Source organism: Ixodes scapularis, unplaced genomic scaffold, assembly GCF_016920785.2.
Source record: "Ixodes scapularis isolate PalLabHiFi unplaced genomic scaffold, ASM1692078v2 PGA_scaffold13__105_contigs__length_92229423, whole genome shotgun sequence".
Lineage (NCBI taxonomy): Eukaryota > Metazoa > Arthropoda > Arachnida > Ixodida > Ixodidae > Ixodes > Ixodes scapularis.
In genome coordinates this window covers 86,895,964-86,960,913 of record NW_024609839.1, presented here as the reverse complement: position 1 = coordinate 86,960,913, position 64,950 = coordinate 86,895,964, and the positions used below count along the sequence as shown (strand labels likewise).

General features: G+C 47.3%; 1 protein-coding gene across 1 annotated transcript; it reads right to left on the bottom strand.

Moving 5' to 3' along the window:
• Nucleotides 1-12,498: 12,498 nt before the first annotated feature.
• LOC8034637 (homeobox protein CDX-2) lies at nucleotides 12,499-52,304 on the bottom strand. The gene is made up of 4 exons (XM_029991084.4): nucleotides 52,071-52,304; nucleotides 50,982-51,177; nucleotides 15,636-15,855; nucleotides 12,499-13,155 (listed from the first exon to the last, which is right to left on the bottom strand). The coding sequence occupies exons 1-4, from the start codon at nucleotides 52,281-52,283 to the stop codon at nucleotides 13,101-13,103; spliced, it is 684 nt and encodes a 227-aa protein (XP_029846944.2). The 5' UTR covers nucleotides 52,284-52,304; the 3' UTR covers nucleotides 12,499-13,100.
• Between the last annotated feature and the right edge of the window lie 12,646 nt (nucleotides 52,305-64,950).

The window sequence follows — 64,950 nt, the reverse complement described above, 5'->3', positions numbered from 1 at the left end:
TTTTTCCCTTATCCTCACACTGCCCATATACATCATACAAAAGACATGGTGTTCGCCGGCAGACACGACGACAAAATTACCTGCACGGCTCAGGCATGTTTGAAACATGTTTGCTTTATACATGCTTCGAACATGCCTGCAGACTGTTCTTGCGTGGCCAATGCGACCGTCATACAAGGAAGAACGTAAGAATAAATAGACTACTGCTATATTACCCAAGCATCAAGGGTAATGCAGGGATTGATGTTCCAGCAGTAGTAACTTTTCTAAAGCAAATGCCTGAAACAAATGGCATCTTACACGCGCGTTCAACGCTTTATTTTGGTTATTTATTACGAATCGTTTATACGGGGAAGGCGTGTGGCGCGTGGAACACCAGTCCCTGCATTCTCCTTGACGCTTGGGTAATATAGCAATATGTCTATTGGCTTCCGCCTGGAATAAATAAAGCCCCTTCATGTTTGAAAAAAATATTGGGTTATGTGTGTGTTTATACAGCTTGGTCTGCCTCAACGGGCGACGAGTCTCCCAGCTGTAGATGAGAAATGTAGCCAGTGCAGTACAACCCCTAGCCCGGAGTCTCTAACGTGCATCGCGCAGTAGCGATACACGACCGCACGCCGGTTCGATGCTCATCCAGATCGAAACGGGCAGGGGTGGGGATTGAACCCAGGATCCCCGGATTCTGCAGCGCGAGCTTTCGCTCCACGTGCTCGGAGCTGGTGTGCGCACCTACTCGGCCACCGATCCACCGCTATGCTTGTAGCGCTCCGCTGCATGTGTGAACAGGCCTCAACTTCTGTAAGCGCTCCGCATGCACCAAGAAGCTGAGGGAAAGGAGGAGACGTCGGGGTTCGTCAGAAGGCCGAGCTCTGGACTTGGAACAATTGACTGATATTTCTTTTGGCTCGGGAGAGCCGCGGCGCCGCACAAGTTGCACATACCGCGAAGCCCCGTGGCGCCGCATCTAATGATAGTGAGATGATACATTGCGGGTCGACGTAAAACTATCTGCCTTTGTCCCCACTGCACTCGTCGAACGCTTGAGAACGCGGAACGCCGGCGTCCGGTGTTTGACTTTCCCATTCGAACGCGTTCGACGAGTGCAGTGGAGGCAAAGGCAGCTAGCGTTTGGTCCACCGTCTAATCGTTCGAATCAGAGATCGGGGTTCTGACGTCCCCTCTCGACTCCTCCTTTCTCTCGGTGCCTCGGCGGATAATCCTGAAGAGATCCCGGGATCGAATCCCGGACCAGGCGGATTTATTTCAACGGCCGTGAGTCGTCCAGAGGTCGCGATGTAGCCAATTTATGATTATCTTCTCCGCCTTGGGGACTACGCCTCAGACTGTGGCAGCCCACTGTCTTTTTACAATGTATTAGCAGTGGGACAAGCGGCTTAATGCGACCTCATATAAGTTTTCCCAGCAGACGAAACCGTGATCCACGGCGATCCGTGCCACGTCAGTGTCGTCTTGCCGTTCTCCGTTGCGGTGCGCTTACCTTTTTGACGACCTTCGGCAGCATCCTTCCCCATGCTCAAGACTCGGTTCCTACATCATTCCAAAAATGTCGTGTTCTGGTCGCGCTCTTGCGCGTGCCTTGCAAAGCGTACACGAGACTAATTCGTGACTCGAGTACCTGCCGCATGGGGGAGGAGATCAAACAGTCAGGCCTCTAGCGGCACGCTTCAGCTGTGGTTCAGTTCAGAAAGCGTTCAGTCAGAAAGAAAGAGAAGGCGGAGTGCGTCGGCGGTTGTGGGGACATCAAACCGTATTTTCTCGTTTGTTTTTGACCCGAGAAATAGAAGATGACGATTCGAAGCCCGCTCCTCGTGCGACTAAGGCGCTGGTCAGAGCCAAGCGCTCGTGCCCAGCAGTTAGTAAACACGGGGCTGTGGGGCCAACACGCTTGATAAAGCGCCCCCATATATAGTTCGATGTGCTGATACCAGCTTATACTCTATTTCACCTTATGGTGTACCGAAGGGAAGGATACAAGCGCGAGCTCCTTCCTCGATACTTCGTGCATAAGCTGTGACTGCAGCCAAAGGTATACATACAAGCGCTAGCTAGCCCGCGCTCCTGACTTTGAGACGTGCATTTCTAGCGCGAGTGCTCGTTCTATGGAAGAACGCTTCAAAGCAGGGACTTCCAGCTCTCGTGCTTGTGGCACTGGCTGCAGTCTCAGCTTGAAGGGGCGGTGCAACGATGTTCGCTTGGAATGTTTTTCACTTTACACGAGCTTGCTTCACGTACGAATAAAACTGTAGAAGGGTGGTGAGCTGGGCTATACTTCGTTTCAGCTTCGGTCCAGACGCAGCCGATGCTACAAGCGCGAGCATGTGGCCCAGAACAGTGCTTGCACTGCACGAGCGCGCGTGCTTGGCAGGGATGCTGAAAGCCCGGAGCTCGCGCTTGTAGCTTTGGCTGCGTCTGGACCGAAGCTGAAACGAAGTACAGTTGGTAAGCATTATAATACATGGTTGAGTCGTGAGTTGAGCGTCTTTCCTGTAGCCTGTATTCCTGTACAATTTCCTCACTTTGTTCGCTGACTTTAACCATGTATACGAATAAAAAGGACGCGCGCTGGTCCAACCTGCAGCAGCCATGGCCACAACGATCTGCTTGTCTGTCATTGTTATTTGCACGTGAAGCAAGCTCCCCCGTGCTCCTCGATCGTGTTAGGCCGATGGCCGATACAGTCGTAAAAAAAATCGCTGAAGTCATGAAATCGCTGAAGATGAGAAAGACATGCATGCTTCCCTTTCTTCATGACAAAGGAGAAGAGTCGATCTCTTCGTCCGTGGATCTGAAGTGGTGATCCTCCGTAAGAACGTAAAGTGGTGGAACTCTGCACCGATGTTGTTGAAAGACGTAGTCCCTTGAACATTGAGACTGGTAGCAAATTTGCTTGGGCACCGGTGTCAACTTTTAAGCGGGCGTCGTGGCCGCCTAACTTCGCGATGATGAGTCACGTTCTATTGTCTTTTTTACGTTCACAGTTAGAATGTCGAAATCATCGTTGTTCCCGTCCGAGCTCGTTGCCACCGCGTTGTCAACAGACTTCTTTGAGCTGTTGCATACCCTAAGTGATTCTATCCACACTGTTTGCAAAGCTTGCCATATGCTGGGCATGCGCATGGCTCATGAACAAGGCTGCAGTAGTACCTGCACTCTCTCCTCGCTTGGCACTTTTCGGTACGAGCGACGGGCTCGACAGTTTGTTCTAGCTGTTCGAAGGTGTTCTGGCGCTCAGATACTTTGATGGACTTGCAGAAATAAACTGCCTTGACAAGAGTTAGATCCTTTTCTCGCAAAAGCCTTTCCCGACGGGTTTTTTTTTTTTTTTTTTTTGGAAGTGTTATATACAATTTGGTTACGCAGCATGGAATCAGACAAATCCCCGAAGTTCCAGGTGCTTGCCTTCGTCTCCAAGTCAAGGAAGAAAGTTTCGAAACCTTCTCCAGGCTCCTGGACTCTGTTCGGAAGATGTATCGCTTGTAGGTTTCGTTGACCCTCGGCTGTACTATCTACTGTACCATTCTTCTAGAGAGACACATTCGTAGCACTTATATAGTGATGGCTTTCGTCTGCTTCGCCCTTACTTTGCTGCTGCCGGCGGGGGAAAAAAAAGAGAAAAAAAAGGAAAAGGTTTTTGGACGTGAAAGAACTTAGGGTAAAGAGCTTATAAACGCTTGCCACCTTTTTTAATCATATAAACACGTAAAGATATTATGGCCGGCGCTGTACTTCGTTTATAATCACCCATAATTATCTTTGGTTATAATTATTGGTTATAATAAGCGATTGGTGTCCTCTTTTTGTTGCTTGTGTAGCCTAAACCGGACCGTGACTAAAACCGGCGTGGATTTGAGGTGCGTTGTTTGTGAGCAGTCCGTGTACTGTCTATGTCATGTAACGTCTGCCTCCGACCAACAAAGCTGCTTTGGAACGCTTGTTATAAAAGCCCATTTTACTGCCATCTTCCACTCGCTTTTCGTTCAAGATGGCAACGGCCACCGAAACTCCGTTACCATGCCCCGTGCTAAGTGCTATGTTTAACTGAGGTAAACGAAGTGAGACAATTTGCTGTTTAAATATCTACTCTGTATGCCAAAACTGAAACTGCTGAGCCCACCCGGGACGTCGAACTCTAATATGAAAAAGCCTTCAGGTAGGTTATTTTTCAATGTCATTTACTTTTCTTTTTCGTTAAAATGTCGTGGTTAAGTTTTCTTAGTCAAAAGAACGCACCTTTCTTTCGGGATCGTTTTGTTAGTCGCATAGTTTTTCAGCTACATCTCACAATGCTCGATTAATGTAATCTAGCGAAAACTCTTCGAAAACGGCTTAATTTAGTTTCTTGTATATTTCAGAAGGAGGTTAAATCAATCATGGAAGTTATATATAAACTCGCCTATTTGACATTTGTTTAAGTTTGCAATCTGTCTAATCAGTTTTTTCGATACTAATTCGTGATTTAGTTATTTAGTTATTTCGTTGTACTACGCCACTGATAACTAGAAATTAACAGCGGTGCTTCGCATCAGTCCTTTTTTTTTTCTCCCGTTAGTTTTTTTATTTGCAGAAGCTATGAGAGTTCGAGGTGCGTTCAAGGAAACGAAAGTCCGCAACCCACTTTCCCGACGCGCCCTTGCTGAAGCAGATGAGAATCAACCGTATGCATCAAGTTCCCGTTCCTCAAGAGCGGTTCGGCAATCTTGTGGAGACGTTTGTGGTTGAGACGCTGCAGTCATATGCTAACAGCTGTCATATACTAACAGTGAAACACAAAGTATACGACAAAATAAAGTAAAAGTAACGTCCGTTGGTCATGGCAAGTAACGACATCAGTATTTCGTTACATTTGCAAAATGGTAACGGAGCTCTGTAAGGCGTTAGCTTTTTTCCAAGCTAACGAGTAAAGCTATTTCGTTACTTATTTTCGGTAAGGGTCACAACACTGCTCGGACGTATGTGCTCGTCAACGATCAATCAGTCGACAAATATTTGGATTCGCTTTCGCAGCCAATGAGTGCCGTGACGGTGCTTATCATCACTTGCGATTGACAACCTTTCTAGTGAGCACGGTGGAAGTTTGGAGTCATCATATCCGGTACCCAAGCATGTTGTGACCATGCGATTTCTCATTTCGTTTTTGAGTCGCGGATTAAAGCCAAGGAGGAAGTTGAGCGATCATTTCATGCTTCCTTAACTTGCATCATACTTTGGTAGTGCTTGATTCGTAAGTACCTGTACACTCTAAAAAAAGCCCGTGCGTCTACTCTCCCGCACAACACCTCGGAGAGCCCATCACCGCAACTTACGGAGGCAACTCAGCGCATGACGATGCCCAAACGTATGTTTATAGACCAAAAAAACGCAGTCTGAGTAATGCAAGAGTGACGTTTTGCATTGCTTAATGTCACAAATCAGACTGCGTTTTTTGATCTAAACATATGTTTCGGCATCGTCATGCGCTGAGCTGCCTCCGTAAGTTGCGGTGATCGGCTCTCCGAGTGTTGTGCGAGAAAGCAGACGTACGGGATTTTTTTTTTTTTTTTTTAGATCGTAAGTGGTAGAGTGGTTCTCTAGGACGAAAGATCGGCCTGACGTTGGTCCGTCCGTCGAAACAGCCCAAACTGCGAGCGCGGGGGCCGATCTGGAGCGGAGCGCGGCCTTTTCCATCGGCAGGGGCTACCGCGCAGGTGTCCGACAAGGCGCCGATGGGGCCCACGGGACGCGTCGGGCCCTGATTTGTGGGGCGGCTACAATGGGCTCGCTTTGGCGGCCGTGACGGAGGGGCCTCGGGAGGCCCATCGGACATCGCGCCCGTCGCGCAATCAGCGCGGCCAACGAGCAACGGCCCGCGCAGCGGAGCCACGGAAAAGAAAAAAAACAGAAAGAAAATAGGCCGCCGTGGAAAGGCGCCCTCAAAACACAAAAATGGCCTGTGGTTGTGCGTTGCTTCGCTGTAGAAGACTACGTTGAAATGCGATAACGTTGCCTTCTTCTATGAAAAGCTATATTCCGCTTAATAAATTGCGATGTATGTGGCAACCCCCGAGATGTTTCCGTAGTTCCCTTAAAGGGGTACTCCGCCGTTTTCTTCATAGTCCCCGATTTGCCTAAAAGCTTGCTAGACACACCAACAAACATCGCTGAACTAGTAACCCAAATATTTGGACAAAATAACGTTTTTTCGTGCAGTTACAGAATTTAAAATTCTGGACCTCATTGTGTTTTTCAAAGTGAAAAGCTCTACGGGCAACATTGAAAAAGTGACGTCATGGTTGGGTAGGAGTTCACTCTTTGGGCTGTAGACTTTATTCACATCTGATTACAAACAGTTTCATGGTGTCAAATGAATGCTTTGGAAGGTCGCTCGAGCCCCCGCGCAGCAGCACGATACAAATGCTCGGCATAGTTCATATTTAGACTGCCTGCTCGAACTGCAATCCAGCCCAACCGTGACGTCAGGGCAATGAAAAGCGCGGGTATATTCAAATCTTCGTTTTGGCGTCGTTTTCATTTGCCGATTTCACAAAAACTATTCTGAATTTCGCGATACTAAATAGCATACCGAAAAGAGTAACGGACGGCGATTTCGAATATATGGTTAGTTGGGGTTGCTCAAAATATCGCCGGAGTTCCCCTTTAACGGTTCCTATATATCTGTGACGTCACGGTCGGGATTGTCAATTACCAGCGGCAATTTCGACGGTGTGTGTAAAAACCACGGGGGAAGCTTGGGGTCATCGCGTACTTAACCCAACACCGTCAAAATTGACAGTCTTGACATTCCTCTAATTAGCGTTAATTAAAATAGAATTCATCGTACTCAAGACCTTATCGTGAGCGCTTGGCCAATCGTGAAAAGCCGACCAGAGCGGCGCTTTTGGACACGCACGTCACCATATCACTGGGCATGGTTTTTATATCAACTTTACTAGATTTGCTCACTGTAGCAGTACTCCTCCTCTCACCCCGCGGATCGCCTCCCGTCGTTAAACGCGCCACCGTGTTTGCGCGACGGCTACTGGAATACGCGTGATGGCGTTTCACAGTTTTTGAAACGAAGATCTCGATGGCGCTTCAAACGACGAGAGGCCTGCTCTGGTTGTAAGAGATATTAAGAGGTTCCAAGGCACCCGGTTCTAAGAGGGGCCTTCACAAGATGAGAACGGTATGGAGGCCGCTCGGTTGTGTCGTTTCCTGCGCGAGCTTTCCACCTTCACTAACACTTCGACGTCTCGTGAGCGCAGCCAAGGCAAGGCGGAAGGCGCGTGCTCAGTGGCGTCGCTTGGCCATCCGGCGCCGGGGCCCTTAGGTCGTTCGTCGCGACGCGACGAAGGACCTAAGGGTCCCGGACGCCGCGCCTCTATCGCGACGCGCCTCTATCCTGCTACCTGCAACTTCTGCTCCCAGCCTGGCACCCTGTACCACATGGTCTGGGAGTGTCAGCAAACACCATCCCTTGCCCTCAACCCTCACGCAACCTACGAGCAGTGGGTGGGCCAGCTGACCAGGTCCGACCTCTCAGCCCAGCGGAGCCTGGTGGAGAGGGCCCGGAAAGCCAGCGCGGACCAGGGCTTCCCGGACTAGAGGAGGCCCCCACCGGGCGGGCCCCCAACCATCAGCGCCTGAAGCTCCATTTATTAAAAGTTTATTCCTCCTCCTCAATCGGCAACAGGAGTCGCGCGCTTGATGGAATTGTACGACGCGCTGGAAACATGTCCGAATCCAACAATAACCTCTAAGATTCATCTCGGTGCGCAATTCTGTTCGGGACAATTTATATATATATTTTTTGCCTCCCCTCGGTCGTGTGGTGACAGGGCTACTCGATTGGGCTGTCAGTAGCCAAATTGGGCAATTTGTTTGTGATTTGAATCAGAATTTGGTAATAGGCGAAAAAGTAACTGGATCGTGGAAAAGTAACGCCAAGCTAGCTCCCCGTATGGTCGCCATTTTGGCTCTTGAAATGACCATTTTCTCCTTGACCTCTCTATTCTTGGTGAGCCGATCTAAATTCGCTGGTGACGGGCAGCTTTATAGAGACGTTTCATACACATCGAAATTTTGCTATCCACACACAGGCGAACCAAGCGTACATCTTCGTACCGCCACCACATGCTGTGTCAGTGCTTGGAGGCACTGAAAAGTAATCTTCCTGTTTTTAAATACCGAAGAAAACCGATATAATTGTAAGAGATCCGTGGAGATGGACATGATTGATGAGTTGATTGCATGCACAGTGCCAAAGACGCTTGTATTGGCAAGGAACGCCTTCAGTGCGATGATGCTCCATGGTGATCGTGGTGCGACTGGATTAGAACGACCCTCTCGAAGTATCGAAGATATGAAGGGGCCGAAATGGCGATTCTCATAGCAACGAAGACCGATTAGTCAATCGCCTTGCGAGGTTTTGGTCCTCTGTATGTTACTAGTTGTTTGCGTTCGGCTAGCAGGCAGGGAAGTCAATGGCGCTACTTTCCCAAGGTCCGGCGACTTTAATAGTCATAGCGTGGGTTACTTTTTGAGCGCTTTCAAATCGTTGCTTGGAATAGGCAGCAAATACTCTCAAATAAATTTTGGCTGGCAAAAACATAAGACGAGATTATATCTTAAATATACAAGATATAATCAGGCTCAGGAAGCAGTTTAAGAAAAAAACACGCACAAAATTGTCCCACCGATTGCATTGAGCTGGCAGAGCACCTCTTGAATGCTGCCTTTCTTCTTTATGCGGAGCGTAAGTTTGTCTGCTTCTTGCACAGAGGTCGCGATGATGCCAGAACGCCGAGTTCTTATTGGCTGATTGAAAAAATAGTGGGTAGAAGTCAAGGCATCTGGCATTGAGGTCTACCCACTATCCTTTCAATCAAAGCCGTTCAGAACTCTGTGTCGTTCTGGTGATCCCCGCAACTCCTGCGCAAGAAGCAGACCACTGAATCTCCGCATTGAATAGGGACCCCTTAGGTAGCCGTATACATAGCTCGAAAGTGTCGCCATTGCTGGCTACTGAATGTTATTTTTATTTACTGGTCTCTTCGAACTACAGCTTCTACGGTGTGAAAACACGGCGAACCGAACACTCGCGGCGCATAGAATACTGGCGTGGCCGCCAATGACGTCCCATGCAAGTTTCACGGGGCGCAGGTGCTCTCGAATGACGCGCGCTCAGCTGTGATCAACGTTGGCTGTGGTTGCGCGCCCTCGTGTCGGGCGCCCTCCCGCCGGCGGTCTCGTGTCGTGCGCTCTTGAGCATAACCCCCTCTATACTGACAAAGGCCTGGCAGATCGCCATAAGACGCGGCCGCCGAAAGTGAAACACACTTGTCCCGAGCGATGGAATGTCCGCTCGTGCTTCACGCGTTCCCCGGGCTAGCGCTTCTTTTCTCGTCGGGTTTGGAAAGCATGTTTCGGGTCCTCGCCGCTGCAAAATCTGTGCGCTGACTACAGGCTCCCCGAGAAATGCTCTGTGTTATACCAGATCCTCGCGCTCCGAATCTGCGACCGGGCACTTTATGGCTCCGCCATTGAATTGCCAGGGTTTGCGATGTCTTGAGTTCTGCAGCCCTCAAGAAATGGCGACTGCCAGTGTTCCTGGATGGGTCTTTTGAAGAGCGCACATTGTGTCATTTCTTCTCGAGTTATCCAGTTAAGGCTGTACCGCGCACGCGCATGCGTTCCGTCTTATAGTTATGAACTTTTTTCAGGGGAGATGTCTAAAAATAGGCTACTGCATTTAAGAAGAAACCTGGAAATTAGTATATACTGTGCAGCCAACGTGTCTTTTCGGGCCGAGATGCGCCCGAGCAGAAAGCGCGTCTCGTGGCGTCGCTCTCTTTCCTCGCCCCGCCGGCTTGGTCTCACGGCGTGGCGGTTTACGCGGAGCTTATTCCATTCGGCCGGCCAATATTCCCCGGACCGCGCGTCCCACGCACATAATAATCCGGCCGCATTTTTACGATCGCGGCGGCCAGATTGGGAAGGGCGTTCCCGGCGGCCCCACACGGCAAACAGCCGCCACCCGCCGACCCCGCGAGACACGGCGGGCGCCACCACCGCCACCGCGCCGACCCTATACGAGAACGCTGTCATTAGCGGGGAGTCATCTCAACCCCCCCTCCCCCCAACGCACACACAACCCTTCTGCCGCACCAAGATGCCGGGCCCCGCACGCGTAACGTCGCGGCCTGTTTTTCGAGCGAGCAGTGGCCTGTAGTCCCGTGGCAAACAGCGGCGCAGTCATAAAGCGCGGGAGCAGGCTGTCCTCATGAGGTACACATCCCTTCACCTTACCATGGACCAGGGCGTAGCCGGGGGGGGGGGGGGGGGGGGGGGGGGGCTTACGGGGCTTCAGACTCCCCCTTACGAAATCCAGCCGACCCTATAATATACACATGCATTTTGTCCCCTCCCCCCCCCCCCCCCCCCCCTTCCTATCCGCACCCCAAGACATGGACATCCCAGCCACCTCAGGAGCCCGCGAAAAAACTCCTGGCTCCGCCACTGCTATGGACCATAGTGTACAGTGCGAGTCATCGAAGGCTATCGGTGTGAGTGTCACGTGCCCCTTTGGGACGCGTATGCCGCGTAGTCACGTGATAGGGTTCGGAGCAGGGGATTGGCTCGTAGCGTCCGTTGTGGTTCATCTTGACGTGAAACGGAGCACTGCACACAGCGTCGCCTACGCCCGGGGCTGAGCGGACGACGCCCAACTGGCATCCCTCCGGTGCGTGCGTCGAAAACCCCACAGCGCGGTACGTGCTGCAAGGGGGGTCGGGGGACGTCTCGCGGCCCGGCCGGCTCGACCCTGGCGACGCTTCCAGCGCAGTCCACCTCAAAAGACGGATGAATGAACTTTTTTGAACGGCTTGCGCCATCCAGCCAAAGCTTCTAGCCTCGGCTACTAACTAATCTTTGATTCAATTTTGGATTAATGTAAAAATGATAAAGAATCACATATCGCTGTTAAACCCGAACATTATTTTCGTAAAAAGAAAAAGACCTATTGTTTTTTTTTTGTAGGAGATTTGCTTTTAAACTTTCTTGGTAAGATACTCGGAAAATGCACCTGTAGGACTGGGACGAGGGAAGCCTCATACTTATAAAACCCCGAGACAAAAGGAAAAAAAAACGAAGAAAAAGGAAAATGGATAATACATTGATGTCTATTTGAGGCGTCGTCGTGTTGTCCCCCCCCCCCCCCCCTTTTTTTTAATGCGAAATCATTAATTGTTTTATGGAGCAAACTGACGTCATCAGCTTTGAAGCCGCGCCATACGGCCCCTTCCCCTGTCCCAGTGTCGTCTGTAGCAGAAATCTGATCGATAGGCTCCATTGGCTGGCGCGCGTCATCAAGGAACGGGGCTCCCATTGGATCTCGTGCGGCTTAGTTTTAAAAAAGGCCACAAGAGAAGTCCTCTCCATAGCGGCGCAGCGCACGCAGCGGCCCGGCCGCCGGTAAGAGGTGCGACGGTGCGGGCCTTGCCGCACAGTCCGCCCGGGCAACCTCCGGAGAGGCTGGACGGCCGAGCTCAGCGCGGCGCGGCCACTTGACAAGAGCGCGCGCTCGTCCGTCGGCAGCAACCTCCGCAGTAGGGAAACGTGGCCGTCCACGCCACTATACGCCGCATACGAACTATTTTGTATTCCCAATTCATAACAAGTGCTTAGGTGCCCTCGGAATTTTTGTTTTCTTACCGCTCATCAGCATAGTCTGGGCGATTACCCTTATTTCGGGAGAAGCTTCTTCGTGCTAAGTCGAGGGGCGAAATATAAGCCGCAGTGAGCGCAAGGGCGATGATTCGGGAGTACAATCTAGGTCACCATAGTTCAAAGGAGCCATCAGTATCTAACGTGTTCATTCGAAGGAACGTTCAAGCTTACTCGTGCGACGCCGACGCAGCATCGTACCGAAAAACTCCCAAACCGGGAATTGGGAAAAAGGGTACAGGGATCGCATTTTCGACGTCTTCCACGTTTTTATTAGACTCTAAGTGCACTTGCAGCGAAAGAAACACCCGCGCAAGATAGATTTACTCTGAGACGAAAAAAAAAATTATATAAACGAAAACAAGAAAAAATGATAATGTGGAATGAAATACGCGGGTCAAAACAAAAACAGAAGCCCCGTTGATTTTTTTTTTTCTTCTTTTTTTCATCTCTCCGGTCTAGACACTCTGCCCGGCTACGGTTCCTGTAACGCGTCTTCGATGGGTCCGTTTAGCATTCCCTTCCCGTCCGTGCATCGAAAGCGGTCCCGCGAAGCAGCAACAAATCGCGTCGCACTAGCCGCCCTGTCATCGCTGTCGGACGTCGCGATCCTGGCGGTTAGTCGTAAAAATGCTTGCGAAAAAGAACGAAGGAGCGCAGTGTTCCAAGTCGTGTCTGCTTTTGTATACCCACCGACTCCTGGCCACAGAGCGACCTTCCTTGCAGCAAAACAGGCGTCTGCCTTCATCTTCCTCCCCTGCTCTACCACCGCTAGGATCGCGACGGGCAACAGCGTGACACTTCTGCGACGTCATCGGGCGGGAACCGAGGGACCACATTGTGAGGACGCGGTCAACCGATTACCACCTAGAAGACAAGGCCTGCGCGTGACGTCATCGTTAGTGGATGCCCGACCCGCCCCAAGCGGCAAAAACGTTGAGACTCGTCCAAAGTTGCCGCCTGGTAGCGTTGCGTCCGCTGCGAGACGCAATGGCGGCGATGCTGACCCAAGCTGGGCGACTCTGCGTGGTTCCACTAGTGATGACGTTTAATGTGAGGGGGGAAGGCGCGAGCCTCGTCTTCTAAGTAGTATTGGGTATTACGTAAGCACACCAGTCGAAGACGCGCCCCAGTCACCACCGTAGCCCGACTTCCCAAGAAACTATACGCGAGAGGCCGCGAGAAGGGCGGGGCGCGAACCACCGCGAGTTGTGTCCGTCCCCTGCGCGCCCCATCGCAGCTCCCGGGCCGATGTTGGGCGCGTGCCCGGCGCGTGCCCGGCGTGAGAGGTTCACCGCGCGGGCCCCGCGGGGGGCCGTCCGCTGCACTCGGGTCCCATTGCACGTCCTCCGTCCGGCCTGTCGGAGCTCCCGGCTCTAGGAGTACGCGTCCGCCGGGAACGGTTGCAGCTGGGGCTCGCTCTTCATTTCCCTGCAAAGCAGACGAAAGCCACGGACCGTCGAGCGTCTCCCGAAAACATAACCGACGAGACACGCGTGACAATGGAGGGTTTTAAGCAACGGTCACTCCGCTAATACATGGCACAAAAACTTGTCTGTGCAGACACTGTCTGCGGCATGTTTCCTCCTTGAATAATGGTCACACTGGCCGTACAAGAACGGTCTGGAGACATGCCATCATGTAAGTTCATCCGTGGTTCGAACGCCGCGTGCCCAAGTTTTCTCCTTGAACTCATTGCCACGCGGCATTCGAAGCACGGATCTCGTGGTGACCCGCGGTCGAATCTGTGTGCAGACTATCTTTTGTGTGATGTATCATCCGATAACGATGCCCGATACTCCAGAGACGCCTTTGTGTACGCATCGTATCATTCTCAAGTTTCGCTATCGGAGGTACTGGACGAATCGATACCAAAACTTCCTAATATGGAGTATTCGTAGACCGCTAGCCCCCCTCGGTTACGCTCTCCGCAACGAAGACGCCGCAACTGCGCATGCGCGCCGCTAGCCTTGCCTGCCTGAATAGTTGAGGATCTCGTATAGTGGGTTCCGGAGTTTGTGGCGGAACGGGTGAAACGGTCTAGGAAAACTCCGTAATAGGGCGTTTTGGTGGATCTCCGAAAAACTTCAACGGCCATACCCGACAAAGATACAATGCATGTGCAAAGGCGCCGGGGAAAACTCTCTAATGTCGTTTATTTTCCGCCGAAAAGTTCCCGACCGGAACTGAGGACCAAGAAAACAAAAGTTGCACCATGCAGCATGACAAGCAGTTCTTCACCTCCACCCTAAACAACTACAAAAAAAAAAAATACAATCAAGCACGGCAATGGTTATTTTAACAACAGCCCGTGGCAGGCTAAGAAACCGAGTTGAACCTCCAGCACGGGCTCGTCGACGTCCGCCGGGCCTGGACCGTGCGTACGAGGAAATGTTCTCAACAGCAGAATGCTCGATTGCTCGTTATCGAGGTGGAGCGTCTAGTAGAGCCTGTCACCGACTATAGTTCGGAGGTCGATATACAACGCATCTGGACTATCGTATTTAGTGTCAAACCTGCGCACATGGTTCAAGCATTCTTGGCCAAAATCATGACGCATTGACAAATAATTAGGCTGTGTCTGGGCTTAATCCGAAACGAAGTATATACGAGTTGGTTAGGCCCCGTTGAGCGCGCTTCTTACCGAGCACCGGTGCGCTGCGGAGAAGCAACACCCGCGAAAACGAGCTCTGTGGGAGTTGCTTCTCCGCATTGCACCGGTGCTCGGTAAGAAGCGCGCTTCACGAGGCCCATCCGCCGCGGTCGACACTTTGAAAAATACGAATATCAGAGTTCATCTCCGAGCGAATATTGAATAGCGTATTACACGAAGTTATTATTTGAAAATTGAAATATCCGCACGAGACTAGACAAATTATAACAATAGTTAAAATAGCAGGAAGATATTTCCCCTCTACTTATTAAAATACACTCCAGCAACAAGAGACGGATGTAAAGTACGTTTAGACAACGGGAAGCTATTCAGCCCCAGTGTGTGTCTGGTGCCTCCGCTGTACACTTTTAATCTGGTTTCGTGTAGGTTCCAGTTAAAGTAACGTTCCGCATTTTCTCTCTGTAACGAGTTTTTTTTTATTTGAATCGAGGATTATACGCGAAACGCCAAGGTAGTCTACATTTTTTGTTTGTTTTTCTTTACCTGCATTACGCAGGTGCTACGTGAATTGCTGTTCTAATTACATGCTGTTCTACTTACCCTGTTCCACTTAAGCGCCAATCTGCTCCAGTAAAACTTATAGAAGGTGTCTTTTTTTTAGATTTATCGTCTGGAATTGTTAATTATCCGAAGCACTTATGTATAATATCTATGAAATATTTACAATTGTCGAAAACACTGAACTGCACAAACTAGTGCATCTGGTACTGGATAACAGAGGCTGATAAACCTGGCGATCTTCCAGAGCCTTCCACACTCTCGAGCTCTTCTCCCCCGTGCGCCCCAGTGGTCGAGCTCCTCCTCACCTAGCCGTCTGTTCGTATGACCTCCCCGTCAACCAATCAGCGTCGAGCCTCGCGGCCACGCTTTGATCCAGGCTTCACAAAATGCCGAACTCCTAAGCAAAAAACGTTTCACGTTAAGCAAAAATATATATTGTGATTTGTAATTTGGGTTTACATAGTCCAGGTGTTTTTATCAATGTGTGAAACCAATTTTGAGGCAAATCAATGACTATCGAAATTTCGCCGGAGCTCTCCTAAAGCCGCGGGAGGTCACACTGTCTGAGGCGTTCCTTGCATTACATGCCCTGTCACGTCCTGTCAGACATTTTTCGAAGCAATATGAACGAGGCAAAGATGCGTGGTGCGTGTCCGCGGATATTTCTGCCCTCATGTCTGCAGAGAAACTCCGTGATGTGTGAACGTGGCCGAAGAGGGCGAGGAGGAGGAGGTACCTGTGCAGCAGCTCGTCCCGCTTCTTGGCCTGCTTGCGCTCCTTGGCGCGCCTGTTCTGAAACCAGATCTTGACCTGGCGCTCGCTGAGTCCCAGCAGCGCTGCCAGCTCGGCCTTGCGCCGGATCGTGATGTAGCGGCTGTAGTGGAACTCCTTCTCCAGCTCCAGCCGCTGGTGGTCGCTGTACACCACGCGGTACTTGTCCTTGGTCCGGGTCTTGCCTGCAAGGACAAACGTCGCTCCAATTAGTCCGCCTGTTTTTTTCAAACGTTGGCGTTTTTTAGTAGTTGCTGGGACAATCATTAGAGTCCGTCATCGTTTGGGAACGTACTCTGATCTTGTATTGGACACGAAAGTTCCCTAGCATGCAACAGGGTATCCTCGAAATTGCAGCGAAATGTATAAAAAAAGCGGCCGGACGATATAGGCGGTTCTTGCGGTGGCCTTGCTGCTGTTTGCGTACTTTCTTGAACACAGGTTTCGCATCACCGAATTCGTTTTCTTCCGCAAGAATAGAAATGACTTCCAGCAGAACCTAAATGCGCTGTATACGAAAAAGTAACGACATTTGTTGAAAAGCACCACTAACTATCATGGGACGATCATGATGGCGCTCTAGTGTGGGAAAGCAAAACTAAATAAACGAGTGCGGGCGGCGGCAAAAGAGGAGGAGGAGAGAGGGTAAATGCCTATGCCAAGTACTTTACCACGAAAATACATTCTACGCCGCTCATTGGCTATTAAATATATCGGCATGGAGAGTGTTCTCCTACTTATGGCAAATAAGAGACTTTTCGTAGACGCTAGGACTCTACATTATTAGCGCGAGCGTTTGCTGTCACTTTGACCACAGATTGAGCTGGCGGCCATGCACAAGACCAGAAATCCGCAGCGTATGCGATATACGAAAAGTCTCGAATGAAATTAGACATCCCGGTCTTTCGTGCAAGGCTGTTGCAAGGCGGAGCGCAAAAATTTCTATTTTAACGCGCTCGATTTTTTCGTTAAAACGGCTTCACGCATCAAGGCCGACCGTCCCTGCCTCCGTTTCCGAGCCGCCGCTGCCGCTGCCGTCCCCGCTCCTCTGGTTCTCCGTTCGTTCGCGAGAGGGCGAGCGGCCGGCTGAAGTTGCGAATACGAGAAGTAACTCTGAGCTCCAGTTTCATGAAAGTAACACACATATTTTCCATATTTTTATTCAGATGAGGCCATTGATAACCATAGCAATCGTTCACACAGTAAAACTGAGGAGAAACTACTGCGTGCAAAGAGGTATCATATTACGGACTAAGGATCCAAAAACAGATCATGCAGCCATTGGCCACTGGGAACTTTATCTACTTTATTGTCCTGCGGCACTATATGCTCCTCTCTCTTCCCCTTTATCTCCATCTCTCTCTTTCTCTCTCTCATATATATATATATATATCCGTGACTTATATCTAGAATAAAACATATTCAAACATTCCCTTTCTGCGTGATAGTGTTCTGCGAATAGCAACAATCATTTCCTCGCGAAGATCACGATATAGCGCAATAGTTGCCGGAAGTAGCAGACGACACTTCTCGCTAGTTCTGGCAAAGCGGCCAATAGAATCTTTTTTTTTTTCATTTCCCCGTTTGCTGTTAAGGATAACGGGGTTCGCTTCAACCAGCAAAATATGGCCGCCAATGCCTGTTTACTCAGCAGTCATGCCTGTCGCCATCCCACTCGCTGGCGTCACGGGCGATAATATCAAGCACATAGAGGCACACCGACAGACAGCAGAACATCTCAATACTCGAGCCCCGCGTAAATGCAATAAAGCGTAAACACTGTCGTCATGTTAACCTAGTAAATCCCCCCCCCCCACACACACACACGCACCGGGGGACTGCAGTACGCGACGGCGTACTAAAATAACGGCGACGATATCGACATTTGCCTGGCGTATTCGCACCGGAGTAAAGGGCTGTCATCTGCTTGAAAGCGGCCAATTGCGGGCTGTGAATTTTCCCATGGATCTACTCCACGTGCATTTCTCCTTAGGCTTCCGGTGTTGTGTATGCTCGTCTGGAAGGATTTCAGGCGCGTAGTCAAGATAAGACGGTTCTCCGCGGCAAAAGAAAGCAACGTCACTTAAAGGCGGCGGCGACGCGCGTGCGGTGAACGCTTGCAGTTTCGGTGTTGACAGGGTGTATGTGTTTTCGTTGTTGACACCAGCCGGCGATGAGGCACTGTAGGCGGTAGCTCAGGACATCAAAAGCTAATTTGAGGGGCCATCAACATGCCTCGTCCTGTCTGCTTCTCTCCTTGTGTCCTCGTTGTTTTGGCGCCTCACTTCAAGAATAACCCCACCGCCAACCCCCCGCGCACCAGGAGAAGGCATGGCTCAGGCTGTGGCATGAACCACGTGGTAGAACTCAGTAGGAGCTAGGGTGCCTTCATATCAGCGCGTCGATAGGGCGACGGTACAACTCCGGAAAGTCTTTACCGAAGGTCGCTGGTAAGCATTTTTTGGTCTGTAGACCTTCCCTCTTTCTTTCTTTGGTGTGGATCGAACTTTGCTGACTGCCTCAGTTGTGACCTCTCTTTTCAAATGTACGTTTGCAGTGAGTGAGCTCCTCACCCTCGGACTTAAGACTGTCACTATTCAGTATTTGTTTCACTTGGCAATTATAGGCCATCGGTTGTAGTTTAATTTCTATTATTTATGTGTACGTTATGAAGACGTTCTGGAGCTCCGAACGAGTGTTTTGTGCAGATTACTTTTGCATGCACAAAAAGAGCATACCAAAGCAGCGAAATTTTCCAAGTGTCGGCGAGCTGGACCTAAACTTTTTGAAGTAAATTCTTCTACCTGACTGTTCCACCAAAGTGAGTCCGACGGATTACCTCTGCTACAATAACTTCATGCACATCACTAAGGAGATATCGGTACAAAACTCAGAGCCGTGCTCTGACATGTTTGTGCCAGCTGAAAAAGCAATTGAAGGTCCTAATCGTAGCATACTATCTACGGATGTGTCGCCGCTAGGACAACCAAGCGTCGTAAAAAGTCGGGACAGGGCTGCCTATGTCAAAAGAAAGCAAACAGAACTGGAGCAGTTTGCTCCAGTTCGTTTTTAAACCACAGTTTTTTTTTTTTTTTTTTAATGTCGGTGACTGAGATGAATTATGTTATAGGGCGGGTTTATGTTATAAATTACGAAGCGACTTTCACCAAACAGATGTTTTTATCTTTTAAATTTATGTTAAAAAGGACAACAAATGTAACGAGATACCTGGTCTGCCAAAGTATCGCGGTACAAGTGATACATCTTAAATGTATTTTAATGCTGAGATACAAATACTTAAAAGTATCTCTAAGGTACTATTGCGATACATTCGTATCGCGATACTGCCCAGCCCTGCCCTGTTGGAACTTAACCCGATACTGCGGTATGAAATATAAACTTAAAAGCAGTCTCGGATTAAGCTGCAACATGGTAAGCATTCACCAGCTCGCCTGTACTCTAACCATTTTCTTATTATCAGTACCACTGCTAACCTGGGGGTCTTTAACGTACACCACGGAGTAGCGATACACGACCGCACGCCGCTACGATGCGTATCCAGACCGAAACAAACAGGGGTGGGGATTGAACCCAGAATCCCTGGGCTCTACACGCTCCGGCCCCCGAGCTGCCTTTTCTTGACTGTAGGGTCGCCATATGCCCAAGTTCCAACAAACAAAATATTTTTCTTTTTGAGGCATGCGAGGGAAGCCAGAAGAGAAGAAGCCGGCGCCTGCGGGGAAATGCCATCTTGTAGGGAGAGCCAGGGTGATCTCTCCCTGTGTTTCTCCCTTCTTTCGGACCCCTCGGTGGCTGTTTGTGCCACCTCGGGATCTGTCAGCTTTTTACGGCGTTTAGTAATTGTTGGCATTTAGACTTCGCAGTTTTTTTGTTTAAAAAAAAAAAAAAAAAGACGCGCACTGCTGGGCACTTTACCGAAAGGGACGGACGGGCGTTATTTTCATCTATTTTGCTTTGTTTTTTTCCTTTTTCAATTAAACGTTCATATGGGCTAAGAAAACGTTCTTTCCGTCAATTTTCAGATCTATCCGTTTTTCGTTTCCGCTTTAAGGTACTTTTGGCGAAGACGAGGACACGTGTAAACGTAAGAGCTAGTGCGTTAATGAGCCACAAACTGAATGCATGTCAAGGCATCCGCTCTGAGAAGAACATTGAGACACTTCGCTCCAAATGTAAAAAAAAAAAAAAAAACGAAAACAAAGCGAATGCCGTCGTTTGGAAGCGAGTCTGCGATAAAAAACGATTTGCCTGGCGATTTTTTTTTTTTTTTTTTTTTACAGATACGCCTGGTTGTCTTTACGACCAAACTAACCTCCGCCTTTTTTTTTCTTTTTTGCTCAGCACGTTTTTGTAGTTGGGGCGAGGAAGTTGAACGTCTTTCAGCCGCCAAGCAGCCGCTTCTCGCCATTTTTAGGCGGCTTGCGCGCTGCCATTTTTGTCCACCGGGTTGTTTAACACGATCCGAGTACGCGCAGTAGCTTTCTTCTCTTTTGCGGGGACACCGTCATTTTTCGACTAATTAATAACTGAAATAAAAGTTTAAAAAAAAAGAGGGTTACCCTCGCAAACGACTCATGACGAAAACCATCGAGCACCAGCACCATAAACTGTCGCTTCCAACCTCTCTCTTAAACGACCGGAAACGGCTAAAAAACGTCACTTCCGTCATGCAGAAACAAAACCAAGAAAACCGCGCACTGCAGAAACGCCAACGGCCGTTGTCGCGCGCGAGGCGGCGAGCTCTTTCGGGGCATCTGACAGGCGCGGCGCGAGCGCAAAGGAGATGATCCGGGCGGCGGATTAGCTCGCCGCCGATAAGCCACAATGCTATCGGGGCAAACAGCTGGCGCTTTGAACGGGCCGCCCTCTGCGCCGCCGACAAACCGGACGGACGGACGAACGAACCAACGAACGCTTTTGGGCTCCGCGGGAGAAATTTTTCCCGGAAGTTTCCAGATGGTAAGATTACTTTCGGGAAGTAATTGAATGACACTTCTAATTACTTTCATGAAAGCTATACAGACGTAATTAAATTACGTCACCAGTTATACCGCCTACTAAAAATCGTGACATGACGTTACGATTACTTTTCAGGTGTATTGACATTAACATTATACAGCGTGCCCCACAAAACATTTCTTTTTTTTTTTTTTTACTGCACAAATAATAAATGGCATTGCCGAGCGCTCAATTTTCTTGCCTAAATGTGGCGCCAGTTTTGTCAACCAGATACCAGTTTCAGAAATAGCCGTTTTTTTATTCAAAAGTTACGTGATTTTTTTTTTTAAACTTTCAATGAAAAATATGAACCCGTTCACGCGTACACTTACGCCATTCAACCCCATGTATTTGTGGGCTTCGTCGAACACTATTTCTCTCTCGAAAAGTTACGAAAATCGCTTGGAACTTTTGAACAAGATAACGAACATTCCTGAAACTTTGGCATCCGCGTTGATCAGCCCAAACATCATGACCTCCCCCCCCCCCCCTAAAACCATATGGGAATGAACGCGCTTAAGCGACGCGTCATTCACGTCATCTTCCATCGGCTGATGCTGATGGCAGCCGGTGATGGGAGTGCTTTAGGAGGACGTTCTCATGCATGGACATCCCTGTGACCGGCGGTCGTTGTAGAGCACACTATGAAAGCAGCGGACTCTGTCAACGTCCCTTCTGACCAGAAGACAGAAGCTTATGGCTTCTGTCTTCCCCACCGGAACTGTATTCTTCCAACAGGACAACGCTCCAACAAGGCCAGAGTTGTGCTAACGTGGTTTGAAGAGCGCCGTGATATCATGGCCACCTATAACTCGCCAGATATTATATCGAGCACATCTGGCATGTGTAGGGGTGCCAGATGGCCAGATCCGACTTGGCAAACCGTGCACCTTCCAGCCATATAGAGGAACTGTGTTGCCTCTGCCAGCAAATCTGGAACAATGTTCCTCGAGCCCCTTGCGAAGGACTTGTAGCATCTATGTATGCCAAGACGGGTGGCGGCTGTTTTGCGTGCCGAGCGTGGATCGACAAAGTATGAAATGGGTGGTCGTGTTGTTTTGGCTGATCAGTGTAGTTCGGGCCGCTAGCGCATACGTTTGGGTGAAGCGTTCAGCAATGCGTAATTTATTTTTGCGGTAAAAAAACAGCAACAACAAAAAGACGCAGCTAACCTTTTTAGGGACACTGTACACAAACACCTTGACCTTCTTGTAGCATCCCCGCCATGCCATATGCGCACTCGCTTCGCTTGTGCATGTGAACAGTCGCATGCGGACAGAAAACTATCGCTTCGCTGCCCCAGACTACGGAAGCGTTAAACATGATTAACGACTTCTTTAGATGCGACTTTAGAGGTTATGATAGCGCAGGAAAAGAGCGTTTTTTTCTTTCTTTTAAAACTCACAAACTACTGAAGTTAAAGCAAGTAGGATATGTCGCACATCTGAAACAAGAGTAATTGCGAAAGTAATAAGTAATTTTCTCGAAATTACTGTCTGGAAGCAATTCATTACATTACTAAATTACCGGACTCGAGAAGAGTAATGTATTTCTACACTCTAAAAAATGCCTGCGCGTCTACTCACCCTCAAGACACTCTCAAAGAGTCAATCTCTGCGATCTAGGAAATCAGCGCAGCGAATGATGAGGCGGAACATCCGTTTAGACCTGAACATGAAGTCTGCGCTGTGGCATTACGCAATGCAAGCATGACGCTTTGCATTGCGTAATGCTACATCACAGACATTATTTTCAGGTCCAAACGGATGTTCCGCCTCATCATTTGCTGAGCTGATTTCCTAAACCGCAGAGATTGGCTCTTTCAGTGTCTTGAGGGTGAGTAGACGGGCAGGCTTTTCTTAGAGTGTACTCATTACATTAAAAAAAAAAACAATTCAATGGTGGGATTTTATAACAATTACTGCAACCTACATTAGTAAATTACCAGCCTCAAAAAGTAATTAATTTCATTATTCATTACATCCAAAAAGTAATTTAATCACCGTAATTTTATTACAATAATTTCAGTACCGCCACTTACATAACCAGCCTCGAAAATTACATTGCGGTACCCATTACAGATAAAAAGTAAGTTAATTACTCAAAACTTTATTACGGTAATTATAACTTCATTATAGTATAGTGATTTAACCACTGCAATTTCATTGACACGCCTTTCATTACAGCAAAAGTAGCTTAATTAGTGAAATTTCGTTACTGGAATTTTAATCACTCTAACTTCATTACGGTAATTATAACTTCATTATCGTATAGTAATTTAACCACTGTGATTTCATTGACACGACCTTTCATTGTACCGAGAGTAGCTTAAGTACTGTAACTTCGTTACTGGAATATTTGAGTACAGACTAAAGGCCCGTTCACACTCTTGCGACTGCTTGCGACCTCTTAAACCTGGGTTCCTTAAAACTTCTTAAACCAGAGAACACACTGGCGCCATCTATTGGGAAGCAGTGTAAACTCGGCGGTCCGGCATATTTTTGTTTTATTTCTCGCGCAATATCCTTTCTTTTTTGGCTCGAAAAACTTTTGTCAATGTTATAAACGAGCCTTTCTATGGGTATTACGCACATTTGACCTCGGAAATCCCGCAAAACCTTCGCTTTTGTGAAATGCAGTTCTAGGGTCACCGCATAGATGGCGCCACAAGGTCAGTAAGTTCCCTCATTCTAGAAACGTTTAAGAAGTTGTTAGAGATCTCGTCTCTCTCAGTCGTACTCGGTCGCAAGAGTGTGAACGGGCCTTAAATGCCAGGAACTTTCGAGCGTCGGTCCGCGGAGTCTGCGTCACGTGGGGGGCGATCGATGCGGCGAGGGAGCCGCAGTGCCCATGCGCGGCGTGTGCCCTCCTTGGGCCGGGGGAATCGCTGTTTGCCCAAGCCGGGCCGTCAAATTTACGACCGGTCCGATTAGCTGCCGCGGCGGCGCGGACGGCCACGCCCCGGGGGCGGCCGTATTTCAGCCGCCGTCACGTGGGCCCCGACGCTATACCCCCGTCAGCACGTCGGACGGGCTCTCCCCGGCCACGAGTCGAGGCTACAGCCTGTGCCCTGGTCCGCCCGGAGTCGACCGACGCTGCGGAAACGTCGTGCGGCAAGAGTGGACTTAAAGGGCAACTCCACTCAAAAAGTCGACCCTATCGAAATGACTGATATCGCTTTAGGGGGGCAAAATACGGTCATACCCAAAATATCACGTCAAACCGACGCCGCATTACCGATTAAAACCAATTTTAAAAATGTTCTCCCGGCCCGGTTAGCGGCCCAAAAGCGGGTGAGCAACGCTGGCACCGGGTGAGCTAGTGAAGCAACACTGGGCAATGACGTAGGTTTAGTCCTCCGCTCTCGTACGAACGCCGCGGACGCTTCGTTTCCCGTGGAATTCTGCGATTCTGCTGACGGCAAGAGGTGCTTACCGCGTTATTTTGTGTTTTCCTATTTTTATTAGCGTCCAGACAGTTCATTTAACTCCAGCATTGCTTTCGCGACAGTGCGGAAGAGAGCGAAGCGGTGCTGCTCGCTCACGCGCGTGTCGTGGAGCCGGAGAGACTCGCCGGACTCGCGTTGGGCAATGTCGAGCACGACTTGTAGTGCTGTGCGTTGCACCAACAATCCAGTGCGCAACCCGGAGCTGCGGTTCCACAAGTTCCCAAGAGACCGCAAGAGGCACAAGGTGTGGGTCGGTGCCGTTCGCCGGATATACTTTCGGGAGACCTTCGACTTCGAGCTCCAACACGAAGCTCTGCTCCCAGCACTTTACGTCAGACACCTACACACGGTATCTGCGGCTGCTGACTGTTGCGTGTTTCTCCACGAAACACGCGTCTTTGAAGAACGATGCGGTGCCGTCGCTGTTCGCGTACCGTCCGCCGGCTGCTCCAGCACGATAGGCCGGACGCGGCAGGTCGCGGCTGATCTAACTAGCGTGCACATAAAGGCACCTTAGCTTAGCAACTTAGACGGCTTGTGGATACATATGTCCCTATATCTCCCATTATTCCTTTTTCTCTCGGTCCGCGAGCAAGAAACAAATACAGTCACGCTGCGCCGGCACTGACCGCGTCATATTTATGGCAGTCGGATTCGCTTTTTGGCCGGAAAATTTATAAATGCAAACTAAAACTTACTACTTTTGATGCATATTAACAAAGTGAAGCAGTAAAAAAGAGAATGCGCAACTTACCTTCTGTTTTGAAACTCCACGTGCGACTGAGCCGACATTAGGGAGTTTTAGAATAGCGCACGCCAAAGCTTTGCGCACGCAAAGAATAGCGTCGTCGCCACTGCGCATGCTCCGAACGCAAACCAGGTTTCGCGCTTTGCGTGCGCAATTTTAGCGTGCGCTATTTCTCGGAAATAGCGTGCGTACGCAAAGAGCCTTTGCGCTTCTCCAAGGAGGATTCATCATGAGAAGTTGGCTAAAGCCAAGACGAGCAAAGTTAAGCAAAAATGGCGGCTTCCAGGATTATGTCGGCGGCTGCTTTCGCGACGTCGTGAGTGCGATGTCGGCGGCATCCTCGCGACTGCGATTTTCAATACGAGACGAAATTGTACTCGGTTTGGCAACGATCGCCGGCAACTTGATGCTTGTGACGCGCGAACACTTCTCGGCGAAGGTCAGTACACGAGACATCTCTTGCCGAGGCGACGCAAGCGGGCATTCTCGTGTTTAGACAAATATAAAATGGTACTCTAGACCAAAAGACTTGTTTCTTGCTAAAGTTACAGCATTTCGTGTGTGAAATAAAAATTGTGACTATCTTGGTGGCATCGCAAGCGCGAGATGCTTGGGCTTTTGCGTCGCGACGGAGAAACGCTATTCTAAAACTCTCTTGCGTCGCGGGCGCTAATACAAGCGCTAAATTTAGCGCTAGCGTGCGCTAAAATTGCGTACGCTATTCTAAAACTCCCTATTGTCGGTGCGTCGGCTCGGGAGCGCGGGACCAAAACTAGGTCATGCCGACGACGCGCCACTAGTATCAATGTTGCCAGGCTGCTTCAGACAGTAGTTTCGGTTTCGCCGTGCCGCCGTAACGATACTTGGATTCGCGATATCTGCAAAACTATACACACTACCGGAAAACAAATTATATCTCGTGATTCAGGGTCGCCGACTTCGACTAAATAGATCATAACCCAAAAATTGAAAAAATGCAGTGGAGTTGCCCTTTAAGAAGGAGGGGCTTTTTATGAACACACACACACACACAGACACATACAGATTTTTATGAGGAATTCTTAAAGAGGCACTAATCCACTTCCTGCAAGATACTATTATAGGGTTTTATAGGTTCTAACTCTGTCTATGGGCTCTAAACATTCTAAAAAAAATCCAAACCTTACATTCATGCGTAGCCGATTTCTTTCCTAAAATCGGTGTCAAACATCGACTACCTCGGAGCTATCGCAGACACTGCAGAGAACGCCGTCGGACGAGCAGAAGTTAAGCAGGAGGGCTTCTGGTCGTCCGACGGCGCTTACTGATGTCTGCGATAGCTCCGAGGTAGTCGATGTTTGACACCGATTTTAGGAAAGAAATCGGCTACGCATGAATGTAATGTTTGGCTTTTTTTAGCATGTTTAGAGCCCATAGATTGAGTTAGAACCTAAATCGACTATCGCAGAAAGTGGTTTAGTGCCCCTTAAAGTTTTTGGAGAAATCGCAATCGGCAGGTGAACAAAATAGATTTTGACGACGACTCGCTGATGACGCCACATCCGTCGCTGACGTCAGATCTCTTTGCATTCTACTCATTGCATCCAAAAGTTATTTAACGAGTGTAAAAACCGCCAAACCTCCAGCAGTTTTTTTTTATTTTTTGTTTTTACATACTTAAAATATTTATTACCATATATCAAAACTCGAGATAGTTATGGAGAAAACGGCAAATTAAGATACTGTGCCAGCAAGCTGGTGAGAGTTTAGAATAGTGATACTAACCCCGGTTTGAGGCAAACGTAGGAACAAGTTTACAGTGGAAGAAAACAGGAACAGGCAACGTCTCGAACTTGGCTGAGATCGAGACGTCCCAGCTGTCACCCTTCCCCCTCCCCCCCTTTTTTTTACCACTCTTAACTATTTTATTTTTCGTATGCCACGCCACATTATTGGGTTAATGTCACAGAGTAAATGAAAGGTTATGCAAAAACCAAGTCAATGTTTCCAGCGCTCTGCATTGGGATAACGTCACAGGTTGTAGAAATTGCGAGTCAAGCAGACAGTCTAAAACAGAATTTAGCGCATTTTGTTTTTATTCTTCTGGCCTGAACTTTTCCGGTATTGATTTTACACCGTCAAACTTCTTGTAACCCGTCGGCGACAAGCTGCTCTTCCCTCATATACAATATCTGACGTCAAGTTTTCAGTGTTCTCGATAAAGCCTCTCACTCAACCTCTCAAAACAAACTTAAAAACAAATTAATACAGCATACAAAAAGGGGGGGGGGGGGGAAGCTATTTGGGGTATTTATTTAGACGTGTAAATTAATCTGTTGAACGAATTTGGAGGCAAAACAGTAACTTCAAAAATTACGCACTTTTTTTTTTTTTCATCTTTCGAAAATTTAGTTGAAAAAATTGGATTATGAAAAATGCTTTGATATAAACTAACTGCTGACTGTAAATACGTATATATCTACTTCTACACACAATACCCGCACAACTTTAGGCTGCTATCATGGCGTGGCGCAAGCTTTTGAATGCCCGGCCTCAACGAATGTTCCCGCCAGAAAACGTTCTATCATGAACCCCTATCACGGACGTCTGCGGCGACTGACGGTTTCGTCGACGCGTGATGAAACCACTGAGAGACAACCCAGCCGGCAACCTTCTTTGACGAGAGGATCCCGAATACTGTGTCATGTCATGAAAAGTGCCTAAATTTGCACCTTGATTACATGCAAAAGTCGCTACAGTATGCAATATATTTTTTTTTCTTGAAATATATAATATAAACTCTGTCATATACATATTGTATTTGTTTTGCTGCGAGACAAGCGCGATGGTATCCGCGGAACGCGATGATAATCTAATCATCTGTATTTTGCCACTGCTAGCTTTGCGCCTGCAGCACGAATGGTAACTTTGGTGCGCCCCCTAGTTTCCCACAAGCTTCAAGTCGTTCAAAAAAAAAAGTTGATTTAGTGGCTTTTAATGACGCTCAGTAAGTTTCTAATTTGAACCATATGTCTATTTTCACTCATTAAAACAATTAATTAACGAATTGTAATTAATTAGCCGACTTATCGCAAAGATTAGCCACCCACATAATGTCCCCGTGGCCGTATAACTCATTTGCGCAAAACGCTGAAGTATAACTTTCATGCCTTTTTTTTAAACAAATCTGTAAAGCTTAAAAAAAACACTTTGTATAGACAAAGTGATGCTTGTCCGCCATTCAGAGAAGCGATATATCTCTACGCTGTACATTAAAAATGTAGATAATGCAGAACGGCTAGCCTGGGATGTTCAAATGTCTCACGCAATAGTGATGCATGTTCGCGCGCTCATGCAAAGGTAAGCAATCTACAATAATAACCATTCCAAAATATCTTTACTGCTTAGGATTAATCATAAGTTTCATTTGTTCAAGTCTCTTGTTCACATCATTTATTTGCATTACATTATTATTTTATTCAACATGCGAACACACTACCGACGATCTGATCACACCGCTTATACATCATTCAAAAAACATACTTCAGACTCCGTTCGAACACAAGTCATCCGCGCGGTCCGAATGCCATGTACCAAGCTATTTCTTGAATTGGTTGATGCGGAACTTGAAGCACAGATGTCTTAGTGACTCGAATTCGAATTTGTTTTCAGACTGTCTTTCGTATGATGTATCACCACGTGTGACCGCATGAGCGCTGCCTTCTACTGCACAAAAAACAATAAATACAGGAAGGTCTATTGGTGGATTCTTAGGAAATCTGTTAGCATGACCCCTGGGTAACTCCACATATGTCCCTCTTTGGGAATCGCTAGCACTGACCCATTCATTTCTCTGTTTTGGCTTTCTCTTTCGCTTCTTCTATTTTTTGCTGCCTCTTTTTGACCTTGTTACGAGATCAGTGTTAGCGTTTCCCAAAAGGGAACGTGTGTGACGCTTCCCAAGGGTAGCCCACGCACCACTATTAGCCCCGAGAAGTTCGCGTGGCGCCCCCTTACGGCGAACCGGGGTGACGTCACGGCGAGGAGAGAATTTTTCCCCGACTCGGCCCGCTCGCCCTGTGGAGGCTGTGACGACGCTAGCTGTCGGCGCGCTTGTTTCTATTTAATTTTTTATGAATGAATTAGCAGGTTATGTATATTATTTTGTTTTGTATCTCTGTTTTTAAACAAGATCGCCGAAGCAGAAAAGCTGCATGCTGCTCGAGCAACATGTTAAATACAGTTTGGGCCATCAAGAAATAATCCCAAGTAAGACAGCCCAGTGCAGGGGAAAAGTAAAAAAAAAAAAACAAAAAAACAAGGAACATTTATTATATACATTGCTTGCATTTGACCTTTGCTGGATTCGGATAGAATTTCAATGGACTACACGGGTGATATTTGTGGACTTGTTTATATCAACCCTCAGGTAATGTATAACAAACGTAAGCGAAGGTGTCTAGCTCGTTATTAGCCCCTTAAGCCCTAAAATTGAGATTTTACTTAAATCGAATTGTCCTGAAGCTAAAATACCAGAAGCTTTTCTCACGCAGACTGTCGCCCTTCACAGGTTCCACATTTTCTGCTGCTAGTGCTGCATCTACCACTGGACAGACGTTCGAATACTTGCTTTTACTCCTCTTTTCCTCTGATGTCAGAGAGTTCAGCTGTAGGGAGTTTGGAGGCTGAGGAAGCTTTTGGGGACCTGCGGCAGTGTCTCTTTTAATTGGAAATGACAATTCAAACTAAACGGTGTATTTTCGGAATAGACTGGAATAAAGAATGTCAGGAAAAAGTATAAACATTCCATATCACGGCACTATTGCCGTGCATAGTTTGGCAGTTCAATACATATCATATAGACAACTGGGGGCAATTCGGCCGTTTTTGCTGCTACCATACAAACTAATTTACAGTAATTGTGCAGCTTCTAAGAAATATGCCTGCATACGTGTATAAACTATATAATTAATTCGCGAAGAAGCTACATTTATGTAAAACAACCCTGTTCCACGAGCACTTCAAACATAATCAGACACGGGGCCTTTAAAAGATCTGCGAACCAGCGCATGCGAGTGGCAGCGCAAAGTCGGGGTCACGAGCTAATTTGCCGACCACCCAAAGGCCCATGATATAAATGCCACTTCAAATGCCTTGAAAGCGGGATCTAATATCGTCTTAAATCATGAACGTGCAAGGAACAGAATTCCAACGTCTGAAACGGTTGCGCCATCGCTTCACCGACCCCTCGCAAGATTGCCTTGTGTCGTGTGGACGGACAGGGAGGTTCATCGGCGGAATTGCCTCCGCCGAAAGCTTTCGGGATTCGTAACCCAATTTTAAAGCTAAAAGGGACAAGCAGGCTTATAAAATGTACGGAAGCACGTCAATACCGGCCTAACTCAACGTCTTGCACACCAGGTAAACGAAGTCCAGCTCCTCGAAGAGCTTGCGGCACACAACGCCAAACCAGGAAACCGGTGCTGGGAGGCGAGCCGATGCGAGATCGCGGAGCGGAGTACTCCCCCTGACGTCACAGTACACCTCACCCAATCCGGGCGCGGCGACCGCAGCGACGCTTGTGCTCGCTCTCGGGGCTAATACTACGGAGACCCAGAGCGAAGAACAACCGGCGACGGCAGAGCGGCAACTGAGCACACCTGCATTCTACTGCGCCGCGGCGCCTCCTCCTCTCTGGCTCCGCGCCAGCTGTGCGACGCTCCTTTGACGAAAACGAAAACGCTCGTTTTGATGAAAACCCGGCGGTGTCTGTCAGTTTGTCAACGCCGGGGAGGGAAAGAGTGGGAGGGGGTGACACGTACTGACGTCAGCGCTTCGGACCAATGGGAGCGTCGCAGGTGTCACCCTCTCCCTTTCCTTCTGCCTTTCTCCCCGGCGTTAAGAAACGCAAGACACCGCCGGGTTTTCGTCAAGACACGCGTTCTAATGCCAACACTTAAAAAAAATAATAAACATCGCTTTCTGGTTGAGCAGCAGTTTTGTCTAAACCCTATGAATATATCGTTATTTCTACGGGTATTTTTATTTGTTTACCTAGAGTTGCAACTGGCCACTGGATGTCTCATACGGTTGTCCGTTGAAGCATAAGACCAGCAGTAGAGGCTTCGCCTACATAGAAGGCCGAAGCACCTTGTCCTGGTAAAATACTGCCGAGTTACAGGTGCTTAACACTATTAAAAAACTATTTAATAATTTATAGTGCTTACTCAAAGAAACTATCTGGCTAATGAAGCACACGTTTCCGCTCGCTGTATCATTCTGTGACAATAAAAAAAAATTAAGATTCTTTCTGTGTAACTTTTTTTCTCTCTTTGGAAGCGGAGCTTTTTTCCCTGCATAGTTGGGGCATACATTGGATTGGAGTCTCGTTCAAATAATTTATTTAGTTACGTCCGTTATTATACTGAGACGACAGCAGCGAAAGAGTCACAGGGAATTTGGTTGCTGTACAAAAACTGGAAAGCGGTATGAAAAGAAGATTCGTCGAGCAAGCATGAGCTTGTCCTCGTGTCCTGGTTGTTACCGTCGGTTTGGTCGCTGTAGACACCTAGCCTTCATACCTGCGTTGCGATTCTGCTTAAATAACACGCACACTGTACCACATGGCGCTCTAGAAGGCACCTGTTTTCTCACATTCTGCTCATACATGGTATAGTATCAAATAGCGAAACGTATCTGTAGGCTGGTTCCGGAAATGAGCACGTAATGTTTATCGTAACATATCTGCTGTGGAAGAATGATTAGGATTCCGTGTTTTCGGTGCTTATTTCTCGTGAAATTCGGATGGTGTTCTTCGGAGTTTATTTTTTGCCGAATATTCGGAGTTTGTCGGAGTTTATTTTTGTTAGATTCCAGATTCTCCGAAGTAGAGAGTTTATTTTTGCTATGTTTTCAAATTTTCGAGATTGAAAATAGAAAAAAATATATATATATTTATATATATTACCCGGCGGGTATAACCCTGCCCTTTATCTATAAGAACGTACGTGCACCACATGATAGGAACTTTTAGCAAACCGTTACACCGCACTACCAGAGTTCTTGAAGCATAACCGGGTGATACCGCGACCATAGGGCGCGCGCTTAAAATCATGCTTCAAAGGCTTTGGTAGTGCCGTCCACTGAACCGGGTAACGGTCTGCTAAAAGTCCCCAGTATTGGCGCCCATGCCATTAGTAATACTAATTGTCTTACGACAGTTATTATTACCAATGGCAAGTCGTTGGAAAGCTTCTTTTCCTTTCATCCTATTCTACCAATTCTACTTGTGGCTGCGCGGGGTGTAGTGGTGAAATAAAAGCCTTGGCTCTTATGAATTGTAAGAGTTCATAGCTTTCACATTTATCGATTCACAACTGTACCTCCCTCTAAAAAAATAAATTTGGAAAAAAAAAAAAACCACGGTGGTTTGGGTTGTGACCCCGAATTACAGTGCCCCATTGTCCTGAACGAACACCGACGGGTTAAACGGTGAACCTTCCTTTGTCGATACTTCAAGATTTTGACGGAATCTGGGGAGACCTCTCTCTCTTGATGACCGCTGAACCTGTGCTCTGAAGAAACTTGTTTTTAGAAAAGTGCCTTTTCTTGTTTCATTTTGGATCATCGTGACCTTCCAATCGGCAGTTTTCCGGGTAAATTTGAAGTTAAGCGAATTTTACTGACGAGTGTTTTTCGTATTTTGTCGGATTTATTCAAAAACACAGAACCCTACCTATAATCGACTGGGTGCACAGCTTATACAGTCTTGGGAGTTACAAACACGGAATAGCATTGGTGGAAGTGTCGAAGACGCCAGACGGCCGCCCAATCTCTGGACGTCTCGCATTTACCTTTTGGTGATTTAAAATGCGTCACACAACATAAAAAAGGACAATAATATTTGTCGAAAATTATACATTTTCTTACTCCTATTGTGTAAACGATATGATTCATGGTTTGCGCCGTATATCGTGTATTCTTGATTTTTTTTTTTTCCAACAACGGAAACGTTTTTGGTTACTGAGTAATCTAAAATTCTTTGGCGAGATGAGACACATACTGGTCTAAATTGGGACCCCAATGTGCCCGAGGAGCATCAGCCACTTTTTGATGTTTGGGTTGGTGCAACAGGAAATAATTAGACGGCGTATCTTTAGGCGGTGTTGTGAGATACTGCTGCCCGTGGATGTATAAGCATTATTTTATTATTCGCAGTCTTTGATAATTGAGAGGCACAGAAGGGTAGAAACGTAAAAGCTTAAGCTTTTATCCAAGGATTCTTCAGTTCGATCAGTTCACTGAGGGGACAGGATGAAGTCCATGCTTGAAAATGCCCTCTCTTCTGTTACACGTGTTGCAGGTAGAGCTAAGACGACTGAGGCCAGTTCGTAGAGCTCTGACCTCAATGGCTTTCTTAAATTTATCTTCCGATCTCTTGTGTCGGGGCTCTTCTAATAAGTCAAGCAATGACTTGATTGCTGATGCTTTCAAATTTGTTTTGTTACTTTTCATTGTCGTGTCCTTCAGTCTCAGTAAGACGTCTAGGTCACCGTAGGAGTCATCTGTCAATTCCTTGCTAGACGAAGAAGGCTCGTGTTTTTTTGTTTTTTTTTGCCACCGAAGAACGTTGCTGGATCTTATTCAGGGCCTCCAACGTATTCATCAAATAGTCCTTAGCAAGTTTTTTTTTTCTTTTTTAGAAGGACGTTATAGCGTGGACTCAACAACACGCAGGATCTAAAAGCATCGTTCTCGAGCAAACATTTTGACGTTGGTTCAAGGAAGATGACAGTTGTTGAGCAAGAAGACACTCTACATTCGAAATTTCCAGAGTGCATTGCAGCCATATATAGCGAAGAGATTGCCGAAGCTAAGGTGCTCCTTCTGAAAAGCCCTGGTTGCGGTCTTTGAGGGGGCTAAGCTTTCAACGATTCCTTCGACAGCGTTCCAGGTTTGTTCACTCACCATGAAGTCAGTGCTCCTTTGTTCCATGTCAACGCAGCACGTTTTGAGGACGATTAGCCTCTTTAGCATGTCACAGGTAGAGTTCTATCATGTCGGAGAATCTAAGATCGGCTTCTTTAGACCCAGATTCTTGATTAGCATCATTGATGGGGGTGCACCAATCTTTTTGCAAAGCGAACATCTCTCGTCAAGAATGACTTTCACTTTCGCGCTCTTAACGTATGCGCTGCGCATCGCACCCAACGAAGAGAAACTCCTGTTGCGGCTATTCCTGAGTCGTTTTCAAGTAGATTTCCAAGAAAGATATCCGATCCGCTTTCGTGGCAGTACGGTTCAGCATCATCATTACTTTCAGCTCAATTTATACTGAACACCTCATGACAGCTCGTTTCCTTGTGTTCGCGACCACTAAAGAAACCAATTTCACTAAGTTGGCAGCGTTGTCAGTTGTCACAGAATCAACCTTATCTGACGTTATCTCGGAACTCCTATGAACTTCTTGAATGATCGATTTCAGGCGGTAAACCTGTGGGCCTCCTTGACCTCCCGTTCGTACTGCAAGACTACCCGCAACGAGAAACTGTGTGTTAATGCCGATGAAAGATCAATCAAGTCTTGTGGGGGAGCCTACTTCCAACGATATCAGGCGTCTTTCCATCTCGCCCTTTATCGCATACCGTATCTTTGCAGCTCTTTCGATCACCTTGTCAGAGATATTATGGGGGTTGACGGAAATCTCATTTCTGAAAGCCTTGAGCAGCGAATCCATAATTTCTCGAAAACCCGAGTCGGACATGATTGCAAGAGGTATTCCGTTTACTGTGACTATTTGGACACATGCCTTAAGAATAGCGTCTCCGGCGATAGTCACTTGGATGTTCCTCAACTTTAGAAAGGATGGTAATTGTAGCTGTCGAGAAGAAGGTTTCATCAACGAGGCCCCTAGCGCTTCTGTCTGTTTCCGTAACGATTTTGTAATCCCTCGCTCTTTAGCAGCGAGTGTCTTGTGAATGTCAGGGTGCAATGTTTGGACGTACCACTCAAGGTTAGCCGATTTATCTCCCTTTATCTTCAGGCCCCACCCTTCCATCTGGCATTCTGAATGGTTCCTTCCGTAGTCAAAATACTTTCGTACTTGCTTTATTCGATGATACCTTCAGACAACAATGCATAAAAAGAGGTACTCGGACATGACCGTTATTTCGCTCTGTTCAATAAGGCATGCGGATGTCTTTAAAACTGCAGATCACCCCTACGATTTTTTCCCCTTTTGGAACCTTGACATTGACTCTTAACTTACCTTGATCAGAAAAAAAAAAAAAAATTGGCACCCCTCCAAATCATTCTCCTCCTCCAAAGATAAACATGAAGGCAAATATCCATTCCGTAGCGAAATATTTAACTTATATATAACATTAAGAAGCCTAAGGCGTAGAAATTGACGAGATTTCACATGATATTTTGCACCACCGTTGCAATTATACCAAACCATTTACATCGTCGTAAATTTAGTAATAGGTATATAAAGCGTGCATAAAATTTCATACAATATTTACCGTAAAATTTGAGATCTTTATTTCAATGAAATTGCGAAACATTCTTCAAAACACGTTTTGGAAACATTTTCATGAATTATTTGAAAATAAACGCTTCCTCCGATTATTTACTGAAATGTAAAAATGGATGAATCGACAATTGAAGACTATGAATATATAAACAAGATTTTTTTTTGCCTATTGTTGTCATTCGGGTATTAATCAGGAAACAAAACTAATTTATCAAAAAGATTTCTTTTCGCTATTTCCATCATTATCAAAAAGTATTCACATTGAGCGTGAATATTAAAAATAAACTCTCATTTTTGTTAGCTTTTCTAAGATATTTTCATTGACTTGGACTCACTTTTGACGGGAAAACATTGAGTAATGGATGACTTACAGACGAGAAGGCCAGTAACTAACTTTCATTCATAATAAGCCCACTTCTCTGTCATTTCAGTCTGGTCGCACATCACCTTCCTGAAGGCGCCCTGGAAGCGTCTAATACTGGAAATCGGGGCTGTCTTATAGGGAGTAGAATATATTGCTCTGCTGCAATTCAGCCTCTGAATGCTCATGTCTTCCCTAAACCACAAAACACAGTCGAGTCGTTTCTTTTAGCGCCTTTACCTTCCCTAATTGGTCGTCGTTCCGCCGGAGTCACGATTAAGCTATTCTATTCGCGAGCAGACTATGTGAGTCTCATGCCTAAAATAAATATTTTTAAACGTTTAACGTCGTGATGCTTTTATTAAATAAAGTTTACGATAACGTTCATTCTCACTAGATAATATCACGAAAAATTAATTACATTTTAACATGTGGGAATCAACCGTACAAACTAAGTTAATTGAAATGAACTAATGTCACGTGGCCGACCTGGCGACCGCATTCGCGCGAATAAACACCGTCATTCGATTAAAAACATCGTGGACGAGGTTTCGCTCGCTAAGGCGTCGTTCACTCGAGTGAGTGCCTCCCCACCTAAATATCCGGACTTTCCACATAATCGCGCATTATCTCTCAGCGAAATATTTCGGGAATAGAAAGGGCACATACCATAAAAGAGTCAAGCAACCGAGAGCCACTAAGCTTTCACTCACCAGTCGCATATACACGACAGAAACGAACACGCCCAGCGACGTCCGGCTAGCCGTTTCGTTAGCTCTCCGTTGTTGACAGCCGAACGACGTCAATGGCATTTATTGGCTCCACGTGTGGGGGGCAGTTTCCCTTGTTTGTGCTGAAACGAATTAGGTGACGGCGCTCCACGAGAATTACTGAGTCCTTTGTGCGTTGTCACGTGCCTCGCTGCGGCTCTCTTATTGGTCCACCAGCCGTGTTGAATGTAGTGTTTGCCAGGTTAAGCTGAAATGGAGCAAAGGAAGCGTGCCGCCGGCTCCTCCGTTTACAACGGTGCGCGGTGCCGTCTCATGCAGTCCTGCCATCTGGAACACTAACACGCCGTCAGCTTCGTCTGCTGACGCTTTCGTTTTCGCTGCCCCGCTCCTTTCCCTGCGGCTGCTTTCGCGAAGAAAGCAATCAAAGTGGGGCGGTGTGCTGTCTGCAAATACCCGTGGCATTTCCCGCTGTATTGCTTTTGAAAAAGAAAATGTTGAACCGATATAATATATCGGTTACCGGTTAAGATATTACGGTTACGGTTACCATCGAATAAAAAAACAGAGAGTTCTCGCATACTTCGCATATGCAAGTCTTCTCTTGTGTAGCGCATGCGCAGTTCCTACCGGAGGACCCATCGTACCGTATCGGAGGTGCGAAAACGGTTCCCTAAAAATCTCTAGTTTCGGTTTCGTTCCGGTTACGGTTACCGAAAAAGATTCGACCCCAAGGCGGGGTCACACCGCATATACCATCATGCAAAAGACAATCTGCATACAGATTCGAGCGCGAGTCATCGCGGGGTGCGTGCTTCGAATGCCCCATGGCAAGGAGTTCAAGGAGGAAACTTGGCACGCGGCATTCGAACCACGGATACAGCGGTGACTCGTGTTTGCAGACTGTCTTTCGTATGATGGTCGGAGCAGTGTGAACCCGGCTTAAACGGTTTAGGTTTTTGGTTACGGTTACGGTTTCAGTCCCTGGTTAAGATAATTTTGGCAGAAAGAGTGTCTTAGTGGGCGTGTATAAAATCGCGTTATGAACAGAGAAAGCGAGCTTTTACAGTCACGTCCCTTCATATCAAAAAATAGCGAGAGTTTAATTCCGGTTCTGATTTACAAAAGATGGCAGGAGAGCAGACTATGATGACCTGACGGAGCTAACGCAACATACATTTGTTCGGGTTTTAAAGTTCATAAACCTTAACTGTTTTTCTTTTTCAGCGACACTCTGGGTTCATTTCAAACAGCTACTAACACACCATCTGCATGATCTCTTACATCATTTGCTTATAATCAATTATCCATATTTTAATTAGTTTTCGCTGTATTCGGTATTAAAGAAATTAAATTTGTTGGGGCTCGACAATAATCATGCAGAGCCATCTGCATAACACAAAGTAAAGGCCCATTCGCACAAGAGCGTTTCTTATATTTTCTTACGTTATGAGCTTACGAGTCACACGAATATCCGTGCTTTGCAAAGCTATCCTTGAATTGGTCGCATTGGTGACTTAACAAAACGCAACGGAAGCAAGCGGTGCTGTCTGAACTAACGAGCCTTTTAGGAACGTTTTAGAGGGGTACGCAAACGAAATGACTTGAGCGCGAGCTCTCTATACTACTCGCTTGAAAATCGGCAAGCGAGAAGCGCAATGCGCATGGCGCTCATGACGTCAAGGGCCTCTGCACGGCCATGGGCACTGTAGTTGCGAGCCTTGCCGCTTGATGGCGTCAACGCGTGACAATCTCGCCTTGTAGTAATGTCCGAGGACTGTACGCTTACCCGTAACCCCACGCACCAACGTTGCCGTAAAGTCATTCGCGAACATGCCGGTGTTTTATGTGCCACGAGTGTCCGATTCACCGTGTATAGTTTCACACCGCACAAGTAGTAAGTCGAGGGAACCAGTCAGTAAAAATAACCGTAACAATGGCGACAACTACAAGCTATGTATAGAAGGCATTCACTGGGTGCCATATTTGAGCGCGTTATTCACTCCCCATCCGCAAAGGGGGGGGGGGGGGGGGGGGGGGATGCTTGGTCTGGCAGAGGTTCCCGCATCCTCAGATGAAGCTCCTACCTAACGTCTGCAAAGAACGGCGACCTTGAGGGAATGAAAGGCACGTCGCGGAACCACTGTGCAAGCTTTAACGTATACACCGTAGTTGCAACTCGATAGCGTCCTCCGCCAAGTCACATTCAGGACTATATAACTCCTCGAGAACTGGCGCGGCTTCTTAGGAACTCGTGCCGTGACGGCATTCCAACGGAGAGCTTCATAGACCGCCACCAGACGTAATTTTGAAATCAATGAATTCGCTTTACAATTAGGTTTCTTCACTTCTCTGCCTGCAGTCGAGAAACACTAGTCTAGGGTATAGTGTTTCTGGGCGGCCGGCATAACACAGACAACATCTAAACAAAAAGATGAGTGAACAGATTCATCTCAATAAACTGCGTAATTCACCTGAAGGTATCCCCGCTGCACATTTCCCCAACTTGTGTAACTGAAACGCGTACTTCGCCGATCGAGCGTTGAAAGGATTATGTGACGCTTTTGGAAATATTTTGAAATACATGACCTACAGGCAATCGAGTAAAACTATATATGGTACCACAGTAAAGGCAACTGTCTCTGAAAAAAATACTTATTTAGAACATAGGGTGAAACAAGTTTATGATCCTCCTTCGGCGTGCAGCCATCAGCTATTCCTCGAGTGACTATATTAGCAATGTTCGTTCATACCGTTTCGTCAAAACAGGTTTCGTGGACAGCTTTTCATCGACCCACGTTTCATTAACACGTTTAGTCGACAATGCGGCGTTTCGGATAGAGGCTCGTTTCGTGAACACATTCTCTTCCGACGTTTCGTCGCGACATATTGTTTTGAATGGTGCTTTGCATTTTATTACTGGTTTCATTTCGTTCGTTAGTACTATGCGGGAACTTTAGGCGAAGCCATAAGTTGATTTTTGTATATAGGAAAACGAAATCCGCAAGCCATCAAATAGGCTTCCAAACAGACCGCTCTATACGCGCCTGTCATGTGCGCGACTGCTGAGCTTCCACAGTTCTTTTGCAATGTGCATTCATCAAGATTGTTGGCTTTACCAGCCTATTAATGTGAGCTCGTTCTGAGCATGCGCTCTGAACAGCGCACTCAAATATAGCATCTAGTGACAGTAGACAGTGATATACATTTCGTTTTGCTAGCGGGAGGCCCGTTTTACGCTTCGTGCGATCTCATAAAACTCTATAATCTCAGGCTCGAGCTTTCGGTGACCACCGTCGGAACAGCAAAGGGTTAAACATTAAGGATGTCAACACTATACTCCGTTTACTCTTAAAGGAGTACTCCGATGTTCTTTTCATAGTCCCTGATTTGCCTGAAAATTTGCTAAACACACTAACAAGCATCGCTGAAATAGTAACCCAAATTTTAGGCTAAAATATTTTTGTTCGCGAAATTATCGAATTCACAATCTTGGTCCTCACCGTGTTATCAAAGTAAAAGTCTCTACTGGCAGCAATGAAAAAGTGACGTAAGGGAAGGCAGGAGTTTACTTTTTGGACTGTAGACTTTGTTCCCAACTGACTCCAAGCAGTTTCATGGTGTCAAATGAATGCATATGGAAGCTCGCTCCGGCACCCGCGTATATAGCTCGAAACAAATGCTCGGCATAGTTCATTTTTATACGGCGCGCTCGACCTGCAAGCCTGCCTTCCCCTGGCGTGACGCCACTGAAAAGCGCGGGCATATTTAAAAGTTGGACATGGCATCATTTCCACTTCCCAATTTCACTATAACTATTCTCGAATTTCGCGATACTGAATAGCATACCGGAAAGAGTAAAGGCCCGTGAATTCGAAAATATTGCTAGTTATGGTAGCCGAAAAAAACGCCGGAGTAAAAGGGGTATTCACACGAGGGAGAAATCCCGGGGATATCTCCGCGGCACGCGCATCCCGCGACGAAAACGTCAGGCTTTGCAATGTGCAAAAGCCTCGCGTTTTCGTCTCGTGACGCGAGCGTGCCGGGGAGAAATCCCCGGGATTTCTCCCTCGTGTGAATACCCCTATAAGACTACAAGCCTCTCCTTCAGCGGTAGCTTCCTGCCCTCGCTAACACAAGTGTGAACGCGCCGGCACGCGCAACCAAAGCACCGCAGAAGTCAGCGAGCTCGCGCTGAAGGCGGAGCTTCTAGTCTCATCTTAAGGGTGAACAGAGTACGGTTCTCACTGTAGTGCACGCAGCCCCGTTTTCTCACGTTACGTATGAGTCACCGAAACATTGGTGCCTCGAATGTCGCGTGCCAGGCTATCTCCTTGAATTGCTAGCCACGCTCAATACGAAACACACATGCCCCGGTGACTTGTACAATAGCCTCCATTATACTAACAAAGCCTGACAGATCGCCACGAGAAGTGGCCGCCGAAATGGAAAGGGTAGAAGCGTCAGACAACGGATGAGAGGAGAGCCACGTGACTGGCGCCCCGCTGCGGCGAGACGCCGAAACACACTTCTCCCGAGCGAACAGGTGTGTTTCGGGTACTCGCCGCCGCAAAAGCTGTGCGCTGACGTCCAGGTTCCCCGAGAAATGACTCTTTGACGCTCTGTGCTGCCAGATCTTCGCTCTCCAAACCTGCGACCGAGCACTCTATGACTCCGTCGTCGAACTGCCAGGCTTCGTGGGTCTAGAGGAGGCTATGCTTCTACGCAGCCTTTCCTGACGTAACGTATAACGTCAGAAAACGGGGCCGTGTGAACCAGCCTTTATGGACCAACCCAACTCTCCGACGTCACGTCAGTGCGGTGGCGCTGCGGTCGGCACTGCGCAAGCGCAGACGCGCCTAATCTCTTGAATCTGGTTTCTACGCAGTGCCCACAGCCCGTTTGGGCAAACGAGGCCTTGTTTGTAAACAGCGTGTTGATGGATACACTATCAAGATTCCGGCGGCCGAGATTAGGCGATGTGGAAAGAAGACGAAACGTCGCAAAGATGCGTCGATAAAATGAACGTGTGCACCTTCCGATGAAACAAACTGTCGATGAAAGGTCGCTCAAAGAATTAATTGCCACCGCGTTTTTTTCGTGTTTTCCGTAATTTTCATCCATAGACGACCCGAAGGTTTACGGGTGCTTCAGGTGAAGGGTGTGAGCGACAATAACGAGCAACAAACCGCAAGAAGCAATCACGTGTATTTATATATTTATTTATTTATATATTTATTAATTTTTCAAACTGTCTTGCCTCCGGTTATTAGGGTCATCCCAATCCCAGGCTATCTGGCAAAGCCGTCAGCGGATATGGCTGGACTCCACGGAGCGAAATTTATTTAATTTAAATCGCATTAGTTTGAATTAAATCATTGTAATTAAAAATGGTGGTTCTTCATCACTATATGCATTTTTTAAACATGGCAGATCGATTGGTCAATCCGTCCGATCACTAAAAATATTGCGGAAGAAAAAAGAATTACTTTGAATTTAATCTTTTATGACAAACGACTTTTTATTGATGTAACTCAAGTCATCAAAAGCAGCTTCATTTTTTTTATTAAAGAAAACATATAAATTGCTTTTGTTTAAAGAAAACGTTAAAATTGCTTCCTTTTTAAATAAAAAAAAAACGTCTTATTGCTTACCTTTTTTTTTAAACGCTTTGATTTGCTTCAAAAAGCACCTTTTTTTGTTCGCGTTCAGCCTACAATCAATATTTATTGATTGATGATTCTTATATTTAAATAGAAAACAAATGGATGCCTATAAAAAGCATCACGGGATAGCCGAACAGTAAATATAATTTGTTTTGGGAAATAATTTTTGCTGCAAAGGTTTGATTCATGTCATCATAGTAGAACCAGTGTGTGATTGAAATCAGGATCTAAATCATTGCATGATATAAATCATAACTTAAATCATCTCGATTTTTATTTTGCACCATGTCTTGTGGACGCCGCCATATTGTTGCATTGTGCAGTGATATGGTACACGATTCCAAAATTAGACTTCTTGACTGTGTTAAGAAGTGCTTCAAGTACATTGCATTGAAATTACCACTTCAAGTTTAGAAAACTACTTAAAGTACATTATCTGAGTATGTACTTGTACTTAAAGTCTTTTTTTTTGTATTTTTTGAAGAAAATAAAATTCTCGACTTGAAGCATTAGCGGATCCGGGGGATGGCCAAAACTTTCCTATGTCTTTTTTTTTTTTTCTGAGCTAGGGCAGTTATTTTCTGAAGACGTTGAGCATCAGGCTTTTCAAAAGTTTTTCACACTTGTGTTTTCTATCTTATTCGATTGGCACATATTCATTTTCATGGCCTTGACCTCACAAGTGAAAATGAGCACTCTGCTGAGGATCATAATTTGTTTTTCTCCTGGTGACCATTCATAGCCATTTCCCAAAAATCAGGAATTAACTGTAGACGAAAGCACTCAGGCTTAAATGTCGCCACCTTTTGTTCGGTTCTATTTTGGCAAAATTTATTAAAGGTGGCCAAAAAATATTTACCTGTTCGTATATAAAAAAAATTAAAATACAGAAGCCGTCTCATAATCTATAAATAAATATCTTTAATTAATAAACGTAACAGCGATTTTGTTGTGCAGATTTCAAATTGAACATTATACCAGATAGAAAAGCTTACACGAAGAAAACATAGTAACTGATGATTTTAGTTTTTTCATGCTTCAAATACAATAAGTTTGTGAACAAAATGTTAACTGGATCAGCAACAAATGATAAAAACGAAAATTTATTCTGATCCAAGTGACGATATTGTTGGCAATGAGTCATTATTTCGGTGAAAAAGGCATGTGAATCCGAAAGGCAATATTGTTTCCTTTCTTTCTCGCAACCTGTTTGTTTCGAAAAGACGTCCCACTTAGGCTATAGTTGGTGATCCATATTTCCGAGGGTAAAAGCGCTAAAAACAACGGACAAGTAAAAAAAGAAAAAAGAAAACGAACACAACACAGAGCGCTACTTGCAACCAAGGAGGATATAAATCTTTATATCCTCCTTGCTTCCAACTTAAGTTTATTCTCGGAAAACACACACACACACACACACACACACACACACATATAGATATATATATATACCGTGAAATCACCCACGACATGTGCGACAGAAATGCGACATCATCCAAGCAGTGCTCGTCTATCTGCTATCTACTAGGTGCTAGCTACAAGCACTGCTTGGATAATGTCGCATTTCTGTCATGTCGTGATTTCACGGTGTATATATATATGTATGTTTTCCGAGAATAAAGTTCAGTTGCAAGTAGCGCTCTGTGTTAAAGTCCTGTCCCCATACATGCACATTGGATCACCAACGCTAGCATTATATATTCAAGCAGGGTTCCGAATTTATGCAAGAAATATGTAGTTTACTTATCAAAGGCCATAGTGATATCCATCTTTCTGATTGAGGTCATAAAAAACAAAGGCCACACCCAGAAAAGCAATCTTAAATAGAAAAAAGAACTTCGACAAGCTATCAAATTAATATCTTTTTATTCATTGTTTTCAATAGTATACAATAGATATTTTAGTAGTTGTTTGTCAATAGTTTCTAAGGAGTGCTTCTACCGTTTTGTGCTTGCATTCCAATGCAGTTTTATATTGTTCCTCGATAATTATCCGAATATACCTAATTGCAACTGTGTCTTTCTTCGAGCTACACGTTACTACATGAAAGTTCTTCGTCCGTCGCCTAATAAATCCACATCGAGAAAGCATTACGATATTTGGATATCGATGGTTTCTCGATATTCGACTATAAACAATTTCACCATAGTTCACGATAGTCGACTGTCGCTAGTTTTTTCGATAGTCGACTATCCATAGCACTATTGGCAGGTGTTTCACTATCGATAATTAAATTTGGCTTCCACGATCTATAGTATAGATAGAACTGTCGATAGTTTTGCATCACTAGGTTCCAGAGCAAGAATCAGCTTCGCGGACAGTTCATTGGGGTCGATGTTTTGTGTCAAAATGAAACTGTAGATGAAGATTTTCTTCCCGGAAAGCTTTGTTTTTTCTTATTCAAGGACACTTCCAACTCGAAGTTTTTCGTCCTTTTTTTTATTTTGATAAGACCGACTCGGGAATTAATTTTTGTGGTTTATCGGGATTTACCGAAAACATTAAACCCCAGTCTTCGGAACTGCGAATTGGGCACAGAGTTACATAAAAATTCCGTCATCTTCCGCTTCGAAGCGGGAGATATCGCAACCAGGTCTTGATTTACGACAGTTCGCGTGGCTGAGGAGTAAAGACCTCTCTCTATTTATACCTCCGTTGTAACAAAGATCCAACACGCGATGAGGTATGTAGCGGGGATTCATAGCTAAACGAACACGCTAATAGTCTTCCCTCTTTATAAGCCCCCCCCCCCCCCCCCCCCCTCCCCACGCCCCTCTGTCACGGGCTCCTTTTCATTGCCCTGAATTCAAGGTACATTCTCCAGATCTGATTTTGTTAGCTTTGTATCATGAACAGATGCTTCGTCAGCAAATAAGTACCTTAAAGTTAATTGAGTTAAATAGTTCGTCAGCGAGAGGAAAACAAATACTCTGTGGCCACTTGACTGCATTAAGTATCCGCCGCCATTTTCGGAAATAACGGATACACCCCCATTACACATAAAACAATGCATGCCAGTTAAAAAAAAAAAAATAAAAACTGCATAGGGGAATGAAAGGGCACCACCAAAGATTCTGTTAAAAGTACTCGTACTCTACTTCGAAAGTACATTGTATTAATATTTTTACTTCAAGTATATTGCGCCGGGTGTATTTGCTACTTTACTTGATGTACGTAACCTCTAATTTACTTAGTACTTTATTTCAAGTACATTTTATATGTACTTTACCCAACACTGCTTCCTGAGCCTTATGGTTCGGTGCCAGGAATGCTCCGGCGATATTGTTTCGATTTGTCGCGGACAGCTTGAACATTTCTGGAAGACGGAAGGCCGTTTCCTCCGGTTTCGGATGAAAGCTTCGGACACCTGACAACAATGATTTTCAGCACCAACATGGCTGACATGTCGTTACCCATGAAGCTGTCATTTCGTGGATCTGCGCATGCCGATATAGGAAACTCATCCATGGATCGAAACGGGCAGGAAGTAACCTTGCCTCGATGTGCTCCGAGCTCGATGCGCTTAGATGGGCAACTTTCACGCGCTTATATACGAATGCGACTGCCGCATCGAATCGAAAGGAAACCAATCACAAGCGCCCACGATGTCCCGCTTCTTCCTCTTGCACCCAATCACGATCGTCAAGTCTGAATTCTACGAACATGTAAACGTGGCCGATGCTCGGTCGCTGCTTTGAAACGTTTTTTTTTTCTTTTTTTTGCGAAACAAACGCACGCGCTAGAAATGTGCGTACGTCTCAAAACTCCGAGCGTGACTGGCTGAGCTTGTCGCCCTCGATGCCCTGTTCTGTCAAAATTGAACCATAAAATTATTTTCAAACTTTTTCTGAATGGTGACCTCAACTAATCTCGAATGTTCATAGAGCCCAGAACAGGAATCCGTTTTTGTTTCAGTCCTTTCACCTTTAGAGAGAGAGAAAAAAAATAACGAAAACAGCTGGTAATTGCCGTGTGCGTTTTTCTAGAGAGCGCTAAGTTTGTCAGTCACACTGGGCGTCTGCAGGTGTCTCAGCTGTAGTTGAGAAATTTAGCCAGTTTTTGTTTATATATATATATATATATATATGTATGTATGTATTAGGGGTGTGCGAATATTCGTCATTTTCAAATAACGAATCGAATATCACCCTGTTCAATTCGTTCATCGAATCGAATAATAATTTTCAAAAGTTTCGAATATTTTTCGAAAAATTTCCGAATAGTCTTTACAGTGTCGCGCAGCGAGATTCCCTTCACAGGTGTCCCACAACGCTCCGGCACGCCTGCCATACGTGCCCGCAAGATGGCAATGATTACCATCATCGGCAGCAGCGGTTTCTTTCTATAGGTACGTTGCTGTTGCCTCCACTAGGGACCACTGCGTTAAGCATAACCCGCATGAAAGCGATTCGACAAGAGACAAGAGAGGCGACGTCGAACCGCTTCGCTGTCGCTCGGTCAGTCGCGCGATGAGGCAAGCCGCATATGGAAGTGGCGTGAGCAAGCGACAATTGCGATGATGACGTTTTCTAGAAATCCAAACACCGAGCGACGCGACGAGCGACAGTGAGAAATCTCCATCACTCGCTGCTGACTCTCGTCGCTGTCGCTCGTCTCGGCTCTCGCTAAATCGCTTACATGCGGTTCAGCCTTTAGGGACCTCTTTCGCACGAGAATGCTCGTGCACGCTTTCGGAAAGCGTGTCGTCGAAACGTTTCAGAACTGGTTGCAACGGTACCGCCACTCTGTGTGAGCAAAGTAGAAGTGGCAGAAGCCACTTCTACTTCGCTGTTTGAAGAAAAAGCGCAGTAGAATATGGAAGTTTTTCGGCCGCTCCCATGCAACCAAATGAAGAAGCCACAACAGCTCCTTGTGTCAAGTCTTTCCCAACACTTTCCATGGTTGTTCCACTTGTTCAGTGCGTGAAAATGTTGCTTTTTGAGGGCGCAAGTGAAACACGACATAACGTTTTCCCACAATCTTCTCAGATCAGTGAAAACAAGGTTCCTAGACGTAAGTACACAGACACATCACGCCCTTGCCACCTTTCTTGATCCTTGATTCAAAGACATCTGCTACAACAAGGAATAAATAGAGAATGTAGAGTTCGTACTAAGTACATTGCTTCAGGATGTACCAGGCTCAAGTGAACTCTGATTTTATGTTTACCATCTGAATGAACCGTGATATTATGTTTAGCATTCTAATATGTTAGTAGCTTCTGACTTTATTTAATTATATATCGTTGAACTTTACTCATTATCGGCTAGTAGCGTTGTTACAATAATTTTAAGAAACATTTTGGAACAAAAAAAAATAATTTTATAATCTCTTGGCTCTTGTTTAGTAGCTGTCTACCTATTATTCGAAAACTATTCGAAAATTATTCGATTTGTATTCGTATTCGATTCGATGCCACAATTATTCGATTCTTATTCGATTCGGTTTTAAAAATCACTATTCGCACACCCCTAATATATATATATATATATATATATATATATATATACGACTGCTATTTAGGGGTCTTCAACGTGCCTCACGCTACAACCGCACACCGATGTATACGATGCCCATCAACATCGAAATGGGCAGGGGTGGGGATTGAAGCCGCGATCTCTGCAGCTTCCTGCAGTGTCATGGGCTCTCACTCCGAGGTGCTCGGAGCCAGTGTGCGCAAACAGCCACCAACTCCCGCCAATATATAAGTTCGCGATTCTCAGAAAAATGACAGAAAGTTGCTGGAGATTGTTTGGTTACATTCAAAGAGTTCATCGTATATATACACGTCGATATCAAAACTGGACGGAATCGTGTGCATGCAGCAAAGCATTGGCGAGGAAAACCGGATCGGTCGCTCAACAGGTGCGTGTTCATTCTTCGGCCTTAGAATCGTCCGAAGCGCCTGGCGCGTTCACGGAACACTTAACGTCTTAACACGAGTATAAGGAGTATTCACTGGGCGCCATATTTATGGGTGATGTCTAGAGCGCATGCTCTGAACGAGCCCACGTTAATAGGCTGCTAAGACCGGCAATCTTAAGGGTGCGAAATGCACCTTACAAAAGAACTGTGGAAGCTCGCCACCAGCACGCGCTCAGCAGTCGTGCACACAGCTATGGCCGCCAGGGAATGCTTCCATGTCAAAAGTTGGCCTCTCAGTCAGACAGCTATCTTACAAAGGATGCTGCACATATGTTTGCTTCGGACATATATGTGTGCCTCGAACATGTCTGCGGGCAGTTTTCCCATTACAAATGTGACCGGACCGCCACACGCCTCAGACAGTAGAGAGAGTTTTAGGGAACCGTTTTTACACATCCGAAACGGTATACGACGGGCCCTCCGGTACGATCTGCGCATGCGTTACCGCAGAGACGGTTCCCCTAAAACTCTCTATACTGTCTGCAGACTCTCTTTTGTGTCACTTTGTGACCTTGTGACTGCGACTTTGGAGTTTCCGCTCTCCCTTGGCCGATCTTGATGTATGTATGGGTGCCGCCATTTTGGCGCTTAGTGCGGAGCACGTGCAATCGGTGATCGTTTGCGATTCGAGAATGCCAAGTTTCTGAGCTTTCGGTACGGTGTCAGGAAGCTACTAGAGAATAGCGAGTTTTAGTAGACCGTGTTTCCCCCTCCGCTAAGCCCCTCCGCCACCCGGAACTCTACAGCCAAGGCCATCGGCACGCAGGCGCAGTGGCGGTTTCTTCGTAGCGGAGGGTAGCGGAGGGGGAAACACGGACTGCTAAAACTCGCTAGTTTTAGGGAACCGTTTTGGCGCATCCGATACGGTACGATGGGCCCTCCGGTACAAACTGCGCATGCGCTAACACAGAAGAATCGCACACGCGCAGTTCGTACCGGAAAGTCCACCGTACCTTACCGGATGTGCCAAAAACGGTTCCCTAAAACTCTTTAATAGGGAGTTTTAGTAGATCGTTCCCATGACTCCGATAACGATACCCGATACTCCGCCACCGCCTCCCTTGTGCATGCATAGTATCGTTATCGGGGCTATCGGAGGTATCGGAACGATCTACTAAAACTCTCTAATATTCGTTTCGCTCCGTTGCGGACTATTGTAAAGGCCTGTAACGAAATCCTAGCGCCTATTTCATTGTCGAAACGTCAACCACGTTCTCCCCACACTACAGGGACAGAAATGTTTGGCTCCGAAATCGGCCGTTTAGAACGAAAAATAGAACCGTCCGCTCAAAATACAAACGTGCGATTGTCATTAGCACGCAGATTTGTTTACCTTGTTTAAACCGGATTTGTGGACGTTGGAGGTATGTTTCGATTTTCAATTCAGCATTCATCTAACATTCTTGGAGATCGGAAAAGCGTTTTCCGCGATTTCAGATGAATTAAGCTGTGGACAATCTTCGGTGGCTATGCGTGCACGCAGTTGAAGGTACAGGAACTTCCCTCTCGTCGGAAAGGGCACAGAAAGTTGTCCACGAGTATATGGCAACAATCATCTTAGGCACCAAGAAGGCTGAAGTGCCGCTACTCTGAAGCGTGTAGCTTGCTAAGTGGCCGTTTCCCGCTTTGCCGGGAGACGGGATTCTTCCACGCAGGATCGCCCTGTCGGCGGCCGGACGAGGCCACGGAATCGAACGGCGGCATGAATAGGCGACAAATTGCGGCGGTTGCGCGCCGGGCAAGTGCCTACGTGCGTGTGGACGGGGACGGGAATGCCATTTTAAGAAAAAGAGTGTTTTTCTCTCTCTTTTTCGGGGGGTCCCCATTGTCCGGGCGGTGTTGTCCCGATCTTCAAAGCGACACCGACGCCTAATTGGGCGCCCCGGGCACGAGAGGAAATTGCAACGTGGAAAAGAAGACCGAAGGGACGACACGAGGGAGTCGCAGCAGGGGGGCGGCCTCGCGCACGCCCGGCGGACATGTGTCGAGATAAACGATAACTTTGTCGGCACCTCGGCGTGGTCGCTTTTGTGCACGCCGATGTCCTCGACTGACTCGCGCCGCGCCGACTCGTCACCCCGTCCGCGACAGCAAAGACCGCGTGTTTGCACACAACGGCACGACACTCGGAGACACACGATGCCGCGGTGGTCTTCAGCGGCGGCGCAATACGCGGTCTCCGACGTCGGTGCTGCACTCGGCGAGCGCGCGAGCAGTATACCGTTCCAACCAAGCACGTAGCCAGGTTTTTGTTTCGGAGGGGGGGGGGGGGGGGTGGAAGAAGACCCGCCCATGACAAAATGCTGTATGAGGGGGAAGGGGGAGAGGAAATCCCAGCAAAATGGAAGATTTCGGGGGGGGGCCGGGCCACATGCCCCCCCCTGGCTACGTGCCTGGTTCCAACCATGCCCGCGCGGTAGCCATCCGCTAAGACGCTCTTACATAGAGAGCTCCAAGTGCTGCATAGTATCGCAGTGTTACAAGAGAACACGTTGCTTGGTCTTGCGTCTTCCTATTGACACGCGGTTGCAAAACTGTAGCTTTGACAGAGCACTGCGTAAGCTACGCTAGGTGCAGCCGACGTACTGTAAAAATAGTTGACACCGTTGTATACACCATTTCAATGTTTACAAATCAACAGCCCAGAGTACGACCCTCAAAGCCCAGCACGCGCGCAGAAGCCCGTTTCTCGTATGGTCCATACATATGGCCTGCACTAACGTCATATATGGATTGCTATTATGCTGGCCTTGCAGCTGAGCACGAATCTTCAGCATCGTGCATTTGATCCAATCGAATTTGTTTTTCTCGGCAAGGACAAGTGAGAGTGACCGTTATAGGGCGACCCGACGGCGTCGGGCAAGTCAGGGACAGGTCGCGGTTTCGGGTCAGGGGACACTCACCCGGGTTGGGCTGCAGCTGGTACGAGGGCTTGAGCATCCACTCGAAAGGAGACCTGGCCGGGGCGGGCCTCACCTGAGGCACAGCGCCCCCCTGTAGCCCCGGGGAAGGGGTGCCGCTCAGGTCGGATGCCGCCAGGCCACTGTCCGGACTTGTGGCCAGCTCGCCACCGTAGCCTCCCGACGAGTACACCGGGCCCTGGATGCGACAAAAAAATAAGAAATAATTGTGCTGCCTGTTTGTTTAGTCAGTGAGAAGTTAGTCAATCCGAATGGGCGTCTGGGATCTTTGACTCGCATCGCGCAGTATGTTATACACTACCGCACGCCGGTACGATGCTCATCCAAGTCGAAACGAGCAGCGGTGAAGCTGATTAAGTGGTGCTTGTTTAGACAACGGACAACTTAGCCCCAACGGGCATCTGCAGGGGGGCTTGATAGAAGCAACGACTTAGCCAGGCACGTAGCCAGGGGGGGGGGGGGGGGGGGCATTGGCCCGGCCTTCCCCCCCCCCCCCCCCCGAAATCCTCCATTTTGCGTGCACCTCCTATCCCCTCTCCCCCTCATACAGCATTTTGACATGGGCGGGCACCCCCCGAAACGAAATCCTGGCTGGGTGCCTGGACTTAACTAAGACCTTGTGAAGTAAAGCGTGCCAAGCCTGGGGCTCGCGAGGGCTTGAGACTCGACTTCATGAGCTACACCACTCGTGTGCTGGCTTTAGCAGTACTTTCTTTCATAAAGTCTTGCCCGAGATATTTTGTTATTGGCGAGCCTCCTTTTGTGACTCCTCCGTAGATAATAAACTTAGCCAGTGAAGTACCACTGCTAGCCTGGCTCTTTAACGTGCATCGCGCAGGAGCGATTACAGGGACACACGCCGGTACGATGCTCATCGAGATCGAAACGGACAGGTGTGGGGATTGAAGCCCAAGTTGCCGGGTTTCTGCAACACGAGGTTTGGCGCTCCACGTGCTACGAGCTGCTGTGCATTGACACGCTGAAACATCGATCCCTCTGTGGGTCGGGGTCCGTCACCGGGCAGTGGGACAACGGGCAAGAGGTCAGGAGTGGATGAACGCGGAGACTCACGGCGAACGGCTGTGCGGCCGGCTGCACGGCGGTCCAGTCATCGTAACGGTAGGCCGTCCAGCAGCCCGGGTCGGTCGCCGCCTGGGGCTCGTTGATGCCCGCGAATGTGGCGGCCGCGTAGTGCGGGGGCGAGCAGTTGGAGGACGCCGGCGGCGACGGGTAGCACGCGTACTGGAAGGACAGCTCCTGGACGCCATTCCTGGCCGGAAACATGCCGCACTCCTGAGGGTAGCCCACTCCTGAGGCCACCGCGGCGGCAGCGCTGATGCGGCCGCTCGGGACGACGTCGATTGGCGCGGCGGCGCCCCGCCTCGGAACCGCCCCGAGGTCGTCCCGCTGGGACGGTGGCTGGGCGACCCGTCGGACGGGGGAGGCGCTCTGCCCGCACCCCTACCCGCTTTTATGGGGGATGCGCCGCTGGGACCGTATCCCGCAACCGGGCGGCTCGCGGTAGCGCGCCCTTCTTCTTACCGCAAGTCCCGCGCGGTGGGGGCTTCGCTCCCCGCATCTTTCCGATGGGCCCCGAGATGGATGGGGTCGAAGAGTGCAGGCAGCGAGGCACTCGGAACGACACAGTGACGTGTCGTTAGAAATGTGGCAACGAGGCGAAGTTGCCACAATTTTGAGTTAAATTTCGCTCCGGTCTGTCGCAATGGCAGATGTTAAAAGAAAAAAAAAAAAAAAAAAAAAAAAACAATTGGGGGGGGGGGGGGGGGGCGAAAAAAGAGATGGCAAATTTTCCGATAAAATTTACCGACATGGACTTGACAATACTCCAGTCAACTCCCAAGTTCATCAATGGTCCGGCGGCGGTTATCGAAGATGACTCGACGAATTTTTGCTAGTCTCTCTTCAGTTGGGCGGGTCGAAGAATGTTGGGAGCGATGTTGATCGTCAAATAGCTCTTTATCGAACCAAAATAACTCCCCGAGAAAAAAAGAAATATAAGCGAGCAAGAATAAAAAAGAAGTACAAAAACAAGCTCGAGAAAACGGAAAGAAAAAAAGCAAGAGAATGAGGAGGGCAATCTTATTTAATTTAATAACAACCGTTGACCAGGCTTCTTCTGTCGCTGAGGTCTAACTCGATATACATTTTTCTCTTCTAATTGACCTCTGAAAAAAACAAAAAAAGAAATCGTAATATCTTTTTATTGGTTACATTTACTTTATTCATTGAGATTAAATTGGCTTTAAGTCTGCACTGCTAACGCAAGAGCGGACAGGAATAACGTTATGTTTTAATCTTTTCCTTAAGCACCTCAACTTAAAATCTGTTTGAAACGGGAAATCCAATCAAAACTCGCGTTTTACTCAGATTATCTTCCTCGTAAGGCGTCTGTAGCGTAACAACCGTTTCCGTCGGATTGTTCTTCAACAGGAAACAGAGCCGCGTGATGTTCGTATAAAATTAAATCGTGCCATCACGAAGATTGGTGATCACCTGAGTGAGTAAACAATCTACTTTAAAGGGATGGTGAACCGAAATTTGGATTTCAGAAAAACAATGCAGGAGATGTAGGCGGAACGCTACAATTCCTACAACACTACTCGTAAGGCGGTATCTCGAATGGAAAGCCGTATTTTTGGAAAAAGAGGTCGAGATTGAACCAGGCCGACCAGGCGCGTGACGTCAAGATATCCTCGTTTCCTCCTCTCTTCACTTCGCCCCCTCCAGGCGACGAGGCGGAGAAGACGCGAGGCCGTTCTCTCTCCTCCTCGGAGAAACATGACGTAAACATATCTGTCAAACGCGCCTCCTTTTCTTGAAAAATACGGTCATCCGTTCGAGATATCGCTGTATGAGTGATGTTTTGGTGTTTGTAGCATCCCGTTGTACGCTTTTGCCGCGTGTTTTGTGGAATCCAGATTTCGGTTCAGCGTTTCAACGGAACGCCGATTGCTCCACCGATGCAGATGGGTCCGCAGAAAACGCACCCAGCGGGAAAAACGTGTACTACAAAAAGCCCGCACTCCAAAAAAATAATTCCGGTTACTCTTGGGTGAACACCTCGTACGCACCAGGTGCACTAAAAAAAAAAAAAACTGTTTTTTCCAGTCAAATTGTGCACCTGTACGCCGGGTGCGGTGTATCCGGAAATATCGGTATACTTTTGTACGCACTATACCTGCCGCATTTGCAAAGGTATTACAGGAAAACACTATGAAATGACACAGAAAGCAAAAATGGAGATACACCACAACAACAACAACAACAACAACAACTACTACTACTACCACTAATATTAATAATAATAGTAATACTCTTTTATTCACACGACATTTGCGCTATATCAAATGACGGGTTCGTTAAAGCTTTTAATGGCTTGTATGACTGAACCCATATCAGCATAGGCGAAAAAGGAACAACAGAGAAAAACTAACACGTTAACGCAAGCTTTGGCTTGCCAGCCTCTCTCTCTCCCCTCCCCCTCATCCATTTTTCACACAAATACACGCAAAAAGAAAACAGTCTTCAAGATCATGACGACGAAGCCACTTCTTTAACTGTCCTTTGCTAGTAATGCTATAAAGCTCTTCAGAAAAAACATCGAATACCTCCGAAAAAAAAAAACTTTATTCGCACTTTGGAGCAAAAAAAAAAAAAAAAGACCCACAAAGAATAACTTTAAAGTTCTCACGCATCGGGGCGTGCCACGTGCAAAAGAAAATAAGTAAAATAAATACCCTTACAGTGCTCGTTATACTCTCGTCAACGACAGACTGAGAAAGGTGGACCGTCTCTTTCTGACCTCCATGGAGGTCAGAAAGAGACGCTCCACCTTTCTCAGTCTTCGTGTAGGAATGCGCTGCATGTAGGAATGCTTTCGCATTTCTACAAGACGGGCATGCACGTGCTGCAGCACGTGCATGCCCGCCGCCTTCCACTGAGCTTGGGTTGCGCGTGCAAGAAGCCTGTAAGTGTTATTGGAGGAAGCTCGCGCTGGGGGTGTGAGATTGCCGAAAGGTGTTCTCCTCCAGCGACTATACGCCGAGCAAGTGAGGGAGAGGAGGAGAGGGTACGTCAGAACGCCGAGCTCTGGTTGGTACGAATAGGGGGTAGACCTAAAGCTATATCTGCCTTTGTCTCCACTGCACTCGTCGAAGGCGTATAGAACGCAGAACGCCGCGGCGTCGGGCGTTTAGCACTCGCATTCGAACGCCCTCGGCGAGTGCACGCGAATACAGCGGCAGCCAGCTTTACCGTTTCAACATGACCAACCAACTAGAGCACCTAGGGTGCCTCAATGTCCTTCTGTTTAGGGTGGTGCCACCCTTTGTAGTACCAGATGCCGGCAGCACGCGCTCACGGGCAAAATAGAAAGAAATCGACGAAAACAAAATGTCGCCATAGCACAGTCGGCGCCACAAGCGCGTGCAGGGACACGCTCTTTCACGCGCTTCTCAACAAAAAATAAAAATAAACGTGTGTGACAAAATGGCGAGATGCCACCACCCTAAGCAAAGCGCGCATGAAGGCACCCTAAGAGCACCTACATACCCACCTTGTTGCTTGTCTTTTTTAGGGGGTATGGCTGGCGGTTTCACGTGACATGCCTCCGGGAAATCTGGCCGGACGCCTTGTTGCTGAATTTTCGCTCTATGTCTTTCTATGGTCGGAGGCAATGTTTTCCAGCTCGCTTGAGTTCTTCAGCGTCGTGATGGACTGCGCCTGGCAGAGTAGTCGGGAACATTAAAGAGCATCGGCTGGCACTGTATTTTAATGCGAAAGCATTAACTGTTCCATAGAGCGAAGCCGGCTCTGTCTGTAACCGTTCGTAGCAGAAAAACGGCATCTAAGCTTCCATTCCCAATAAAACACAAAGAAAAGCACAGCAACGCAGATGTTTTGTTACGAAAGCCGTTGTGAAGCCGGCGAAGTTCGCCGCGCTTGCGCAGTGGCGGAGCGTGATGTCACCGCCGCAGCGCCGTGTAAAAAGGAAGACGTGGCGCGCTACTTGTAGGAGTGCGCTGTGTGTAGGAATGCTTTCACATTCCTACACGTAAGCAGTCTTAAGTGTCTCTGCCGAATTTTTTTTATAAATAACGGTCTTTGTTTGGATTTAAGACGAGCCGACGATTAAGGAGTCGACCTGTCGGTGGCCAAATTGGCCTCAGCATAAATACCGCCAAATCGACCCAGAAAAATAAAAAAAAAAGTCCCAAATACGTTTTCGATCGTGTCCTACATTGAGTTCTGTGGTAGTCGGAGCCACTCACCATGCTTCTGCGTCCAACCAATACCAAAAGCGACGCTAATACCTAATCCTACGCGTGCCAAGAAATGGGGAAAGTGGCAGACACGGTTCATCAACATGGCGGAAAGCGGCTTACCCGAAGTGAAAAGGCGTTTCGTGAAACCACCCACAGCAACTCGACACTCTGACGTCACACTATAGCGGTGGCGCTGCTGTCGAGCCCTGCGCATGCGCAGAAACTTCACTTCTCTCGGATCTGGTGTCTGCGCACGCAATGTTACTACTACACATGGTGCGGACAAACGTAGACTCGTTTGCAAAGTGCTCCGCGTCAAAAGAGGAGAGCCCAGTGCTGGGCGACTGAGGAGCTCGCGTCCAGCCAAGTCTGACGAAGCCGACGAGGCGTCGTGGTCAGCATCGCCACGGACGTCGCGTTGCCGGCTACCTGAAACAGGGACGTGGCTGCGCTATTGTTTTTGAGCGCTTTTTTTTAGCGGGCACCACCCGCTGACACTTCCGTGTTCTGCCCCATCCCCACGGAGTCGTCCCAGTTGGCTGCCTTTCCCGCACTGCTTCAGAGCGCGCGGAGAAGCGGCGGCGCAGGCGACAGTCTCCTCTCGGTGGTCCGGCGGTGGCTGGTCCGTACTCCTACTGAAATGAGTGAAGAGGAACGCATAAGAGGCGTTACCGGATCTATTCAAGTATTTCATTTTGGCACGCTAGACTTGAAATGTGCGACTCTTCGTAAGTGAAAGTGCGCCGCACGTGACGTGTTCGTCAGGGCGACGTTCAGAACGCACCATATCCCTCTTTTGATTGCAGCCGTTCGTTGTGGCGACCGTGGCGCGGCCACGACAGAGTGGGTGATAATAAATGCGGATTCGGCTCCGTGGGAGTTTTGACCCAAACCCCGAACACGCACCCCAGATTCGCAGTTGCACCTCATGTTTCAGAACATTCTTCTCGTCAATGTCACCTCTCCTGGCTCAGTAAACGCACTCAACACCTTGAAACTCCCCTTTTCCGCCAATCTCTTACAATTATGCGTTCATTTACTACTTTCAGCATCGTCAAGGAAGAAAAAAGAAAAAAAAACCTCCGCCACTTTACGCGAATTCTTTAAGGTCATCCCAGCTCATTCTTACTTCGCAAGTTCAACACGGGGTCAATATGCGGCGTTGGCGGCGGCGCCGATTTCGCCGCTCCACCCCGGCTCCCGCCTGCTCCCATTGATCTGACTCTCTTTGTACACAGCTCTGCACACACTGGCCCACTGACGCCATCTATGGGGCTGCCCTGGAACAGTATACCGATCTGCGTACCACCAGACAGAAGCCTATTGCAGCACGTGCGAGGTCGAATCTTAAAAAATGGTCGCTTATAAAGTTGTCAGGCTCGTTTCAAATCCGTTTCTTACGCTATTCTTACGCGCGACAGGAAAAAAAAAAAAAAAAAAAAAAAAGAGAAAATATGCGCAGATCGGACGTGTTCGAAGGATACGCGATAGATGGCGCGCCAGTGTATTCTCTGGCCGTAAGCAGTTTCGAGCGATCGTAGTGCGTTCTGTCTCACTCCGACGCAAATCAACCTTACAGTCGCGGTCACAGATCGTACACAAAAGACAGTGTGCATGCAGACTGAGGCGCGTGTTTTCCCTGCATACGACGGCCCTGCCACGTGCATGTGTTCATACATATGTAGGAAGCGCTTCGAGCATACGTCAGGCGTGTCCGAAGATCATGCTATCAAATTAAATCAGATCAAATCTTTATTTTCCAGAACACTGGGGGGGATCATGTCTACAACGAACACATTGCCTTGTGAATGATGTCGGCGCGGTGCCACTGCGTCTTCTTCGCTGCATCCAACCGTGTTCTCGTGCCCGGAAACTGAATCGAGTGACTGTTCTGTTCCTCGCCTCAATAGACCGATCTCAATAAGTGTTCCACGCATGCGTGACGCCGCCATAACTGTAGTTCATAGGATGCAGACTCCAGTTCACGAGACAGATCATGCCGCATCGTGCTATGCTCGTGCAGACCTCCAGCAGGGTTGTCGCGCGTCCAGAAAAACTACAGCTTCCACAATGCATGGTGGCAGCGGTGGCGTACTCAAACTACCTGGTGAGATCGGTCTATTGCCCGTCACGATACGCGTAGTACATTCAGCCTTGTGCATGCGTTGCGTTTCATTGCGTATGCATGATTACGATGCTCCATCACTAAGATTGATGTTGTTTTTTAAACGTGATACCGTGGTAAGTAAGAGTTACCTATATAATCTGTGCACTGGGGATAATAGTGCGAATTGAACGAAGACTAATATATTATTCCCAAATCTGCGCACGCGTGCACTTTTTCGGAGGACTTCCTTTACAGATCGCAGAGATTGGTTCTTCGTGCGATTTCGGGAGCGCGGGGGCAGGCGGCGTTTGTGAGGGTGCAACTGGCACAGGTCGACAGATTAAGTGTTGGTAAAGTAAGAGATCCTCAAATCGTATGCAATTATTTTTTTAATAAATATTTATCCGCTACGGAAAGCAAGTCCTCAACCTCTGGCAACAAAAAGGGAACATTTGGGCAGACGTCCCACGCTTCTTGTTACCCGGCCCTGTGGAGGGTAATTTTACCAATTGTTGCGTGGACAAAAAAAAATTGTAGTTTTAATTGTATGCTTAGTGACGCAAGGTAATTAATTAAAGCGCCATACTTTTAGTCGAAAAGTAATTTGCGCATCACGGTCCAGTATTACTCTAAAAAGTAACTTCATAGAAGGGATTGACGTCAATTCTTCGAAACTATTTTTTTTTTCTTGCCCCAAAATTAGAGAGTTTTAAAAGACCGTTCCGATAGCTGGGCGTGGATTAAAAATTTTAACCCGAATAATCACCACCCTTTAATCGATTAATTAATCGATTAATCGGTTTCGTTCATTACCTTGCATAACAATTTAAAAAGTCAGAATTACATTCTTTGCCTTCGCAGAATATGTTATAAACTGCGCAAGATACAACTTCAGATTTTTTCAGTTCAGAACAGTCAAGATACCCACACACACCAAATATTACTTAGGCCGCGGAGGTTCGTTGATATTCTACGGCAATAGCGAACTCCTTTGTTCACAGTCTCTGATGCGCTAAACGGACACCCGCACGGCGTTGGAAGTGGTCTTTACTTTGGGTAAAAATGTCACCTAAAGTGTTTCTTCATACAGGTGTACTCGTCCACGTCTACGTGGTGAAAGCGTTCAACTTTTACCTTTCCTTTCTTTTTCTTTTCTTTTTTTGTTCGAGAAAATTTAACCAATCAACCGCTTAAAAATTAATTGCGATTAAAGCATTAATCGATTCATCGGCATGTTAATCGATCTAGTGCCCAGTCCTATAACCGATACCTCCGATAACGATGACAACACGATAAGTGTGCAAAGGCGTCGGAGGAGTATACTGGGCATCGTTATCGGACTCGTCGGAACGGTCCACTAAAACTTCCTATTTAGGCGGAAAAAAAAAAAAAAAAAAGGCGGGGACGGTGCTCCACGCCACTGCTCCTAGGACCGGAGGGGGTCCCCAGTCGCACCCCCGCCCCATCGGGGCTGCTGCAGCCAGCGCTAATCTTGGTCGGGCGGAACGCATGCGGACCCCCTTTCCGCGGGGTCCCTGCCGCTCGACCTGGCCCCGCGCTGCTGCCTTGCCGAGCGCAGGTGCCCTTCGGTCAGCGCATCCGGGCTCTGGCGCTTATCGGGCGCGCACAGTGGAGCAAGGCGGCTAATCTGGCCGCAGACGTTTGTTTTGATCCGGCCCGATAGGAACGTCCAGCGCGGAGGAGCTCCCCAGATAGCCGCCAGTCATTAGCTCGTAAAAATTGCGGGGCGGCTCCTCGGTCAACAAGAGACGGCTCACGCCAGGAGAGAGCGCCAACCCGCCACCGGGGTCCCTCTGCGGCATCCGCGCACCCTCCGGCACTTTGTCACGCAAAACGTTCTTTGGATATGCGTGGCTTACATTGAATTCACATCAGCCGCCATTGCTCCACACGTTTTGCAGAACACAATTGGCACTATCGATTTTGGTCTTCTCGGCAAGGCTTGCTGCGAAGAACATAGTCCATGGGCTCTTTGGCTATGCGTGGCTTGCATTGAAGTCACATCAGCCGCCATTGCTCCACACGTTTTGCAGAACACAATTGTAATTATCGAATTTGGTCTTCTCGGAAAGGCTTGCTGAGAAGAATGTAGTCGATAGTACGAAATGTATGCTGCTGAAGGTACGGACCCAGAGGCATGGTACGCGCAGCAATGGCGGTAGGCACGGCGTCATATGATGTCACGTGCAAGGCATGTAGATACGTGTTTGGCATTTCCCGAAGCCTGATAAGTGAAGCCTCATAAGCCTGGCTGCGAAACTTGATGCTGGTTGGTTAACGGGGGAGGTCACGTGACCAGAGGCGTAAACGGGGGGGGAGTGAGGTAGGCGAGGAGATTCTCCACCACCTGTGCGCACAGAGGGAGAGGAGCTCGAGGGTATGGAAGACTCTGGAAAATCGCCACGTTTATCAGCCCGCGGCATTACGTGAAACGCGGAGTATCGCTAAGCGTTTGTGATGCTAGAACCGTTAGCGTATGCAACGCTATTGCATAGCAATTTGCCTTAGAGGTTTCCGAAGGGGCATTCACTATTAGTGGTACCCCGTAGACTTTACTCGCTGTCACATCGAGGAAAAAAAGGAAGTTTTGAGCATTATTCACGCGCTGCGCGAAGTGTACTTCTTATAACATTTGGTTGTCGAAAGACGAAACAACGATTTTGGTGTTTAAAACGTGTACGTCTCGATAAAAAGTAAAGATAACATAAATGTAATTTAGGATGTACCCATGCAGATATCTTAATTCAACGCACGAATGGTGAAATTAGCAACGTTCCGCGAGGAGCCGTTTTTTTTTTTTTCCCCTTAGTTATGGTTCTTGAGGTGAGTTCGAGCACAGAGCTCTGCAGGTTTGCTGGCCAACCCTAAAGCCCGGGTAGCACGCATTGTCTTCGGGTCCGGGCTACCGGGCAATATATGAGGGAACGCACCCGCATCGATGTTAGCATATATATATAGGAAGGCAGTACATGAACTATTATACTATCTGTCCTTTTTTCGCCCAAATCTAACGTGTTTACCCTTCTAACTGACGGAAACAAAAGCCTACGCACGTAGCTTTCAAAGATTTTTTTTCCAAGCTGAAGTGGCGATCTCGTATATACGCAGCTTTGGTTTAAGCTAGAGCCAGGCTTCGCTTAGAGTATCGGCACTCCGTTCCCCGATCTGCTAGTGGGCGCCGCCATCTTGGTGCTTAGTGCTGAGCAGACGCGAGTGTCGATTGTCCCAAATCAAAAATGCAATGCGACTTCCTCGCCCTTAGACACGGTGGAAGCTGAGGTGATATCGCTTTCCTCTGTCGCGAACTGCAGTTCTAACATTGCTGGAGGACGAAAAAAAACAAAAAAAAAAACACGTTTCCTGCGATTTTAGATGAAACTTCAGATAACTGGCAACCATGATTTTTAAGCACCAAGATGGCCGAAAGTTCGTTACTCTGAAGCGTAGCTTATTTAGCGGCTCTATAGTTTGCGCTGTATAGAGGCCGACGAACGAAGCAGCGACAGTGTGCGCAGATCTGGTGCACCAACGAAATAAAAGGTTTTAATGTCTACGCGAATTATTTGCACTGCACTCCAAAAACATTTGGAGCGTCTGCTTTCTCCCAAAATGCTTAGGAGACCCGACCGCTGCAATTCACGGAGGAGGCTCGGCTTATGACGACGCTGGAAATAGGTTTGCGGTTAGACAAACCGTTAGCGCTCTGAGACCGAACATGATGTTTCACGATGCTCAGTGTCACATCAGCCTTGCACTCGTTAGTCGAAGAAAAAAAAGTAAAAGGCAATTGAGTGCAATTGCAATTAACCCTCGCTTAAAAGAAAAAAAGTTCTCAGTTAGATTACTCGATTACTCGAGAGGAAGAGTAATGGGGTGTTACTCGAAAAGGTAACTAAGTCTGTTACTGCTCTGATTACTTCAGATTCTCAAAATAAAAAAGCTTTCTGCAGGTTTAAAAAAAAAAATTACTGACCATTATTGGATCAGAATCGCGGATTTATGACGTACTTGTCTTAATACGCCAATTTGGGTAAACCATCCTCCCATCGGAGACCCGGTTCGAGGATTCCTTGGCAACGAAGTTCCGCAAAGCAATTTGGGCGCCGTTAGAAAGGGAGGGAAAAAATAGCAACAGTTCCCAGTAATTTGAGTAATTGAGAAATGAATGACACTACAATTGCGAATCATTATTCATTCACGTAATCAAAATTATTTTAAAAAAAAGTCATCGATTACAAGTAATTTGATTACATGGAATCGCGCCAGATTTCTTAGTATTTGAGTGAAAAGAGTCGCCTAGGAAAAGAGGGAGGAGGAGGGTCAGAGAAAGGTTTCAAAGGAGAAGGCAATAATAGTTTTGCCGGAATGGCGAAACCAGTGGTGGCGGGGGGCGGGGGGGGGGGGGGGGGGGGGGAGGATAGGGAGGGAGGGAGGGAGGGCATAGGGATAGGACTGGGTCAATGCTTAGACCAACCTATCAAAACAAAAGAACGACGAGAGAGCCAGCAGAGTAATTTGACCTTATAGTGTACTTTTCCTTCGGACGGACGTTTCTTGTAAGCATTATCGCCGAGCTTCGTCCTTCTGTCGTCCACTGTTAGGAATATTAAAAAAAAAAAAACGCGCTAATTAGAAGGCGATTAGTTTTACGGACAAGATTGAACAGTCCCGCTTTCTTTGTACTGTATGGGCAGGGTTAAGGCGTTAGATTGCAAAGAATCGGCGCCACTTTTGCCCCTCTCCAAAATGCGCCTCCTCCTGAATTTAGCCGCCCAAGGCTACAGGCCGTGAGTACTCCATTGAAGCACTGAAGCTTCAGTTGCAAACCGTCATCGCGTAGTGCGCAGACGGCTCGAATATGTAATGTATATCTCGCGTTAGAGCAAATCCATCATATGTTGAACGTCTGAGTTCCTATTATACAAGAATAACCAGTTTAAAAAAAGTTAGCCAAAAAAAATCTCTTCTTCCTTTTTTTTTTTTGGGGGGGGGGGGGGGGGTGGGGGGGGGGGTATATTATTTTTCTCTCCCCCAGAACGAAATCCTGCGTACGCCGTTGGGCGAAATGATGCCAATCGAAATTGAGGAAACAAGACGAACTGGTAAAGGAAGGGGGAAGCAGCACTTTGGCAGTGTTGTTTAAAGGTTCCGTTCACGTAACACCTGCTGCGTATTCGCTCCCTGGAGTCCAACCGATCGGGACCGAACGGCAAAAAATAATCGTGCGTCTTTTAGGCTTAGTAACTCAGCCCATGGCAGGGTGAACAAAAATATAGATTAAAAAGAAACTGACTTACTTGATTTAATTTTGATTTATTTGATTTAAATCAGATTATTTTGATTTTTTTCTTTATTTGTTCTGAGGGTTCGCCGCGAAGGGGGCAGAGATAAAGGCGTGGTGCTAGACAAAGGAGATTCTTTATCACTACTTGCATTTTTAATTATGGCGGCTTGGTGCATCAATCTGTCCGATCAATGAAGACCGTCTGGAAGAAATAATTACTCTAAATTATACTGTACAGGCTAATTAGTCATTTTTAGTGATTTAAAGCCCGTCATACTAAAACAAAGTGCAGCTTGATTTCTTTTTTTAGTCGAGAAAAAGCTTAACTTGCTTCTTCTCTCGAGCTCTGATTTGCTTCCAATATGACCTTATTTTCCTCGTATTTGTTACTTTCGCTTTCTGATTTTCTTGCAATGGGGCATTAGGTAACTGGAAAACGAAGTGGAAGATAGAAAGGAAACTCGATGAACACTTCGATTCGCCCAGAAGAGCACCGCTTTTGACTCATTTTCAGATAGATCGTGCTCGATGATTATATTGTTTGAATGTGCTACAAATGCACATAAAATATCAGATGATAAACAAACTGTAAGACATTTCGCGGATTATTTGTGCGCGTAAGGTTTGATTTAGATCATGATTGGAAAAAAATTAAAGACGTTTACAACTCTCTGTAATGCCGAATTAGAGCGCAGCTCAAGAGGAGGAGGAGGGGAGGGTATGCAGGGGAGAGTACGGCCCTCCTTCCCTCCTCCTCTCCTACCCCCTCCCATTTAGCGGAAAATTTTCGCTACATTTCCCGCTAAAGTCTGCGGAAAAAATTCCCCGCTAAATGTAACCAGGAAATTTTTCAGCTAAATTTAACGGGAAAAATTTTCCGATAAATTTAGTGAAAAAGCTTCCCTCCTTCTCCTCCTCCCTCGTGACGTCAAACGTGACGTCTTTATGGGAATCGTCCCATAATGCAACGCGCCGCTACGCCGACGGCGACGCCGCTCAAGCCGGAAACGGGCGCCTAAGAGCTGCGCTCTAAATCGCTGTCATAATTGAAATCACAATTAAAAATCAGAAAATCACGATTTGAATCATGGTCTCTAAATCGTGATTTACTATAATCTCGATTTTTATTCTCCACCCTGGCCCATGGGCTCCTGGTGTCTCCTCTGTGGATGAGAAATTTGGCCGGTGCAGCAGCTAGCCCGGGACGATGTCACTCCGGTACGATGCTCATGCAGATCGAAACGGACAGGGGTT

Coding starts and splice junctions, on each gene's coding strand:
- LOC8034637 (XM_029991084.4), bottom strand. CDS start 52,283: ATGTTTCCGGCCAGGAATGGCGTCCAGGAGCTGTCCTTCCAGTACGCG. Junction 51,178..52,070: donor CGGCCGCACAGCCGTTCGCC/GTGAGTCTCCGC, acceptor TGTCGCATCCAG/GGCCCGGTGTACTCGTCGGG. Junction 15,856..50,981: donor CCAGCTGCAGCCCAACCCGG/GTGAGTGTCCCC, acceptor TTGTCCTTGCAG/GCAAGACCCGGACCAAGGAC.